The sequence below is a fragment of the Pteropus alecto genome, unplaced genomic scaffold, assembly GCF_000325575.1.
Source record: "Pteropus alecto unplaced genomic scaffold, ASM32557v1 scaffold20, whole genome shotgun sequence".
NCBI lineage: Eukaryota > Metazoa > Chordata > Mammalia > Chiroptera > Pteropodidae > Pteropus > Pteropus alecto.
The window spans coordinates 18,570,771-18,642,859 of NW_006436298.1; the positions used below are offsets into that span (position 1 = coordinate 18,570,771).

Here is a 72,089-nt window from a genome sequence, read left to right on the forward strand (position 1 = left end):
TAAAAGCCACTTTTTTGAACAGACATATCTTCATGTTGCTGGAATAAAAAGGTGCCAATACCAGAAATGGCTATGAACAATCATAAATGTAATATAGTCTTATCATGTATACTCAGTCTTCAAAAGCTGTCTTCTAAAATGCCCTCTAGTGAGAACAAAACTAGTGATTGCCAGGTGGGAGGGTTGTTGGGGGCAGAGATATGAAGAGATTAAAAAGTACAAACTGATAGTTACAAAATAGTCATGGAGATGTGAAGTACAGCATAGAGAATATAGTCAATAGTATTTTAATGACTATGTATAGTGCCAGTGGTACTAGACTAATCGGAAGATCACTTTGTAAATTCTATAAATGTTTAACCACTATGCTGTACACCTCAACCTAATATATAAAAAAAAAAAAAAAAACTAAAAATAATTTTTAGTAGAATAAAAAAATAGGACGTCATTCCATAGTGTTGTAGTTAGCATGTCTGCTTTACGTGCACAAGGTCCTGGGTTCGCACCCCAGTGGAGCCACACACAGTCTATGGTCTATGGCCATGCCACCCTGAACAAGCCCGATGTCTGATCTCAGAAGCTAAGCAAGGTAGGGCCTGGTTAGACTTGGATAGGAGACCACCTAGGTAGACCAGATGCTGTAAGCATAAATAAAAAACAAAACAAAACTAAAAAGAAAAAAATAAAATACCCTCTAGTGAAAGAGGCTGTCAAAGTTTTCAAGTTTATGAAAATAAATCTTCTTGAAAGTGTTAATCATTGCAAAGGGCTCACATTTAGCTGAGGAGCACTTCTAACATGATTAGAATGTGGATGGTATTTGTGTGCAATATTAAACAAGTGGTTTTGCTTTTCTAATGTAAATTCAAACATGCTACTGAATCAATTAACTAGTGTTTTTGTGATATTGAGTAAACTTAATACAGTTCTTTATTAAAGATAAAGAATAAACTTTACTCCCTGTATTGGCCTTACCAGACAATTCCTTTATGGTGATAGGACTATTTTAGGGTAATAATCTTTGATAACTACAATGTGTTTAGAATATATTTTGTGGCTACATAGAACATTGTTTTGTTTGTTTTTAACATCAGTGCCATGCTCATAAACAGTAGAAGGCTCTTATCTATATGGGTTCTGGCTCCCTAGATGACATTCATGTTGCATACTTAACAACTGATCTTTCTTTGCAAAAAGTAAACCAGTGATATTGATAAGTTTCATTCATAATTTTAATGTAAAGATGGAACCATAATTGTAGAACCTATTGTTGCAGATATTTCTTTTCTTGATTTGCCCAGCATCTTTCCTTTCTTCAGGGGTTTAAAGCTAACATTTAGTAAAAGTTGATAATCATAATACATCGTGCACACAGAGATTAATCTAAGGAGTGAGCACATGATATATATTGTGCCAATCAGAATCCTTCCTAGGAATTTAAACTTAAGTTAGAGGAATGAGTCCTTTTTTCTAAAGTGGTAAGTATGTGAAGATATATATTCAGGAGTTGCCAATGTTTTCAGCCTTGGACTTCAAGTTCTAAGCAGACAGAAGAAATAAGACAAGAAGGAACAAAAGAAAAGAAGGCAAGAAACAGAGTCTTGAAGAGGGCATTCACATCTCTGGTTCCAGTTCCTGAGGTCCTTGAAAAGCTTGGTTTTGAAGTTCCTATTCTCTGTTGTTCTTATACAATCATGAGTTGATCTGATGTCCTTAGACTACATCTGCAAACACTCTCACCCTCTCTTTTAACACTCTTCTTATCCTAAGCTTAAATCTATCCATACATTTTAAGTAGAATATTTAAAAATATTAGCGAAGGATGAAACTTTGGACATATTAATTAGGTGGAAAAAAATCGAGGATAATAGGATTTTAGGATTAAATAAGATAATATATATCAAATATTTGATCAGTGCCTGGCATATTAATAATTCAGCATAAGTATTGGTTATTTTTATTACTATCTGTCTTGATTACTTGTACAACACATGCTTTGAGAACTGTAATAATTAATACATATAATTAATACATATGATTTTAGAACTCTTAGTTTCATAAAATAAAAAGCCAACTTGGATATATTTTCTACTTAACAGCATAAGTAGCTGTTCCAAATAATGGAAATCTACCTAGGGCCATCCCTAGAGTGTACAGAGTCCAGGGCAAATACTTTTTATTGAGCACCTATCTATGTTGCTAATTTGATTTTAAAATGCATTACAAAGTTCACAGGCCTATGTGAATTACAGTGATATATTGATGAAAATTTAGAATAATGAAGAGGTTTTTATGTATTTGTTTATTGTCCAATCAATACACCTCAGAATTCTTTGTCATATTTGCCAAGAACTATGAAGTCTGTGGGGGTTTACCCTACTTACAACTAAGAAGTTAGTTTGTCTATATTTCAAAGATGCTAGCAAATGACAGGAGACTCTTGTGTTGGAAACAAAGGACTTAACTGTTCATAGCACAGAAAACAGCAAGATCATCAGCATATTGCATTAGTTCTCTTTGCCAAGACCCACAGGGTGGTGCAATAGGCCCAGATGACACCTGCGCATACAGTGGGTTGCATTACAAGAGAGGACCCAAGAGTCAAGAGTGCAGAACTTTTTGAACAAATTGGAAGACATTATAGCAAGCAGCATACAACTCAGCCCTACCCTTCGCCCCTTTCCATGCCCTGCCCCCTGCCAGCCCTGGTCTTTCTGCAGTTACTTTGACATACTTAGTGCCTATGTGACTGATCAGTGTCAGGAAATGGATAAACATTGTAATCTGGCACACAGAGCAACAGCAAGACTGCTCAGGGTCCAAGGCAGATGATCTTTCCCCAAAGTATCCAAGCATTATTTCTTCCGGTTCAGGTTCAGAAACCATCTCTTCATGTCCCGTATTGTCAAATGCGTCATTCCTGGCTAATTTCATGTCTCTCATTGAGAAAAGAGGCATTAACACTGTTATTACTCACAAGGTCACAGTTCTTTGGAAACTTCTTATATTGAAAAATATCATTTATTTAATTCTGGTTACATGATTACTCATGACTGCATCATCCATAGTGCCTCCCATGATGGCTGGCTTCCAACAACTCTCTCAAATATTGTCATTGTGCTTCCCTGATGATGAGTACACATGTAAGCCTTACTCAAACTATGCAGGAAAATGTGAGCAACAATTCATTTTTTACTCATGTTAAATTTACCATCTAGAATCTTATAGCATAAACATAGAACAACATGTCTTCTACCCATGTTTTCTCTGGAACTGGTTTATGCTACAACTATTGAATTCCTAGAATGTGTTCTCATTCAGTGTTGACTGCCTGTCTTCCTTCCACACACTTCCATCAGCAGAGAGAATAGGTGAGGGGCTCAGAGGAAGGGCAGAACAAAAGAACAATCCAATTTGTGCAAGTAGAGTATGTCCTCACCACACTGATTAACGGCAAGAACAGATATCGGTCCAAAGCCCTTGGATTAAAAAGTACAGCCATACCCAGAGGGCTTCCAGACATGTGTCATGGAGCCTGCGGAAGGGATGGGTGTCTACATTAGGTGCCAGTAGCCAGGGGTACATAGAGTAAAGCCCATCTTTGGATACTAGACCAGAGTTGGAACTACGGTCAAAACAGTTGAGTGAGAGCTCACTCATAAGTCTACACATATAGCTCAAGCCCAAGGTTCAGCAATGGATTTTGGCAGCCCAGACCAGAATGTACTTGTATTATATCTGATGATAGAGTCAAACAACATTTGCTGCTTGAAAGTGCCATTATGGTACCCCAATCTCACATGATCCTGCAAAAAGAAATGCTGTGCTGATGATTGGGAGTTATTATTCACCAGGCTGCCTTTCTGGAATAGGGACCGCTCTGGGGAGCAGGTCAACTCCATCAGCATGAGTCCCAGAGCTCCTCAGTGTATTTGGTTGACTTTAAACTCTAAGAAGAGGGTCAGAGTGTTCTCCAAAGTGGAGAAGCTCTTGTTTTATGATTTGAGCTGAGAGAACACTGCCTGGATGGCACCACCAGCCATTGCCAGTACCAGGGACCAGAGAAGGCTTTAGAAATTTTAGAAAAAGGCACTCTGAAGTGTGGAGCTCTTCTGGAACTGGAAATATGCAAACTTATACATATCCTAGAGTCTACTATTTTACTTTTAAAATTCTAACTTTTAAAATTTTTAAACTTTTAGACTTGATAATCAATTTATATTTATTCTTTGTACTAGTTCCTCTTGAAAAACATTGTACTACTCAGAACTTAATGTTAACTGAAAACATTTCTTTTAAAATATCTATAATTTTCCAAGAGTTTGATATACTTTATCTGTGAAAACAACAGATATTCCATGTCATTGGGATGAGAGTTGATTCAGCACCCAAAGCTACTCTCAATAAATAGTGTTTTGATGTTTCTCCTGTTTAAATATTCATATTTTATGTTTATATTTTCTAATTTTACATGGATGGCTCTATTGATTTATAGTTGCTAATTAAAATAATTTTGTGGTTAATGAGTAGAATTTGCCTATAATAGACATACTAGCTCATTCAACCATTAGATTAACTTGTATTTTTATAATAGTTTGCTGTGGTCATGCCCATTATTTTATTTGCTCCTCACAATAACTATAGGCTGTATTAGCTCCTTTTGACAGATGAGGAAGCTAAGGTGAGTGACTTAAGGTTGTCCAAGGTTATATATTTGGTGTCACAGTCATGAACTGAACTGGGCTTGTTGGATTCCTCACCTGATGCTCTCGGGCTTTTGATAACTACCATGTGCTTTCCCCAGGCACCTCTGTCATGATTAAGTTAGTGTTTATTCTGAGACTTTTCCAATGTTCACTATGTCAAAAAAGATAACATGTCATTTTTCTTTCTTCCTTGATGCCTCTATTGCTTCAAGGGAATATCGTTTTAATATTCAATAGTGAATATTAAATATATCTATTAAATATGATATATGACAAGAAATCTATATTCTGCATTCAGAATTTTACTGTTACTCAACATTCTGTTATGTGTGTCAGTGCAGTGAACACAATGGATCTTCCTGCCAGTCACCTTTTAACTATAGTTAAATCTCACAGATTCTTGGGGCTGCAGACAGGAGAATCTTGCTGCATGTCAGATTTGATGCTCCCATGTCCCTTTCTTAATTCTGAATAAAGAACAAAAAGTTTTAGCATCCTTATGTGGTTGGTAACTGATAAGCAGAACTTGGCTCCATATTTTCAAAAGAAGTGATGCTGTCACAACCTGCCCTCAATGTTCCAGCAGGACTTCTTGTCACTTTACAAGATCCTAGGAAACTGATAGGCACATTAAAGTGTGCAGGCCAACTTTATATAGTGAGGGGGTCGTACGGCATAGTGGGGGATAGCAAAAGTTCTGGAGTTGACAAAACTGAGAAGACTCTTACTTTGTTATTTACCAGTTGTGGGTTTTGGTCAATCCACGTGTTTAACATCCATTTGTACTCACATCAACATGTATTTTTTCAACAAAATTTCTCGTCAGTTCACATTCCTTTTGAAATGACTTACCTTGGCCTCTTTGGCATTTTATTGTCAAAATCTCCCAGTTTCTAACAATGATTTTATGATAGTCTATGTTCATCCATAGAAGGTTGGGGGAGAAGTAAGTTCAGTGAGTATTGGAAATAGAAGTTTAACATTCTACACTATTACTTTCTAGTTCTTTTTTTCCTCCTATTTTTGAGACAAAATTTCAGTTTCAAAGACATTTCCACCCACAATATCTAATGTAGTATATACAAAGAAGAGACAAGACAGGCAATGGCATACATTAGAATAAATAAATGTAAGATTTTACTATGACTTTTTTTTTTTTATCACTTTCATGCACTTCAAGTCCCTTCAGAAAAATTGTGCTACTTGCTAAATTCTCTGCAGATGTGTATGGTAAAAATGGTGCAGGCCCAATGTCCATATGATCCTGTTCCTTACTTCCACCTCACAACCACTACAAACCGTTATTAATTTATATCTGAATATATTAAAGAGTTGAAGAAAACTAAAAGTAATGAAGAAAGAATTGTAAATGAGTATAGTCCCAGAGTCTAAAGAGAAAACACCCAAGGGGCCTCTTGGGAAGGTGTCCCAGTTCTCAACCTCATTCTATCCTCAAAATTCTAAATGTTTCTCTTTGGCAATCTCTCCAACTACTGTTAGGAATTCTCTACCTTATCCACAAGGGTTAATTTTATTCTACAATCTATTTCCTTTTCTTACAAAAGTCTATTCAAGTGTGAGTGACAATAATCCCATGGGGACTCAAGGAGGACAATTCAGATTATACATTCACACTCCTAATCTCAAAGAAAGGTCTAGAGTGGGTATGGCCTTTCTAAGCTTAGTCTCTAACAGTTTCCCAATGGTGTGAGTTGCAGATGAGTGTCATTACTCTTACCATTTAGTGAGTACCTGTTCAATTACACACACACACACACACACACACACTCTCTCTCTCTCTCTCTCTCATACACACATAAACCCATCTCCCAGGGCAAGTATTAATGTTCAGAGATGAGAAAGACTAAACTTATAAAAAAGACAATTTCCTTTTCTATAAATTTCAAGGCCACCATTATATAAATTTTTTCCTAGCATTAATTCCTTTCGTTTAACTCCTATCTCCAATTGGTGTCTCCTAAAGCTACTAGGTATAAGTAAATAACTGATTCATATGTTTCATATGGCTGCTTCCTTAGCTGTATATGATCAAACCAGAACATGGATATCATTGTTTTTAAATAATGCAACATTATTTTTTCCTCAGGTGTGTGTGGGTGGCAATATGGTTTGTGAAGAGGCCAGGAATGGGAGAAGAGGTTTTATTTTTTCTAGTGAACAATTGTAGAACTGAATTGTTTAGTTAATGTACATGTGGAGATAATGTTTGAAGTAATAGCCAAATAAAAATTGTTTTTTAAGAATATTGGGAGCTTTAAACTCTTTTTGTGCTTAACAGTAGTATAAGCACTAAACTTGATATTGAATTTTATTAAATTAGCTGTGCAACTAGAATCCACTTAGCACAAATGTAGTAAAGGGGTAGGACCAATTATTTGCATTTTTTTTTGTTAAAGAATAAGCTTAATAAGTTTAATTGTTGAAATAACAATAAAGAAGTAATAGGTTGTTTGAGACAACAAAGACTTAGATATTATGAATCTGCTGTATTGAAGAATATTTTCTATGTTTTTGTGCAAACTTTCCATTTGTAGAAATATTACTACTTATTTAACTCTGACAGGCAAAAACATGGAAAGAGCAAGGATATTGATTAGGCAAATGCAAATTGCCTAGTCAGGCCCAAAAAAAAAAAAGTAATTATAGCTCCAAATGATATCTAATTTTCCCATGGCAAGTAACACAAATTCTTATAATTGGGGCCAAATGAAACCTAAATTTTATACTTATCAAAGAGATATAAAATTCCTTTGATATTATATCATCCATTAAAACTTTTTAAAGATGTAACATAAAATAATAACTGAACTTGAGACTTTCACCTTAACTCTTTTATGCTGGGTAAAGTTTAGACACAAAGTTTGATTTTTTTACTAAGCTACTCAATTTATAAATTTATATTTCCGTCACCCTCTCAGTGTTTGCAATAATTGTATACATATTTTATCATCTCACAAGAACAGGTTGGCTCAAGGAGTTGGGATTAATTGTAAAATAATAATTTTGAACTATTGCAGTGGTTTTCAACTTAAGCATTATCTGGGGAGCTTCACAAAGTCTCCATGTTTAGGCCCCACTGTCAGTGATACACATAATAGCCTTTTAAAATATTTCTCTGTTAGAAAGCTTAGGCAATTCTTAAAAACACACTGTCACTGCACATTTTATAGCTATGAAGTAGATTTTATGGCATTTGAGTTTAGAAAACCAACAAAAACTTATAGACCAAATAAGTCTTCTATTCTTGATACTTAAAGTTAGAGTCAAGAGATATATTACTCAAACAACATTTTTACTGAGCCATCACATTTTTATTAGCCTTATCCACTCTAATATCGCCACAGTCACTCTACTGGCAGGAAAAGTCATCCAGATGTTGCCAGATCAGTCAATCAAATCATTCAATCAAGTAAAGCACATACACTTATACATATACATATATGTTAGGTGATGTGCAGAATACTTAAAAGTATAAACTCAATACTTGTCTTTGAGGAATTTGTGGCTTAAATGGGTATATTAGTTATATTAAATATATTTAATCAAATGATTACATAAGTGTAGTATACAAGAATATAGAATTTAGGGTATATAATTATTTTCAACCAGAAAAGTCAAGGGAGCCTTCTTGATGAAGTCAATATTTGAGCTGAGAATTAGACAAGATTCATGTAAGCAACTCTGAGATAAAGTACCACAATCGAAAAACACAAAGTGTATCAAGTGAACTGTGAATAGACTCATTCAACTGAAGCATTTATTTACTCAGTCATCTTACTATGTATTAAACAACAATATATTGAGCACTTGGTGTATGCCATGTTCTCAAACAGACTCTGAGATAAAATGGTAAATAAAATGGGCACAGTCCCTGCCATCGTGGAGTTACAATATATTGGGGGAGCTTGAGCACAGGGACTTGCCGTGTTATGGTAAGACTAATAAGAAACAGCAGGAGGATTTTAAGTTAGTGACATGATCCGAATTGTGTTTTGAAAATAATTCTGGCTATAGTAGAGAGAATGGTGGATTTGTTGGTGGTTATAGTGGAGGCTAGTATAGAATAAAATCAAGAGATGATGGTATTCTAGACCAAGACTATTGCAGTAGGCTGGAGAAAAGTAGAAGGAGGAGTATATTTAGGACATAAAGCCAACATGACTTGATGATGAATTGGATATGTGGGATGGGCAATCAGAAATGTCAAGGATGGCTCCCAGTTTTCTGACTTGCACAGCCAAGTGGATACTAAGACTACCCACTGATATGAAACATCAGAACAGAAAAAATTTAGAAGATTAGTTCAGTTTGGCTAAGTTCCACTTAAGGTGTCTTTGAGACATCCACCAGATTCCTTTAAATAAATGTATATATTTATAGATTTGGGACTCTGGTATGACATTTTGGGTTCCCTGAGAACCAGATGCTGATTTGGAGTTAGAAGTGTAAGAGGTTTATTGATCAGAGATATAGAAGGTTGATAATGCATATGAAAAGCAAAGGAATGAAAAAAAAAAGACTAGTCATGGAACACTTTCACATGATGATGTTGATCTGATACCTGACAGGAAAGAAGCAGAAATGGGCAGCGAGAGCCTTAGACAATGATGCAGATATAGCAATGTCCTGGCCAACTCAATGGTGAGCCCCAGGCCAAAGATCAACTATTAGAGGAATCCTTCATTGAGCAGAAGGGGTCAGGCCCTAGAATACCATTATGCTCATTCTGGCTGGGGGCTTCTCGGGAAAAGTGTAGTCTTGGCTCAAATATGTGGTGAGTTTGAAAAGTACTATATAGCTGGAGTCTGTCACCTCACAGCCCTCCTCCCTGTTGAATGACAAGTTGTTTCTTGAAAGGAGGTCTGAGTGGCACAGCTTCCTGGTTGTCACATCTAGCATAGGCGCTAGCTAAAGACATGCTTATTATGGATGAGAGAGCTAGGAAATTAAATGTTAGAAGATGTTTGAGGAAGGATTTATTAAAGAATGGTTGTATTTAGTTGAAAAGTGCAGTTAGATGAGAACCATGTTCTGAAGTATTATGACAAATAATAAAAGACATTTGATTGGTACATATATATTTATATATTTTCCAAATTGTTCTCAAGTAATTAAGTCTATTTATACAAATGTGTCCTGTATAATAATAAAAATAAAGTTTAACATGCTATGAAGAAAGCAGGACAAAGAATGAAAGCTGAAAATGGTGTAACAAGAATAAGGTGTTTCAAATATCACATCATAAAATTACATATACTGTGTAAAAGTGCAAATGTGCTTCTGAACTTTCTAGTTGCCATGAAAGGGGAAACATAATTAGCTATATGATTTACAGTGTCCATAAGATAAAAATAGATCAATTGCTTAAGAGAAGCCCATTTCTTTTTCGGATACTGAGATAAGGAAAGGCCTATGAATCTTTATAAAGAACATACCACACAAAGTGATGGGCAACATCTTCTCAGTCATTCTTACAATAAACACAGAAAAGAGTTACATATCTCTGGTTCTAAAATTTCCCTCCAGGATGACTAACACAATTCTATATGGGGGTCTAGTGATTCATTCAGTAAGAGATTAAGAGTATTTAGAGGGATTATCCTGTAGGCCAGGGGTCCCCAACCCCAGGGCTGTGGGCCAGTACTGGTCTGTGGCCTGTTAGGAACCTGACCGCACAGCAGGAGGTGAGCGGCGGGTGAGCCCACAAAGCTTCATCTGTATTTGCAGCCACTCCCCAGCACTATCATCACCACCTCAGCTCCACCTCAGATTATCAAGCATTAGATTCTCACAGGAGCACCGGTCCCTAGTGCCAAAAAGATTGGGGATCACTGCTAGACAATAAAAAATGGATTAAAATTGAAATAATCTCAAAAAGTCTGAGGACCCAGGCCAGAAGTATAAACCACCCTACCTTGCACAGACTTGGTCTGAGGGGCTATCAGTGAACTAAACCAATAATTAATCAGGAAGTAGATTTTGTTTCTTTGCGTACACAAACAAGAGCTTCGTGCCCTAAACATTCTTTGACCATGGCTGCAGCAATTTCATCATTGGAAAAAGTTTAAAACAGTAAACTGAATATTTATCTCTTTAGAAAAAAAAAAATTTAAAAAGAAAACCCCTAATCTTAATAAAGTGTTCATATAACATCTAACCTGGTATTTTTAGTTTCACCTTGTGAACTCCTCATATAGTTTTCTATATTTAATATTTTCTCTTGAATAAACTTTTGTGTGGTGGTTTTAAATTATGTCAACAAATTCTTTGATTCTCCCTTAATGAGGTGAAACTTAATTCCCATCTTTTTTAGTGACTGCCTTCTAATGAATAGAATAAAACACAAGTGATGATATATTTTAGAGAATAATCTTATATTTAGTAAATATGGATATGTTTTCTTTAAATTTAGCCAATGGACATATTCTTCTAAGCAGTATTTTAAGAAATATTCAAACTTTGAAATCAAAGAGTCATAACAGATTTAATCTCCTTATTTTTTTAATATATTGCATACGTTCTTAAATAAACTTATTATTTCTGTGAATGTCATTTTACGATGCAGTATGGCATAGTGGGCCAAACTCTGCCCCTTATTTGCTGTGTAACTTTGGGCATGTTATTTAACATGACTGTGACTCTGTTTCCTTCTCTATAAATGGGGATAACAGAATATACTTCATAGGATTGTTATGCAGAGTAAATAAATTTATGTTAAGTATGTAAAATAGTACCTGACATATTCTAAATCCTCCATAAATGTTAGAAAAAGAAAAATAAGATTTGGTAGATATACATTTTCATTAAATATATTCTAAAAGAATATTACTTAAAACAAGTTTTTAGTAAATTTGATCAATTCAACAGTCAATTTTACCATTCAAGAATTGGTATTAGGTAAATTGACTTTAAATAGATCAATTCTGTTAATTTCTATGCTTTCTATTGATAATGATTCTCTACTTGTATATTTATTGTTTGTGATTGTACTTTAAAATTTTATTTTTACAAAAATCATTCCCTAGATGCTGTGCATGATTAAGTATGCAATTACTATTTTTGAAAGGCAGTAATTAGTATAAAAAGTCCTTGAGGATTTCAAAAATGATATTCAGTGCACATATGATTAGAAATCTGATTCACTGACTAACCAGAGAAATGTCTCTATTTTACATATCTAACTGAAAAATGAAATATTAAAAATATATTATTTTCAAACTTGTTTATAAAGTTACAGAAACGGATGTGGAAGGTATAAGTGCAGGAGTTGTTGAGGGAAAAATATAAACCCTAAGCCTACTAAATGACATTTGATCCCGAGTCACAAGAAAATATCTTTGGCTTTGCAGTACCATGTTTTCTAATTGCACTTAACAGAAAATTTCTATCATATTATTCTTTAAACTAGAGGAATAAGAATACAAATCTTTATCTTGTTTGGTTTTGTTGCTGGCTCAGTGAAGGCTGTACATTAATTAACAGTTAACAGATGAATAATTCAAGCAGCCTGTTTGGATCCAAAAATATTCTTAAAGATGGGAAAGTCATATTAACTGCAGAAGCTATAATATCCAGCTGGTTCTGCTGATCCGAAATCATAGGATTTTTGCTTTGCAAGGGGCTCTGTAAATCATCTAGCCTGAACCTTCAATTGAGGCTATTTAGGGGAAGTTTTTAGAGACTTCAAAGGCTTCATAAGACCGTATATTTGCTAGGACTACTTATTACAGTTAAATCCTCCAAGGCTTTTGAATGTACCCATGTACTGAAGAAATTATTCAGCTTGTTGAAGGTCACTTATTAAAATGTGGCTCTGGGCTACTTGGAGAGAAAGAAAAGTGTAAAAGGCGATGAGAGGCTGGAGGAAGCTCTTGTGCTGGGGAAACTCGGCTGCTGCCCAGGCTGTGGGTTGGGTGTGCAAGGATGATTTTATACAAAATAAGCAGGCGGCCAGTCTACCAGGAGATAAGGTACACTTGAATGTCGCATATGAACATGACGTTACTATATTCTTCTAAGTTACGGAATTGTTTTGTGATTTTCTTTTTTTCTTTTTTTTTTTTTTTGGTTGTCTCATGTACTTCATTTTATTCTATCTTTTTTCATTCATTTATTTCTTAAATTAAAACAATTAGACTTTTATACACTTCATGAAGTGATCCCCCTGATTATTCTAGCACCCATATGGCACTACATACAACCATTACAATAATATTGACTATATACCCTATGCTATACTCTAAATCCCCGTGACTGTTTTATAACTACTAATTTGTCCTTCTTTATCCCTTCAGGTTTTTTCACCAAGCCCCGCAACTGCCCTCCTCTTTGGCAATGATCAGTTTGTCTCTGTATCTGTGATTGTTTTTGTTTAGTGTGTTCATTTCTTTTGTTCCTTAGATTCTGCATATAAGTGAAATCATATGATATTCGTCTTTCTCTGTCTGACTTATTTCATTCAGCATAATGCCCTCTAGGTCCAACCATGTTGTTGCAAATGGTAAGATGTCGGGGTTTTCTTTTTTTTCTTTTTCCTTTTTTTAATAGCTGAGTTGTATTCCATTGTATATACATACCATAACTTTTTTATCCAATGTCCTGTTGATGGCACTTAGGTTGCTTCCATATCTTGACTATTGTGAATAGCTCTGCTATGAACATAGGGGTGCATACTTCTTTACGAACTAATGTTTTGGTTTTCTTTGGATAAATACCTAGAAGTGTAATTCTTTAGCCTTCGTTTTCCCCCAGAGGAAACTTTAAGTTTGAAGAATTTCATCTAAAGAAATTTATGACCCATCATAAATATTTACTATTATGTGTGATGCTTATAAAACTGAGACCCAAGGGGCCCAGGCTTACATTGGCGTAGCATTTTAAGAACGTCCCAAAGATTCCAATCTTCTCAAATATCCTTTCCTCTAGCCTCTTATGCTCCCTGAAACCATGCTCCATCCTGCTCTGCTCTTCCATCTGGAGCCCCCCCAGATACTTCGCCACCTCTTACTACATTTGGCCTCCTGTGAAAGGTAGTTTGTCTTTGGCTTTTACCGTCTTTACTGAGTCGATTTTAATCTGTCTCTCTGAGAGCAGGGAGCAGGAGAAGCTAAATGGTACATACTCAGATGCGTCTACACTGGGGATTTGGGGTGGGACATGATATGGTAAAGGAGAGTACCAATTTCAAACATAAATTCTTGTCCCATTGGAGGTTATGTAAAATATCACATGTTATATCACCATTTACGCAGTTTCCTCAAATAGCTCTGTTGTCTGTAAGCATTGGTGACTAACATTTGAATCAACACAGACCGTAAGTTAATTCAACCATTTTCAACTTGTAAATGCTCTGATTGGTCAAGCACAGAGTTGATGCCTCATGACATCTATGAGAACTGTTATGAAATTATATCTGTGGTTTGTGCCCAATAATAAAATGGTAAGGTTATATTCAGAAACATTATGAGTAGGAAGGAGACAACATCACAAAGGGCTATGCCCTTACATCAGATAATGCAGTAAAATAAAAGCTGACCATTTTGGGAGAATGTGACTTGTGTATGACTTTGTCTTTGGTTCTGTAATGTGAGAGCAGAAACAGGTCACATTTAGACAGTTTTGAATGTTACTTGCCTGGGTATTCATTACATTTTTAGTTAATTTCTCAAAATTTTAGGAAGGGAATCCTGTATTTTATGTTGGATCACTGGGAAGATAGTCTTTAGAAAAAAAAAAAGGAATTAGTATGATTAATAGCAATTTAGTATTTTTTTCTTCATAATCCTTCAAAAATAAATTTAGATTTCTCTTTAGGTCTCAGATATATCTAAAATTCTCAAAGTTGAGGATATAAACATGTAAAAATGGAGTTCCAGAGACAATTTGGATATGTCTATAGTTGAAAATTTGAAGGCCTCTATCTGTTTTGTGAGACTGCCTATAAAATCAGTCAAGAAATCGGTAGCTGAATTTTGGTTCTGATTGAGCTGATAAGAGATTTTTAAAAAACTTGCTCCTGTTTTTGTAATTTGATAGATTGCTATTAAATCTGGGGGTGGTGTTCTGATATTGCACAGAGTGTCACTCTGGAGAGCCTAGAAAAACAACTTCTTAAATTAATATGGTTATCTGAGGAGGTCTTCATAGGTGCTCTGCATTGTAGCAAAGTTCAGGGACCACTTTCTATTATCATTCAAAGAGACACAGCATACACATGTTATAGGAAGTAAGGGTAGTATGAGGTGAAGTCCTAGGCTGATAAAAAGAATACAGGAAGCGGACTGACTCTGAATAGAGTCTTTGAACATGGTTTTATACCAAGCTGTACCCATTAGAACATCAGGTTCATAATTAGCAACTTTTGGTTTATGGTTATTTCGGATTAGTTTATTATTTTTCTGACAGTTTTTTAGCTGAGTTAGTTACATTATTATCTACTATGGCTATAGCTTTTTTTAAAATCACCAACTAACTTCAGAATTTGGTAGATATGTTTTACCCTTTTATTTTATTCAATTTAACAAATGTTTATAGGACACATATGGACTAAATACTAGAAAACCAGAGTGAAACAAAAAAATAGTAGAGGAACTGATTATTTGATGTTTTTAAAATGCACAAATGATAGTAGAATTGTGCTTTTCACTGTATTCATTTAAATTAGTTACTGTGTATTATCACTTTATAGAGTTTTGTTTTTTTGTTTTGTAGAGCCAGTTTGGATCTTTGAGTGGGTTATCAAGTTGTCCAAGAGGAAGCCAATACTGGGTTTATGAGAATAGTTAACTTTCTGTCCTATGGTTGTTTTGCCAGCACATGTCAGCTTTGTTTTTATTTATTCATGATGCTTTTATTTGGCTAGCTGGCCTGTTTTATAACTTAGCCTGACTCCAGGACTGTAGGAGTCTCAACCTTTCTTGTACTAGTTCTCAGAATCTATTTTCACAAAGTTACTTCATTGAATATACTGTCTGCTTCTGAGTGACTCTGCCTCTCAGAAAGATCACAGGGCTCCATACTGACCCAGAAAGCCCTGGGACTCTGAGCTGCCAAGCCCTGTCCTGTCCATGCCTGACACGTTATATTCTTTTCTGCAATCACAAGTATGACTTGGAAATTGGTGTTTTTGCATACTTGTATGTGTGAATGCAGTACCTTGTAGCCACTAGCACATGTGCATATAGCAGTTGTAGGAGACTGGTTCTATGTTTCATTTCTCAAAAGTCACTACTGTGTAGGTTTTCTGAGAAACGTTTGTGTGTAGCAAGATAATGTCCCTGTTTAGTCCTTTATGTTTTCTCTTCTTATGCCATGCCGTGATGTTGCCCTTCTTGAGAGGCAATGATGCCAGATAGTGGGATGGACAGGCTGAACATAGGAATAGAAGGAAGTGGTTTCCCTAGCAACAATAATCATGCAAGGGGAGCCACACTACTTATCCACTACTCATGTCTCTTTTCCTCCGGTTTAAATAACACAGAAGATCTGAATGCTAAGTATCTGATTCTGAACCATTTCTAATGGATGGAATTGCAGAAAACCAGCACTGTCCAAAAATATCTTGGATATTTGATGAGTGTGCAATAGACTTTTATATGTTAATAGACACCTCCAAAAGTATCCCGTTATTATTAGTGTGTCATTGCTTTTGCGCATTTCACGACATGAAGCCAAGGAATAGTTTTCTTTCTGAAAGACAAAGCAGGTAAAGAACTTGCAAAACCAGTCTTTAAAAAAATTATTAGAAAACTCCCATTATATCTTTAACATTTTAAAATTATCTTTTCTATACCAATGGCACAAAAACAGTCTGTATATTAATTGACATAAGAAAGGCAAGAAAGTTCCTCTAATTAAATAACTTAATTCTAGTTCTTTATAGCATTTTTAAAGTCTTTAAATTTTTCTTTTCTGAATTCTGCACTATTTTATTGGTATCTTGACACTGGAGTACTAACATTTTGATATGATTATAAGTCATTGTTAAGTACTTATTAAATGGGAAGTGATATGCTGAATATGGCACGTTCTTTCTCTCTCTCTTTATATATATATATACATATATATGTATATAAATACACACACACACACACACACACACACACATCACACAACCAGTCATAATTTTGATATCTGAGATTGCAGATAGCCTAAGTCAAAAAAACTGTTATGATATCTGAAAACTACTATTGATAACAGGAAAGATTACTTGCCAAACTATTACCTCTTAAACACTGACCTATCTTTGAAAAATCAGTTGTTACCCATGTTTTTTTAAATTTTCTGACTTAATAATTGATAAAATTATTAGTAATTTTACCTAGAATAATGAGTAGGTAGTTATAAATTCCTGAAAAATATATTTCTTATTTGAACAAAACTTGTTAAAGGAATAAAACGATGTTGTCTAATAGAAATATGTGAGTCACAAATGCAAGCAACATATGTAATTTAAAATAGTAATGTTTCTTTTATAAAAAGGAAAAAGAAACAAATGAAATTAATGTTAATATCTTACTTAAACAAATGTCTAAAATATTATCATTTCCAGATATAATCAATATAAAATTATTAATGAGAGTTTTACATTACCTTTTTCATACTCAGTCTTCAACATCTGACTTGTATTTTATATTTAAGCACATCTCAGTTTGGACCAGGCATATGTCTAGTGCTCAATAGCCACATGTTGCTAGCAGTTACCATATTGGACAACACAGGTCTAGAACGTAAACTATCACCAAAGGCATTTGAGGTTCAGTTCCTTGAAAGTTAAGATGAAATTAGGAAGATAAAAAATCTATCTTGAGGTATTTGGAAAGGCTAATATATTGGCAATGTTTTCTGGATTCAGTACTAGGTGCTCCTGAGAAAGTGCTTAAATGATCATAAAATCTTTTCCAGGGTTCTTCTGAGAGACTACAATTAAGTTGATGATAATATGATTACAGAGAGTAGAAACAGTTGCAAATTTATCTAATTCCATTCATCTCATAAAATAGTCTTGAAAACAATTTGTTGACAATTTAGTATATCAGGTTGTTGTATCAATGTAATAGAATTAAGAATATCTTACAGAAACCAGGTCTTTGCTGAATTTCTTTATAACCACTATTTTTGGAATGTAAATGTATAGTGTGTGGATTCAGAGTGACTAAATTGAAGAAACCATAAGTTTTTCTAAAAAAGGTTTTATTTCAATCTCCAAGATTATAGAGAGATAGTTACTTGCCTTCTCTGAATGATACTACAGAGAAGAAATGGAAAAAGGAAAAATATCAGTGGTTTATCTCTGCCAACTCGGAGAGTCAAGCAAATTTTTTTTGGCCAAATTTTCTGTAATATTTAAAAATCACTTTTATAAAGACTGACTAGCAAGAATCACAACTAAGTTTTTAATAATTTCCATAGATGATGGTATCATAATTACAATGGTATCTAGAATAAATAGAAAACTATTATGTGAGCTCACAAACTGATTTATAAGGTTTCTATTTTTTTTTTTTAAAATTGAGACAAGTGTTTCATTTGGAGATTCTTCCCCTTATCATTTATTAATTCTATCAATGGCCCAACTAGATTTCAGAGAATCTATTCTCATTAGACAACTTGAACAAGTCCGAATTGTCAATGGCTAGCAATAACCGATTTGTGAATTAAAGTAAAAAAATAATCTATTATAAAATGGATCAGACTAATGGAAGAATTAGATCTCTACATATGTAGGGATAAAAGTGGCTTGTAAGATATTGAAGCAAGCAGCAAAAAATAATTTATGGTATGATACTAGTATACAATCATGTGTTTAACTTATTGAACCAATAAATATTTTTAAAACTCCTATTACATGCAAATTGCTTGTCTTATATGCAGTAAGAACCTAAAGATAAATCAGATGTGAATTTTACATTTAAGGATCTATAATTTAGTGGAGAAGGGCAGAAGACCATAAATAGCTATAATAGAGGCCCAAGAATTTTGAGATATGAAGAGAACTGGTCCTTAATGAATGGGAAGGATTTAGACTCACACATAAGGACAGGGCATTTAGGTAGGGAAAATACTAGCAAAGACAAGAGTTTTGAGGGAACATAGGAAAATTCTGATTCAGAAGTGGTGATAGATGTGTAAGCATTTCTCAAAGATTATGTTCTGTGGAGAAAGGAGTTTTATCACATTAAGATATGGTGATTCTATGTCATTTTTCAGCATCAGTTCAGACTGAACTCTTTAACTAAGGAGTCTCTTTTGATTGTAGCTCTCCGTAAAGTAAATTCTATTTACAAATCACAAGTATATGCCTGTTTCTCATTTGTAGCTATGTCAGGGAGTCAGATTCATTAATTTGTTTAGTGTTTTTATCAATATTGGTATTAGTGGAATTAAAGTTTAGCCAGCAAAAAGAAAACTTATTTATATAAAATGGGAGGTTATAATAATATGAATTATAATTTGATGTCATCAGTAAAATATATAGGCAATTTTTTATCCAATAATTTTTGGCTTTATGTTTTATATGAGTCTATTTATATGCTGTCTATATCAGATCTATATGCACTTTTCTTAGTGATTTCTTATATTACTTACAAATTTAGCTTGAACTCCCTCTACCTGTCCCCCCAAATTTGATGAGTATTTGTTTTATTCTAATTATTCTGTGGCTTGATTATATCTAATTCATTACATGTAAGCTTTTTGCACCTTTACTACATCAAGCCTATAACAGGCAGTTAGATGTTGATTTATTTTTCATTCATCTTTCTTGCTGACATCATGGTGCTAATATTTGGGATTGTTTTTGCTATCCTAATAATGTCTTTTTCCCTGTAATAGGCTAAGACACCTCTTGCCACTATGAACAACAGCATAGACACTGGTTTTAGATTGGTGAAATATATATTGGTAGCAGATGCTTTTTGGACCCCACATCACATCCCTCAGCCTGCCTCTGACTTAAGCGACAAAGTTTGTGCACAGTTTCTGTGCATAGTACCACGGCCTGACCTTGAGTGCCTACCAGGTCTCTCTGCTTTTATACTTTAGGCTTTTTGCAGGATGTTAATGGTTTATCTCTGCCAATTTGGTGAGTCAAGCAAGTTTTTTTTGTTTTTTTTTTTAGCACCATTAAGCCACAAGCAGGGCAGTGTGGAATTTCAGGGGAGTTAACGCCTCCACAAGCAACCCTCAACTACTGGAGGTCAGAAGTTGGTGGATATGCCCCAGCCCCCTATCTGTCGAAGGACAGTTCTAAGGTCATGGTTTTCCAGAGAGTCCCCAGTTCTATGGAACCTTAGTCGTTCACAACGTTAACCAACTCCCTAACACAGCCTTTACTGGCTATCTCTTTTTCTTGTCTCACTTTCCACTCCCTCACTCCTGCTTCTGGGTATCGCTTCCCAAATAAACCACCTGCACCCAAGTCCTTGTCTCAGATTCTGCTTTAAGGAACCAAATATCACCAATTCTAAAAATAATTAGGTACTTTAAAAAATCAAGATTGATTATAGAACTTATATCAGTGCCCCTCAGTAGAAAGATGAAATGAGAAAATTTGAGCCCTGTGTATGTGAATGGATTATAATCAAAATGCTAATTTTTAAATCAGTTGTTTTAAACGTAGAATATATTTCCTCATGGAAATATATCACAATGATGGCTAGGTTTCTAGATAACAGAAATGAATTATGCTCACGAATAACTAAAAAATCTAAGTAATAAAAGTAATTTATCTTGTTTTATGGAATCATATTATATTAGTTTGCTTGGGTTACCATACCGAAATACCACAGATTGGGTGGTTTAAACAACAGAAATGTATTTTCTCACACTTTTGGGGGCCAGAAGTCTGAGACCACGGTGTTAACATGATTAATGTCTTCTGAGGCCTCCCTCCTTGGCTTGTAAACAGCTGTCATCTCCCTGTGTCTTAACAACTTTCATCCTTTTATATACATCTGTGTTCAAATCTCCTAAGAACACCTTGAATCCTATTGGGTTAGATCCCTCCCTACCGACCTCATTTTGACTTAATTACCTCTTTAAAGACCCTATCTCCAAACAAATTTACATCTGAGTGACTTGGAATTAGGACTTCAAAATATGAATTTAAGGAGAGGGATGCAATTCAGCCCATAAGACAAAGGATCTAGTTACAAAGCATTCGATATATATAAATAAATAATAAAATAAACACCAATAAAATTATAATTCAACTTAAGAATTAGAACATGCAAATACCTTTGCAACTACTTGTGCTCTCCTTTCCTAACCTTCTTCCCTCAAAGAAGTAAATGCTGTCTTGAATTTTGTTTACCAATTTCTTGCTTTTTAGTAGATTAATCACGTATGAATGTATACTTAATGCATTGTGGTTTTTTGTGCTTTATAAACATCATTTTGTATATAGTTTTATATACAAAATTGAGGTATATACAAGATTGAGATTTTCTTTTTCCTCTCAATCTTATGTGTCTAAGATTCATCCACACTGAAACACGTAGGTATGGTTCATTCATTTTACTCTTGAATAATATTCCATTAGGTGACTATACATAGGTATTCATTCTCTTGTTGATAGAATTTAGCTAGTTTCCAGTTTTTTTGGTCATTAACTGTGATGCTCTTATTGTATATATCTCTTTCACATATGTAAGAGAGATGATCTATACCCAGGAGTGAAAATGCTACATTATGGGGAATGTGATTATTCACCTTTACAAGATAATGTCAAATTGTTTTCCAATTTATATTCCCACCAGCAGAGTCTAAGATTCCTCAATGATTTGTATTGTGGCCAGTACATGATATTTTCAGGTTTGTAAATTTATGCCAATGTAGTAGATGCCAAGTGATATCAAATTTTGTTTCTAATGTATATTTTCCTAACAACTAATAATTTTGAGTCTCTTTTCTTATGTTTATGAGCTATTCATGTTTTCTCTTCTATTAAATACTAGTTTCCTTTTTTATTGGCCTGTTTTTTCTAGTGAGTCTTGTCTTTTTGTTTATGAGTTTTTTTTCTGTACCTTGATACTAATCCTTTCTTGCCTACATTTGTTGCAAATAGCTTCTTGCAGTATATAGTATCTTTTTATTTTCTTTATATGTATTTTAATGAACAGAAATTTTAAATTTTAATATAGTTGAACTTAGCAGTCTCTTCCTCTAGAATTATCTTGTGTATTGTTCAAAAAATTTCCTATCATGAGGTTGTAATTTTCTTCTAAACTTTTTGTCTTATGGATATTGCTTTTTTTTTATGTCTTATTTAAGACACAAATATATTCCTTTCCTTACCTGATGTCATAAATATATTTTCTCTAAAATGTTCACAATTTATCCTTCACACTTATATTTTTATTCCTTTGGTAATGGACTTTTGAGTACAGTATGAGGTAGGAACCTAATTCTATTTTCCTTCTACATGGATAATCGATTGTCCTATCAATGTTAGAATAAAGTTGCCACTATGTTTTTGTATCTATTACTAAGTATTCCAATTGGAATTAAAACTTTAGAAAGAGGAGGAAGTATATAAGCAATTATAAGAATATAAGTATATAGTTACTAGCCTGGTGGCTACGAAGGAGAAGGAATAATGATTTCCATTGCTATATTGAAAGAGAGATAATAGAACAAAAGAAAAAATAAAAACTAAAGACATGTCCCATTAGGGTGAACTGGTGAAATGTATTTTAAATTGGAATTATTTATAATGTACAAGACATTCACAAGCATAAATGTGGGATCAGAAACTATCTGACCTTAACTTAGAAATCTATATGTTTTTATGAAGTCCTTTATCTATCGTCTCGTTTAATTCCTTCATCTTGTTATATGTACATGTAAGACACAGAGAAATGAAGTAACTCCCCAAAAGACCCATAATGAGCTGAGGGCAAAGCTATAATTAGAGTTCAGGTTCAACTTGTGAGAGTAGTAATCTATCATCAAATTAAAATAACAGACACACACATGTTTCGTGGTCTTATTAAGCTTGAAATCTTTTTGGAATATTCCTTATTTGCTAAATATATAGAAATGTAAACTGCTGGCTCGATGCAAAAAAAAAAATGCATTTTGAAAATTTTATTCTTTATGCCTTTGCCAAGAAGGAAGTTTAAGCCTACAGATAATTTCTTCTATCATATTCCTAGTATGAGTGGATTTCCTTTTTTTAAAGCTTATTAGTTTGCTTCGTTGTGGAAAACATAAGCAATAATATATTTCTCTCTTGATGAACAAGTTGAACTTTCTCACTTCTAGTTAGCATGAATAGTTTTGTTTGGCTACTGACAGATAATAGTTTGAGGATAGCATAAAAGAGTAGCCAAAAGTGCACACATTTAGCTTCACTAGACTTCTTTTATAGTTGCTAAAATGTTACAAAACACACAAGCTATGATCCATGTATTTATGACTTGAGCTTCTATTTTATTTTACCTTGTGGGAAAAAAAGACAATAGCTATAATAATTTGTCTTATAGATAGAATTTTCATTCTTTTACAAAAATGTTCTGTATAGTATGTGGGTTACAGCGCTTGGCTGCCAGGAAATTATTTCTTAGACTATCTGCAAAAGTGATTTTTCCTTTATAGATATGCACCAGGAACTTGGAGCTCTGGAGAGAAGTTCTTCCTTTCTTCTTTAAAATTATTTTGCAAATGGCTAGTGAGCCATCATCCTCTTAGGTTTATAAAGCCATGTTCATATTATTTCTTGATTTTTTGCATCCTTCAAACTTGACTCTATCTTAACATTTTTGCTGTATTGGAAGATGTACCAAAACCACAAAGTGAGAACATAATTCTCTGGCGAAGTGAAGAATAGGATGGAACAAAAGGGAATATTACTAATAGAATTTATCCTTAAATAAAAATTTAAAAGTCTTATAATCCTACTTAAAAATTTCTTTTGTTCTCAACAATTTAAAAAGTTCACAACTGTACTGAAGTGTAATTTACATACAATAAAAGCATTCATTATAAGAGCACAGTTTGATGAGTTTTAACAAATACATACACCCATGTAATCATCACAATCAAGATACAAAACATTTCCAATATCCCAAAAGATTCCCTTCTGTTCTTCCCTCCCTAGTCCCTCCCCTGCTTTCTGGCCCCAGGCAACTGTGATCTTTTTATCACTATAAATTTGCCTTTTTGAGAGTTTCATATAAGTAATCAAAAGCTATACGATCTTTTGTATCTAAAGTCTTTCACTCAGCAGAATGTTTTTGATATTTATTCAGGTCGTTGAATGTATCAGAAGTTCATTACTTTTTATTATTGCTCAGTTGTATTCCAATGTATGGACATCATAACTTGTTTATCCATTTACCTGTTGATGGACAGTGGGTTGTCCTGACTTGGAACTATTAAAAATTAATCTATAAAGTTTCATAAACAAATCTTTGTGTGGACCCGCTTTCCTTGCTCTTGGGTGAATAACTAAGAGTGAACTTGCTGGGTCGAATGCTAAGTAGATATTTAACTTTATAAGAAATTGCCCAGTTGTTTCCCATAGTAATTGTCCCATTGTACATTTCCACCAACAATATATGACAGTTCTTACTCTGTATTCTTGCTTATATATTATCAGTTTTAAAATATTTTACCTATTCTAATGAATTTGTGGTTGTATCTCATTGTGGTTTTAATTTGCATTTCCCTACTAAAAGCATATATTTCTTTCCTTATTTGTTATCTATTTTCTTTTGTGGAAATTCTGTCAAATCTTTGCCTAATTTTAATGAGACTGCTTGTGTTATTTTTATTGAGTTTTAAGAGTTCTTTGTGGTTTTCTGGATCTAGTCTTTAGTCAGATATACTTATTACAAATATTTTCTCTCAGTTTGTGGTTAGTATTTTGTTTGTTTTTTTTTTAATGATGTCTATCATTAAGCAGAAGTTTTAAATTTTTATAATATCTAATATCATTTTTTTGTCTTTTATATTTTGTACTTTTTCATTCTAAGAAACTTTACCAACCTATGTTTTTGTCCAGAAGTTTTATAATTTTTGAGTTCATTTTGGTTCTATGGTTCATTTTAAATTAATTGTTGTGTATCACATGAGTGAAGGATCGAGATTCATTTTTTTCCTCCATATTTCTATCTAGTTGTTCCAACACCATTTGTTGAAAAGACTACCCTTTCCTCATGTCTTTTTTACTTTCATGTCTTGCTGAAAATTAACCGAGGGTATATTATGTGGGTCAATTTATGAACTCTACCGTGTTATGTTGATTAGTTTGTGTATCCATATGCCAAATACAATATTGTCTTGATTACTTTATAATTAGCTTTATAATGAGTCTTGAAACTAGAGAGTACAAGTCCTTCAACAATGTTATTTTAAAAGAATTATTTTTGCTATTTTTGGTTCTTTGAATTTCAATATAAATTTAATAATCCTTTTGTCATTTTTAATAAAAGCCTGTAGGGGTTCTGATGGGAACTGTAGTAAATCTATAGGTCAGTGCTGACCAGTGGGATGCAATGTGTCTTGGTCCATTCAGATTGCTATAACAAAATACCACAGACTGGATATACTATTTCTCACAGTACTGGAGGCTAGATATTTGATAACAGTGTGCCTGCATGGTCAGGTTCTGTGTTTGGTGTAGGCCTGCATCTATTCATAAAGCAGTACTCTAGCTGTAACTTCACATGGCAGAAGGGGCACGGGAGCTCTCTCAGGCTTCTTCTTATAAGGGCACTAATCCCATTCATGAGGGCTCTGCTCTCATGACCTAATCATTTCCCAAAGGCTCTAATTCCTAATATTATCACCTTGGGGAATAGGTTTCAACATATGAATTTGGGGAGTAACAAAAACATTCAGACCATAGTACAATCTAAGCCAAAACATATGAGGCACATGCATAATGTAATTTTTTTCTGGTAGCCATACTAAAAAAATAAAACCTGTGAAATTAATGTTAATATATTTTATTTAACTGAATATATAAAAATATTGTCATTTCAACGTGTAATCAATATAAAAGTATTAATGCGGTATTTTACTTTTTTTTTTTTGGTGCTAAGTAATCAAAATTGGGCATGTTTTTACACTTACAGCATATCTTAATTCAAACTAGCCACATATCAAGTGTTCAATAGCCTCCTGTGGCTAATAGCTACCATACTAGGCAATGTAACTATAGATCAATTTGGGGAGAATTGACACATTACTAGCATTTAACTGTTCATATTTATTATGATTTCTTAGCTATTAATATTTATATTATTTATTTAGCTATTAATATTTATTATAACATATTTTAACATGTTAAGTTTTTATTTTCATTAAGTTCAAAATGTTTGGTTTCTAATAATTTCCAGTAATTTCTTCTTTAGTCCATGAGTTATATTAAAAAGGGATAATTTCCAAATATTTGGGCATTTTTCAGATATACTTGTTATTGATATTTAATAACTCCAGTCCCCTTAAATTGGTCCATAACAGATCTTACCTCTATGAATATTCCAGGTGCACTTGACAAGAATGTAATTAGAGGCTTGTAGGTGTTCTGAAAAAATATTAAGACCTTCAGGTATTCCAGAGTTCAGAACTCTTATTTAGAATCCTTATAGTTACAAGTGACAAAACTCAACTAACTTAAGCAAATAGAAGAAATGTATTGTCTCATGTAAGCAATTCACAGAAAATGCAAGGGTGGAATTGGACTCAGAGATGCCAGGATTCATGGACTTAACCCAGTCAGGTTTCTTTCTCCCACTGACTCTTGTCTCTGATTCTTCCGCATTTCAGACTTTTTTTTTTCCCCCTAGTCCAAATGAATTTCTTCATAATTGGGAACATGGCTCTAGACCACCACATACAAAGAAACTTCCATCTATGTAACTCAAATGACAATTGAAAAATTTCAACAATCTAATTAGATCCCATTAAGCAATCCTCTGGTCTAGCTGAATCACCCACTTGGTATTGGAACAATTACTATTCCCTTAGGGATGGAGTAATAATTTGGGATCAGTATGAATCAGGGCCCACCCAACTTTTAGCTAGGGAGTGGTATACTAGTGAAAGTTCCCACTAGAAACACATAGATGAATTGGGAAAGGAGAAGTGCTAGAAAAGAAAAGGATACCACTATTAGAATGATGTAATGGGGGTAGGGTGCTGGTTTAATGAAACAGTTGCTGTATGCTATGGCATGTAAGTATTTCTAGACACTAGGATTTTGTTGGGTTTCTCATTTTTTACAAAAGGAAAGTTTAGGGGCAAGAGGGTAGTGAATTGAATGGTTATCTACTTTCCTTTTAGACTTAGAGATCTGGCTTCATCAGCTATGCAAGATGTGAAATTAGAAGCACTTTCAATTCTATAGTCAAATTCCACTATTCCCGTAGAGATAGAAGATCTGGTTCAGTCTGTCAATAAACAATAAAACTAAAAGCAACAAGCGAACAAGACAAACAAAAACTCTAGACACAGACAACAGTTTACTGATTACTAGAGGGACAAGGAGAGGGGTAGATAAGGGTAAAGGGGGTTAGATATATGGTGATGGAAGATTTGACTTTGGGTGGTAAACTTACAATGCAATATACAGATGATGTATTATTGAATTGCACACTTGAAACCTATATAATTTTATTAACCAGTGTCATCCCAATAAACTTAATAATTTTAATGGCAAAAAAACCAAAAACAATAAATACTCAAGACAGAATCTACTTAAATAACAATAATTATATTTTAGATAAACTACATGAACCATCATGGACTCATGAGCTATTCCTTTTTAAAAATAATTCTCAGTTTGATGTTAAAAATTTGCTTTTTAAAAATGTCACCAGACCTTATAATGCTACAACAGGGTTTAGGTTCCTAATAGAAACTCATATCACCCAAAGTATGCCATGCTGCAGGTCAGAGAATACATGACTTTGAAGACTGAACTCTCAGTTTAAAATTCCTCTTTAATTTGTGTTACGTTACACCATAATACAAGTGAAGAGAGGGGTGCATATGTTGTCAAACTTAATGGTAAAAGTTACATAGAACAGGCTAATTAAATAATAAGTGGATTCTGACTTATATTGAGGTGAATGTCAAAATTCATCAGTATGAGTGCTATTTGACAGGGGTGATAAATCTAGTTCTCTAGGGTTGATATTTTTCAATACCCTTGTGCATCCTAGGACATTTCAAATAGACTGAGAGGGCTGGATTAGAAGCAGCCTGATTTAGTGATACCTTTTGGGGGGCAATCTAATTAGCACATATCTGGGATCTTTAAAGAGCTTTAACTAGATTCATGCAAAGTGAAAAAAGATGGAGAAGGTGAAAGTATATAATTATATGCATAAAGACGCTTTTTATAGAAGGAGATGCTGATGGAGGCTAGAGTTATATTGATAGAGTTTCTAAGAATGAGAAAAGAGAGACAAAGTATTTTCAGGGCTTACAACTCATTGTCAGAACCTCAATGAAGCAAATTTCAACTAGTCAATGTAAACATTTTACAGTAAATCACTGATTTGGATCTTAAATGGCATAAGGAAGTGAATATACAGAGATTACTCCAATTCAATTCGTATAGCCCCATTTTAAAAGTCTTTTCGAAAATTCCACCAAGAGCTAAAACTTAGATCTTTTGCTTTATTATTCAATATTTGTTGAACTTTATTTTGGAGATTACTAAAATACACGTTAACTTTCTCAAGTTATTGAGGAGCAATAGAGTGGAGTAGAAAGTAAGATGATTTTCTTATCAATTTTATCAACAACAGTGGAAGCAGCAGTGGCAGCAACAAACAAAAATGTTTTAGTTACTGAGAATGAAGAGAAGTATATAGCTCAGTCTCTTCATGGACTTGTGGTTAATTTCTAAATATCCTTTATGTAAGGAAAAGTCTGAGTAAATTAGATGCAAAAGAAAAATATTGCTATCGACTTACAGATGGTACTTTTTAACTTTCGTTATTGAGGTCTTAAATAGTTTGCATCATTCAGAATTATGTTGCTAAGTGTGCTTTTAAAAAATAAAACAAAGCAAGTTTCCATATATAGTAGTAGTTCAACACAGCCTGTTCATGGCCTTTAAACTGTCTTAAAATTAGAGTTCAATATTTAAAAAACAAGAGGACTTTCACCTTTTAAAGGCTATATTTATTATGAGGTTAAGTCATGTGTATACTAATTTCTTATCAATTACTTAAAAGAAGAAATAGATCTTTAAAAATACCTAAGTAAAAGTTAAGGAGCAATTTGGATATTTGTAAGAAATAGACTTACTCTTGGCACAGAATGCTAGTATAGTTACTATTTTACCTATGTAGAAGTCCAACTTAAAGATATACAAAGCACCAGTATGTTTAAAAGTTTTGTAAAATACACGTAGTATGGAACGTGGCCTGCAAAATAATATGATCTCAATTTTGGTTGGTTGTATTTATATATTTATGAAGTTTGTGTATGTATATGCATATGTATATGTATGTATGACATACATGTACATATTTGTACATGTATGTATATATTTATAAAGTTAGTGAGTGGTAGGCTTATAGATGAACATTATAAATTCTTTATAATTTTCTTCCCCCCCAAATTTCCATAATAAACAAATATTATATTTATGTTAAAACTTATTTATAAAATTGTTCATGTGTTATCAGTACATGGGGGCTGATTAGCTGATATGTGATTTTGGGTGGAGTCTGAACTCTATGCAGGTGGCTATCCTGTGTTCATTGTGAAATGTAGCACTAGTAGTACACTGGAATTTTCAGCCACAGTTGCACTTCCAAATCATACTTAAGTGTCATAAACAAAGAACAACAACAAATATATTTTTAGATAAAAAATATTAAGATTATAAGAATTGGTGAGCAATTCAATAAGAATTAAAACTAATATATACTTTTAAAAGCTATTAAGTATATATGTAGATGATGACAGACAAAGTTGGTTATAATTGATAGTGTCTTTTCATTTTAAAAATTTGAATCAAAGAATTTGAACATCTTATAACTATATAAGCAGAATTTCCCACCTATTTCTTATCATCATTACTAGCATAATCACAAAATAGTTTTCTCTTCCCTGTCAGAAGATGAACAACCTAGGAAAATTGAAAACTCTAAGATCAACAGAGTACAAACAAAAAAATATACTACTATGTATAGTAACTTCCTAAGTTGATGAAAATTTTTGCTAGGTGAATAGTAACAAATGAGCGATTTCTAAGATGACCATAAGCAAAAGGGCGAAATTGGTATGAGTTTAACACATATTTGCAAGCATGATTTAATTCTAAAATTATTGCTCTTATGAAGTATATGAGTTATGAAGAATATGTCTTTTATATTTTTATGTGGTTGGGTGATCAATAAAATGTTTTAGGTTGCAAGAAAGAGAGTTGGAACATTAATTTATTGATCATAATTTCAAAAACTAGAGAAAAAATTTTAGAGAAAAATATCCTTTGCAACAGATTTTTTTTGAAGTGTATGCAGACTCTTTTCTAACAGGTTTAATATAGCTCTGGGGGACTTACACCAAACCATTTATTTTTACATACTGAAAAATAAATGCCATTTAAGAACCACTGACTTATAAAGGCTATTAAGATTGCAAAGCAGTGTATGTTCAAATTACAGTAACTGTCTCTGATGACTTAGAATAGATTTTTCTAATAACTTTTATCCTGAAGTTTCACTTAAATTATTTTCTGTTACTTTTTTATTTTTAAAAAATAAATAAGTGAAGTTTTACATTTTGCATGGAGAAAATATACTGATGATATTTTAAACTTCCTAATTCTGTGTTTGGAATTGGTCTTCCTAGGTGTAGTATGCTTCTTTATTCATTGGTTGAAAGAAATAATTTGACTATATAGCATAAAACTCAATTTATTGTTTTCCTGGAGCAAAAAATACTAATTTCCATTTATTTACACAGTGTGATGATTATACTATTTATATAAGATGTAGATGAATACTTGAAAAGTTACCCACATGTATTCTGTATACTGATCATATTTCCCATTTAAAACTCTAAGATGCATTTCACTGCAAAATGTGTGGCTGCACGACATAACAAAACTTTCCTTTAGGATTGAGAAATACATTTATTAATGTATACATTTTTAAAAAATTACTGGGAAAATGGCAACAAAAACATGACTGTTGCACTATGTTCTTAACTCCAGTTCAAATAACTACCTTTCCTGAGTCAGCAGATTGTACGTTGGTAGATAGATGTGTGGGGAGATTGGGCCCTAGAAGGCTTTAGCTCTTCCAGGTCTGGTTGGAGAGGGTAGTACTAAAATATTTTCCCTGGAATGAACAAAAGCTTGTAGACTAATAGTAAAGAGCCCTGAAGCAACAATCAGAGAGATATTTAGACTAATTTTGGCTCATGGAGATCCATGTGACTATCTCAAGAGTGTCTATTAATTTACCTAGTATTTAGAAGCTACAGAGGAATCTGATCAGGTAGGTTGACTGAATTCTGTCTACCCTATGGATAGGACGGCTAGAGGACTTACCTTTGCAGTTGAGGGTTCTAAAAGCAGAGAGACCCCCTTCCATTGTCTGGCAGGGCCCTGGTGACTTGCTGGCCACTCTGCAGCTAGCCCACAGTGGTAGAAATCACTTAGATTACAACCACTTTGGTATTGCCAAAGCCTAAGGTACCCCATGTCTGCCTAAACTCTGGTGAATATTAACTCACTTAAGAGGATCCAACAGCCATAGAAAGAACTAGTAGAAAAACAGAACTATTGGAAGAAACAATTGAAAATTTAAATTTAAAATATAAGCAAAGACCAATAACCTAACTTTATACCTTACAGAACTAGAAAAAAAGATAGCAAACTAAACCATAAACTAGAAGAACACTTCCTCATCATGATAAAAGACATTTATGGAAAATGCACAGCTAACATCATACTCTGTATGAAAGAATCCAAGCTTTTCCTCTAAGGTTAGGAAGAAGACAACAATGCCTGCTTTTCTACTGCTATTCAAAAGGAATAAAAGGCCTCCAAATTGGAAAGGAAAAAGTAAAAGTGAAACTATCTCTATTTCCAGATTATGTGACCCTGTATATAGATAATACCAACACACACACACACACACACACACACACACACACACACACACACACACACGGCTACTAAAAATAATAAACAAATTCAGCAGTTTCTAGGTACATGATCAATGCACAAAAATCAGTTGTTTTTATATATCAGCAATAAAAAATCTGAAAACGAAGTTGAGTAAATAATACCATTTACAATAGTATCCAAAGGAATGGAATACCTTGGAAAAAATTATTCAAGAAGGTGATTTACACACTGAAAACTATAAAACAAAACAAAATAAAAAAAACTATAAAACATTGCTTAAAAAACGAAAGAAGGCCTAAATGCATGGAAAGACATTTATGTTCATGAATTGGAAGACTTAATATTGTTATGATGTCATTACTATCCAAAGCAATCTATACATTGAAAACAATTCCTATCAAAATTCTAATGGCCATTTTTGAAGAAATTTAAGAGGCAATCCTCAAATTCATATGGAATTGCAAGGGTTCCCCAATAGCAAAACAATCTTAAAAAGTTGGAAGACTCATACTTTACCATTCTAAAACTTCCTACAAAGCTACAGTAAAAACAATGTTTTGTGTGGTATTGACATAAAAATCAACATAAAGATCCATGGAATAGAAGTCCAGAAATACACTCATACAACTGCTAATTGATTTCCAGAATCATACTGAGACCATTCAATAGGGAATCAATAGTTTCTTCAACATATACTGCTGGGACTGACTGACTGGAGAGCATTGCAGCAGGTGGGAGTCACTCTGGGCCAAATCCCAGCCAAGTTCCTAGGTACCTGTGAGGGTCTACACTTGCCAAGAGAATTGCCATGTTCCAGAGCACATGACTTCAAGCAGTAAATAAAAAACTCCATAACAGGTCAAGAAAGAGACTGGAAAAAAAGGATAACAAATATTTTAGCACCTTTCATGGCATGTATTTCCTACTTTTGAATAAAAGACCCATATTTTCATTTTTCATTTGGCCTTACATATTACATAGCTGATCCGGTATCAGGAAACACAATATAAAGAATATGTAACCTATGATTGTTAGCGAGCATAGTCAAATATCATCTTATTTGGGACCTTCATTTTAGCCTGATTAGTCAGATAATGCTTTATTTTCAAGTTCATGGACTTGGAAATACTTTCTAGCTTCCTTTCAGGATAGAGAAAGGCTGTTTATAACATAGTTTCTGATAAACGAAAGTATTTTTGGGTTCATAATATTATTTCTTCCTTGTGAGACCCTTGGTCCACATGAAATTGTGATTTGTAGTTCCCTACTAATTCAGGCTGGACAAACATCTCAAAAGGGATTTTTTTTAATCAGAAAAATTAGGGAACTATACTTAAACATGGTAGATTATTTGTGTAAAATTAAGAGCAAATATCACTTTAAATGGTGAAAATTAAAATAGTAATAATGTATACTGTTATTATTATTCAACTAGTTTGGGGCTCCTGGTGAATGTAGTAAATTAGGAAAATGAGTCAGAATAGAGATCTCAGGATATATGGGATCAGCACATATGACACTCTAATATATGAAAGATGGTTTATCAATTTTGGGAGGAAAAGTTACATTCTTAAGTGTCACAAAAGGTTATTCATTTGGAGGAAAATTGAATTATCTCTTTCCTTTTGTAAACTGTAAAACTTGATTCCAGATAGGGTAAAAATGTGCATGTAAAAACAGTACAAATTTTGAAAAGAAATTAGGAGAATAATGCTGAGGTATTAGAGATAACATTTTAATCAAGATAAGAACCATTAAAGAAAACAATGCACGCTTAACAATATGTTTTTAAAACAGCAAGATAATAGATGGCTTGCAGACCTATGAAAAAATTCTCAAAGTCACTAATTGTCAGGGAAATGCAAATCAAAACTGCAAAGAGATACTGCCTCATACCTGTAGGAATGGCTGTCATAAAAGGTCAACAAATAACAAGTACTGGAAAGGATGTGGAGAAAAAAACCCTCGCACACCGTTGGTGGAACTGTAAATTGGTGCAGACACTATGAAAAAAGTATGGAGATTCCTCAAAAAATTAAAAATAGAACTACCATTTCACCAAGCAATTGTACTCCTGGGTATTTATCTGAAGAAAAAACACTAATTCAAAAAGATATATGTACCCCTGTATTCGTTGCAGCATTATTTACAATAGCCAATAGATGGAAGCAACCTAGGTGCTCATTAATAAATGAGTGGATAAGAAGATGTAGTACATATTTACAATATAATATTACTCAGCCATAAAAAAGAATGAAATATTGCCATTTGCAACAACATGGATGGACCTAGAGGGTATTATGCTAAGTGAAATAAGTCAGACGGAGAAAGACGAATATCATATGATTTCATTTATATGTAGAATCTTAAAAAAAACAAAACAAAAACAAATGAACAAACAAAGCAAAACAAAAAGACTCAAACAAAGAGAGATAAACTGCTGATTGCCAGAGGGGCAGGCATGGGTGCATGGGAGGAAAAGGTGAAGGGGAATAAGAGGCAGTGTTACTGGTCCAAAGTCTGTGTGCCCGATACTTCAAAAGGCCAAAACTCAAAACCTCAGAGTTTAGATTAAGGAAAGTTTTATTGACTGAGAAAGTACCAACCTAGAAGATGGGAGACCTAGTGGTACCTCAACTCCATCTTAAGAAAATACAGACTTCAGGCATCTTTTATGTCATGGGAAGGGAATATGAGAGGAGCCGAGAGGTGGTTGACCACTGAAGACATCTGGGTTCCAGCAGGGACTTGAGGAAGATTTTATGCTTTTTAATGTGAGTCCAGTCACAAGGTTCCTGCAAATCTCTGATAAGCAATATATACTTTCCTTATCTCCCCAAGCAATAAGTAGAATTCCTCTAATGATTAGCATGTCTATATGCAAAACTAAGAAGCTATTAGTCTGAAAGCCATGAGAACAAAGCAGGCTTGAACAAAGTGGAGTCAGAGAGATGAAGCATTTCACTCTGTTACAGTACAAACTTTTAGTTATAAAATAAGTAATGAAGATGTAGTATACAACACAGGGAACATAGTCAATAATATGTAATATCTTGGCATGGTGACAGATGGTTACTAGATTTAGAATGGTGATCACATCATAATGTATACAAATGTATACTATGTTGTACACCTGAACCGATATACTGTTTTATGCCAACTATACTTTAAAAGTTTAAAAAAAATACAATAAAAATAAAAAGATACTTAAACAAAAGTAAATAGAAGAGAAAAATGTGAAAAAATATTTCAAATTAAAGCTTTTTCGTAATAGAGAACTCATTAAGTTATTAACAAAATTAGTAAAAATGGAAAAATGAACAATGGCTATTAAGGCAATTTACAGACAAGTAAATTCAAAATTACTAATAAAGAAATGAATATATACTCAACCATTTTTATGAAAAGCAAAATAATGTAAAAATAGGTTATTACTTTATATCTGCTTGGCAAAAAGAGGTGACATCTACTGGTGACCAGGATTTAGGGGAAAGGGTATTCTGAAACACTGCTGGTAAAAATATGAATTATTTTAAGTAAAACTCTGTCAATATCTATTGAAATTGAGACTCGTCTATGCCTTTTGATCCCATTCCTATCCAAAGCCCATTCCTATCATTTTATGCCATAGGATAAAAAGTATTAAAATGAAAGTATACACATACAAGGAAATATATATATTATATATAATGGCCAGGAAGTACATAAAACAAATATCTATCAATAGGAGAATAGATGAATAACCTCTTAGCATCTTTGTTATGGAATATTATATAGCTATTATAAATACTGTTAGGCCTGCACCAAATGACTTAGGGATATATATATATCACAGAGATATATATTTATATATGTGCAGATGCAGAGACGTGTATATATAACCTCCTCAATATATATATATTGTACATATACATTATATAGATAGATAGAGATAATATGGGTATTTGTTTATTGAAAAGCCAATTTTTAAAAATTAGTCTTTCCTAAAACTTATAAAATGACAAAATCTTGTCAAAATTAAAACAATATAAATGTGTACAAGTTGAATATGAAAGTTTCCTTTTTACTTCTTTCCTATGTAATTGTTAAAAATTTGATGGTCATTCTTCTTCCAGAACTTTTACTACACACACACGCACACACCACATTTGTTTTTCTTTAAACGCAGAATCGTATCCTATTCTTTGTAAGTTTATTTTACTTGCTTGCTCTCTCCTCTAATATAACATCATGTCTTAGAGACACCACCACCTTCATTCCAATAATGATTAATCTAACTTACTCTTCAAAGGCTATTTCATAAAATGAGTGTGTCATAACTTATTGAAGTATTTTCATATTTCAGATTAAATAGATTGTCACTAATTTTTGCTATTATAGATTTTGATATAAACAACATTCTTCCTCTAAGAACTAAGAACTATTCCTCCCTTCCTGCCAAAAACCACCAGAAAGTTGGGCTTATTGCTTGTTGCAGTAAAGGAGACACCATATGGGGAACCATGGGGAATTTTAGTAAGAGGGTGGTAGAAAGCACTTAGAGAATTTGGGCAATTATGGATAAGATTCTAGGAAGTTGTCTTTTGTTTTATTTGCTTTGGTCTTACTTCATCACAGACACAAAGTAACCTTGTCCGATGCTGGCGTTCTATCAGATTGTTTACGACCAACAGAATACCTCCATCTAGCTATGGGTGCCAGGCAAGTAACTAGCACCGTTAAGGCCTAAACTGGGTTAGGCCAGTTTCTGGATGTCAGAGACTGCTTTTCTCTTTCTCAAAATCAATCCTACAGAAATATGTATACAAGTTTCAGGATCAAGGAGTATGTGTATTTTATATTTTAAAGATATTCCCAAAAGGCCGTGCCAATATATGTTCTACCAACAAGCAAGGGGTGATGGAAAGAGAAGGGAAGCCCGGGTGGGAAATATCTTCTAATGCTCAGAGCTGATGCACATAGCCATGATGCTTTCATTTGTTATTTCTGTGAAAGGAAAGTAGGAGGAAAACCTTTATTATCTTTATTATCTAGAATCTTAATTAAAGTTATTTATTTCTGTCTTTGGACTTAGGTCAACATGTCACTAAAATGAAAATCAAGAGCAAAGCCTCATAAGTTTTTCATATCTTTGTCTTTTATTTTCTACAAAATGGAGAAGAAAATATTTTGTTATAATTCTTTAGAAATATATCATTCTATTCAAAGTGGAGCCTCTGTCTGCCATTTTTTTCCTGAGGAAACAGATCTGCTGCTTTTACAACAATCTGACAGCTGGTAGTTTGTTATCACTTTCAGTTTTTAATTGATGATCTCTTGCTTGGTATTTGACAGAGACCAAGGAAGCAAGAGGAAAAGGTTGTTTTTGGCAAAGAACACCGAATGGAAACGGAGACTAGCATTGCAGAGCAGCATAGAGAGGTAACACAGGCCTGTTAAATGGTCCCTAAAAATGTTAATTTAGCTGAATTAATTCCCTACTACATACATTTTTTTGGTAGGGAATTTAACATATTGGCTTGCACTATATAAAGAATACCTGAATTCCCTCAGCATTGGATGGTCAATTGAAAGGAAATAAAAAAATATATCATGAAATATGGTTCTGATGCTATCTGGTCTTTTGAAAAATGCCATTCTCTATAGAGATAATGAGATCTTAGTTTATTTGAGAGTCGTCCTAACCATACTTTCAACATATAAGCAAGAATTATTTTGCTTAATTCTTTGATGTGCCAACAATATTTTTCTTTTTCCTTTTAAACAAATTGATTGTCCTCCTATCACTGCAGTTGTAGCAAAGCAATCATTATACTCAAGGGCTTCTGAATGTTTAAAAATTAATTTTTTCCGCTCTTAATTATCACCTGTCTCCTCTTCTTTTTACTTGGTCATTTATTTTAACTCTCCCTATAATGGCAATAAAGACCTCAAAAATAAAGATGGGCTGAGGACTAAGCTTGTTTTATTTAAAATGCATTCCTAAGATAACACTAACCTATTCTCAAGACCTGCCTTACTCTAGCCTTATCCTTCCTATTTTAGAAAACCTAGATTAGGATATCTTTCTCCAGTCAGGTCCTAATTAATTTGTTTTTCACAAATGGCTGGCTCTAAAATTCAGAATTTTAAGAGGCAGAAATAAATCAAAGGATTTTTCTTTTTTAAAAAAGGTCTTTTTTATTTTTAACTTGAGTTCATTTTTTAAATTGTAGTTCATAACATAAAATTTACCATTTCTATCATTATAAGAGTGCAATTAGGTGGCATTAAGTACTAATTAGAATTAATTTAACGTAGTAGATGGTATGTATATTGAGTCTTGGCTCTTTGCTCTTTTTTTGTTGTTTCAAAATTCCAATTAGTTCCCATATATTTCCTTTTATTACCATATGGTGACAGAAGAAAATTTAACTTTGGATGGTAAACACATAATACAATATACATATGGCATATTATTGAATCCGTGTACTTGAAACCTATATAATTTTATTAACCAATGTCACCCCAATAAATTTAGTTTAAAAAATTGCATGAACAATTTGAAGAGAATATTCCAATAAGATTCATCTCAGTGTTATGAGGAGCTACCTAAAAGAACCAGTTGTCCACAGCCCAACCTGTGGGTGAATGATCTGCTGACTACAAAAAAAAAAAAAAAGTGAGGTGATGGGATTCCCTCTTTTATGAATATGTAATTGAAAGTGATAGCATCTAAATATAACTGTTCTTAGGGCACTCAGAAATGGGTTTAATATCTAATATAACTATTATGAATTCGAAAGTAGACATCATTTACCCGAACGAAAGCATGACTTGCAAAATATTCCATGCTTCTGTTTCCTGCCATTGTTATATCTTGTATAAACCATCTTGTGGGAGAAAAGGCCAAGGGCTTGTGGTCCCCTATTCTAAACTTAGTAAAAGTTTTTCAAATCAAGTGTAGAGATTTTTTTTCATGATAAATGATCTCAAAGCCAGATTTTCTAAGTCTCAGCATAGAACTTAACCTATTTCCCATTAATTTTAATACACAGCCTCTACTCTGTACTCAAGACAATTTCTCTGTCCACACTTTACATATCCATACATTTAATTCTTAACTTTTCTTCTGAGATTTTTTTTTTTTTAGTTGAAAAACAAGAGAGCTGTAAATTATAATAATTATAGAAGATTGGTGGTTAGAGTAGATGTCTGGGACTGGAACCCAGAGGCCCTGCAAGGCTGGTCTGGAAACATACCTAAAGGACTAGTTAGTCTTGGGCTTATGTCAAATCTTTTCTTTGCTCTGTATTTCTACATTGTTCTTTACTCTACAGATTGGAGTCCTTTACTTTAAAAAGTCAGTGCTCTCTCACAAACTTGCTTGGCCCAGTAGCCTAATTCATGGTAACTTTTCAAGGCCAAGTTGTTCAGTTTTTAATTTCAGCTTCCCCCAAATGAGTGGCCAATTAGTTATCTTTTCACAGGCCCAAAGAATTGAAAAAATTATAGTGCAAATTTACTCACATGCATTGTGTTCACAATATCTTGGCAGACTGACATCCTCTGAACAACTCTGAGATCATTTCTGCTTGGGAGATTATAAGGAGATAAACCTCTACTCTAATTTTTGCAGTTTAAATTCTTCTTCATGAAGCTTGTTTGGAGTTAGGACTAACTTTGGAGTTTCTTTCATTGATTGAGGTACTTTCCACACCCTTAACAGATGGTAGAAAATCTACCCTATACCAAGGGCTCTCTTCCCTACCAACTTGTCCCAGAATGTCCATAAGTTTCAGTATTAAATAACGTTAAGTTAATAAGCAGTTAATGTTATTTTAAAAGAGTTGAAAATTGTTAAAATATGTTCAACAATCATTAGAACAAGATACTTTCTTCTTTATACATAAAAAAAAAATAATAAGAAATTGGCTTTACTAAATAAGAGGAGGAAGCCTTTAAGTGGTGTGGTCTGACAGTAATTTGTATTAGAGTCTAGAAGAGCACATTTGTAATGTCTTGTGGTAGTACATTTATCTCTTGGTGACAGAAGGAATAATTGCTTTAGAGAGCATATCAGTGGCTGTTTAAAATTTAACTCTTTCTTGCCTCACACCTAATGTTACAAAATTGAGAGAAAAAGATTATGAGAAATCTAATCCAGATAGCACAGTTATGGAATATTGGTTACCCATTTTCAAGGAATGGTGAAAAGGTGGGAAAGTAATAAAATATTTTTCATTATATGTAGGTATATATTGCTTATTTATAAATGTTACTATTATGTACTGTTATCATTTCTGCCTGTTTTATCTCTGGAACATAGTCTTCAAGTTAAATATACCTATTTAAAGTGTTTTTCTTTTTTTCGTCAAAGATGAACTGGGTCTAAGTTGTCAGGCTTTGCTGTCCTCTTTTTTCAAGTTTGACAGCTTTCATGGCTTCTTGAATACTGGTTCCCTTTTATCTGTACTTTTGTGTGAAATTTGTTCATTCTTCAGGCCCTTAATTTCTCCTGAAAAGATTTGTTGATAATTATGTCTCCCCCAGTGTCCCACCAACTCACCAAAGGCAGGAATGGCATCTTATTAGACCCCATCAAAAGGTACAGTGCTTAGGTAGAGGTGAAGAGATACCTCAAGGTAGGGAGATCACAAAACTTATTGTTTAAACTGATCACTTCTGAAAGAGATTAGTAATTATGCTGGGGTATTAGGTGTAGACTGTCCCATATAAACCAGGATTCATGTTTCTTCAAGGCAGCCTGGGTGGAAACAAAGGTAAGACACTACTGAAATCAAATTTTAATTAAAAAATAAATTTTTTTTTAGGTGAGGCAATCCGTGGTTGACCTCACAGATTGCAAGGACCTTGTCAGTTTACAATCCCTTATTTTTTTTTACGCCTACAGCACCTGGTCTTCCTAGGTGGTCTCCCATCCAAGTACTAACCAGGCTCGACCCTGCTTAGCTTTTGAGATCAGACAGGATTGGGCTTGTTCAGGGTAGCATGGCTGTAGACTGAAATCCAATTTTTAAACATGAATTGAGTACAGTAGTCCTTTGTTATCTGTGAATGATATGTTCCAAGACTCCAGTGGCTGCCTGAATCCACAGATTGTACTGAACCCCATATATACTGTTTTTTCCTATACGCACAGATCTATGATAAAGTTTAATTGATAAATTAGTCACAGTAAGAGACTAACAATGATAACTAATAATAAAATAGAACAATTATAATAATATACTCTAATAAAAGTTAGGTGAATGTGGCCCATCTCTCAAAATATCTTACTGTACTATACTCACCTTTTCACCTAAAGAAAACACTTCATAGTTTCTCTTTGGCATATCTAAATTGCCAGCATCACTACTCTTGTGCTTGGCGGGCTATTATTAAGTAAAATAAGAGTTACTTAAACATAAGCACTGAAATACTATGATAGTCAATCTGATAACCAACATAGGACACTCAGTGACTAACTGGCAGGGAGTGAATACAGTGTGGATATGCTGGGCAAAGGGATGAGTCCTGAGCAGGATGGTGTGAGAACCATCACGAAACTCAGAATGGTGTACAATTTAAAGCTTATGAATTGTTTACTTGTGAAATTTTTCATTTACTATTTTAATGACCATGGGTAACTAAAACTACAGAAAGAAAAACCACAAGTAAGGGGAACTACTGTATTCTGGAACTGAACCAGTAAAATATTTTAAAATTACTTTTATTATAACTTTATGGTAACCAAAAGTTAAACATTAAATATGACATATTTTGTCTCCCAATGACTCATCTTTAAAAAGAATGAAGATTGTATGAATAGGTATGTGTGTGTATCAGTATGATGTTGCTTTTCTTGACTTGTATTTTTTCTGCTTAAGTCTATTGGTTTTGCACAATATGGGAACATTTAATTTTGAAAGAGATTGATTTTCTAAAAGGGTCAGTCATGCATTGAAGAAGGGGGATGATTTCCGTACTAAAAATGCATTTGTGTTAAATGCTAGCTTGTGGCTGGCACATAGTAGGCATTCAATAAGTATTTAATGAATGAATAAATTAATGAGTGATGAATTCTAGCTTAGATTTTTTTCCCCTGTAGGACCTGTGGATAGCCAGTATTTTCATCTGGTTCATGCTGTTTCTTCAATTTATCAAGGTCACTTTGAATTCTGATCTGTTCTTCTGAAGTGTTAGCAACCCCTTCTAACTTGGTGTCACCTGAAAAATACAACCTGTATGAAATGTGTGACTTAGTTAAGCTAGGAGTGTCATGTTGGACATTTTCTTAAACTAGAACACAGCGGGAAATTATTACACAACCAAAAGCATACTTCATTTCAGTCTTATCAGTCCAGCCTAATCCACATTTGACTGATTTTTCTCTCATCTTCTATAACCAATTACTCAGCTTTTTCATTAAATAAAAAATAAGATGCACAACGGAGCCTCATGAAAATTAGAGGACAAAAAAGGTAATAGGTGAGGGCATTGGAGAAATATCTTTTAAGCATACTTTATAAATTATTCTCTAGTGTATACCTGTTATATATTTCTTGATAGGCAAGTCTTGACAAATAATGTATAGATAGTCCCATAGGACAGATGTAAATTCTGTAACACATTCATATGCTCTTTCAAAAATTTGGTAGAAAAATATCTTTCTGCTGAGAGCTTAATTCTCTTCAAGTTCCATAGTTCAGTATTTTGTTATCAAGAGAGCTATTATTTACATCAAGAAATAATAATCACTCATTACATTAAAATACATAGTCTTCTAAAATGCATAAAGCAAAATTTTTAGTTTTTTTTTTTTTAAAACCACGATGAATAGTAGGAGATAAATTAATCAATGACTATATATGCAACATGAAGGAAATAACTGAGATAATTATTCAGGTATTTTAAAATAAAATTCTCTTTTGCCTTATTTATTGATTAACTTATTTATATATAGATGAGGTCAAAGTTGTCTCACTTGAGTTTTTATTTGTGGACTTATGTCACCATGGAAACTACTAAACCATTGCTCGAATATTAGTGGATTGTCTCTACATTTTGATCTTTCTTATTCTTAAAGAAAACTTTTAAATTCTCTTCCTGGAATATAAAAATGTAAAGTACTATTTACTAACATATCAAGTAATTAAAATTTTTATATTATGTACGATATGCCTTTTTTCATTTGGGGAAATATGACAATGCAGGTAAAAGATAATTATTTCTATGGAATACATTTATAAGAGAATTCCTTTTGTTTATATAATAAGGGAAAAAACACCCATCTGATGAAAAGGACCCTACTCTAAAACATGTTTAAAATTCTGGTAGCATGACATGTTTTAATAGCTTAGGACCGCAGTAGCAACACCCCCTTTGATCCATAAGTGGCAGTGTGTATTTGTATGAGGAAGTACAGTTGGCAGTGTGAATTCCTAATGTAGATGATGATCTGTATGTCACAGGCTTCATTTTCAACAATGCTATATGCAAATTAGATATAGCTTCATGCCAGGGTAGAACACCATGCATGGAGTAATTGCCAGCATTTTTCCTGGTCATTCTACACATGGGATGAAAATAATAATCATTTAGGGACCTATTTCTATAAATTAGCAGAATAAAAGAATTATTTCATACACATTTTCACTCTATTTTTATCACAACTAAAGATGTTCATTTTTGTTAAGTATTTAATTTATATAAAAATGGAATTTTAATACAATATTTAATTCAATATTTAATCTCTCTTTTTTAAAAGGTGACTTTACATAGTTTAGTGTATGAGAACTATTTAAAATATAATAAATTTGTTGCAAATTATTTGTACGTCTTTAAGTGCCATGAATAAAATACATGATGATTAGATATATAAGAGATTATTCTATGACTGTGGTAGTACACGGAACACAAATGTTTAAATTAATTTTTGCTTCACCTAAAAGTGTTTGCTGTTTCTGAGTTTTTCCTTTAATTTTTAAGAGGAACAGTACACATGGACCTAAACACAATAAAGAAAGGGATAATTTTTTCTAATGACAAGAGCTTAACATTCCTAGGGAGAGAAATTTAGCACCAGATTTTGAAAGTCTATGAAGTGAGAAAAAAGTACTAATAGATGAATTAGAAACAGAAAATTTCTGGTATAGCATCTGTGGCCTTTCCTCATCTCATTTAAATTTTTTCTCATTTTAAAAATGTAGTGATATGTACTCCTCCTTTTCAGTTGCACATGCAAAAGTGAAGCAACTGCTTTCCTCCATACGCAAAATGATTTGTAAATGCATTCTGTGAATAAAACACATTAAATGCCATTTGCATATAGTACGTTAACACATGTGAAAAATGGTTCACACAGTACATTAGGAAGGGAATAAACAGAAATGACTTTAAAATGCCTGCTATATTTATAACAATTTAAAAAGATAACAGAGCAATGAATTTCAGGTACATTGGACTTAATTCAGTGACAGTGTTTTCTTTGGAAGCCTTTATTTATTAATTTTTTTTTGAAACGCTTCTTTGCCAATTGCAGTGCTAAGCTGCCAAGATTTTCAGAGCTGACCAGGAGGTGGAGAGCTCATGCAAATGAGCTCTTCTTCTCCGCTGGCAGCCCACAATGACTGATTCAAAAGAACACTTTAACCTAGAAGATGAGTCTGAGCTGAATATCACCAGCCAGAAACTACTCCAGTGTTCCACATTAGGTAGGAGGTTGCCTTCTAAATAATATTTTACCTTCCAAAATTCACTGGCTCTGTTTCCATTTATGGAAGACTTCATTTCCTCTTTTTTAAAAGTGAAAATCCCCATACATTTAAAATCCTTCCTTTCTTTAAGTTAAATTTCTAGGCATTGTTTCTATTTCTCTCAACTTATCTAACACCCATTAATAGGAATATATGTGTACATCTTTATTCCCAGGCTGTCTGAATTACACATGGCTAAGTTTCAGTGTTTAATAATATATGGAATCTGAAAGAAATGTTGAAAAATATACAATGTGTGTAAGCCTCAAAGTTTTATTAGGTTCCTAGTGTGAGCTGGCACATGATATAATTTTCAAGAATAGTATAACGGGAGGATGTTTGAATTGGCAAGATGCAAGTCCAGCAGTATATTAAAACATCGTCATTTTACCTCAGATTCTGGTTTCGTATACACTTCCGCCTTTGGTAATTTACATAAACATGCATAGTCTATGAATTATGCATAAACCTTATTTTAAATGCAGAGCTTTCAACTCTCACAGTGCACTAGTATACACACCCATTTGATTGGCTCTGCCCTGTTTTCATTACTCGCAATTTCTTGGAACACAAAAGAGGTTGAAAAGGCTGACAGGAATGGACAGTATTTTTTCTTGTGTGTGTGTGAAATATTTGTTTCCTTTTCAAGGCAATTGGTGTTGCAAAGTTTTGCCTGTGATTGTTGTTCCTAGTTATTTTTTCCAGGGAAGAATGCATTAAAATGTCTGAACCTACAAAACAGCAATCACAATCAGATACTTTATTTATTCAACATACATTTATTTATTTATTTATTTATTTATTTATTTATTTATTATTTATTTACTTACTTACTTATTTACTTAATATTTAAAGAATGCTGCAGAAATTGTTCTCTATTTGAATAAATGTGGGCACGTGGCTATAATGAGGAAGTAACCATTAGATTTTTGGGGCTATCCCAATTATACTTGAAATAAATGGGCAATCTTAAACATTGATGGAATTGTTAGGCATGCAGAAAATGTTAAAATGTTAGTATTATTGTGTTTATTCGAGTAGAATTGAATATTGTGATTAATGTACACACATAATGAATCCTCTGCATTTGAGACATTGTGTGATTATTCTGCTTTCATATGAACTTATCTATGTGAAATAATTCATCCAACAATATAAGGAAGGAGATATAGATATTTTTACTAAAGTGGCAGTACATTAAATAAAAATATAGTGGCATGTAAACATGACTTTTATTAAGAAAATATTTTAATCTGTTTACTAATCACCCTTTAATATTTTTAATATTATTAAAATTATAATGGTATTCTTTAAAAATGGTGCGGTATTTTCATTCTTTCTCTTTAATTTTCTTTTCATTGTTTTCTTTCATTTTCTTCTTATGTATCTCAAGGATTTTGTTTCTTTTTCTCTTCTTTGCTTTTTTTCTTTTTTGCCTAACTTTTCTTTTATTCTATATTTTAACACATTGGTGGACATTCTTTATCAAATTATGCCTGAAATTATTCTTTCATGTAGCTTATTTTTTATTTTAGCTCCTTTTTATTCTTTCATTTAGCTTATTTCTCTTAACATCTAATTAAACTTTAATGAGCATTCCTTTCTTTTGATAAATTCTCTATTAATGCTATAAGGAAAAATGGATATTTGGTTTAAGTGAAAAAGAAGGAGTTTGTCCTACTAGATTTGCTTTGAGAAGTTCTACCTTTAAGGGCCATAAAATTTGTATTTCATTCTGTTTCAGGGAGTTACCAAGTTCTTCCATTGTGGGCTTATATTAGAGAGGGACATTTGGAGATTAATGACCAAAAGAAAACTTTCTGGTCATTCTGTCATGATTTTGTGCATAGCTTTAATGTACTGAGCATCCATTCCACAGGAAGACAGCTTTAAATAAATACTAAAGAGGTGCAAAGCTGAAAACTTCGGTTCACAAGCAGTGACTGGAACCTAAAGGGGTCAGCAGCCAAAGTAAGGTGAGGCAATTTGCTTCAGCATTCACTCTGAAAGAGAAAATTACATCTGCAGACCTTGCTCTGCTGATTTAGAAAAGAGACAGAAAAGTTGGAGAAGCATAAGCAAAACTAGTCAACTATGTTACCTTGCTTCAAAAGAGTTCTTCAACAAGTTCAAAATTAAAACTATGTCTCTATCTAGCTATCATCTATCACTATCTAATATTTGGTAGTAAAGAATACTTTTCTATTTAAATAATAGACTCCTTATATCTGATTTTCTTTGGTTTTACTAAATCAGTGTGTATATTTTTAACCTAGACTATATAACAGAAAAAAAGAATACTCAGAAGGCATTTGACTGATCACCCACCAAAACTTCTTCTATAATGTTTGGACTCTCTAAAACTATATAAATATGAGTAAAATGCTAATATCCACTCTGAAATAAGCCATGTAAAAAAGAGGATTCTGTAAGCTGGGGGCAGCTTTCCTACAATGGGCCCCTTATTCTTGCCTATCATGGTAAGTTGACTATACTAGAGCAGATAACTCTAAAAAATCTAGAAGAGAATCCTTTTACTTGATTTTATGACAACAAAAAAGGTAATGAGAATGATTAAATCTGTGTCATAAAATGAAACTGTCTATGGCCTAAGATACACTAGGACATCAACTTTAATTAAGTTCAATATAATTATATTTTGCTATATTATGTTCCATATTAAAAATCTTAAGCACCTAAATCTCACTCTCTAATAACCCTTTCCCATCCTCTCAACCTCATTTCTACTAAATCTACTCTTCAATCTTTTAGACAGATGATGCGTCTTGAGTCCTACGTTGCCTCATTATTTATACTCCTTTTGGATTTATTTACTTTCTCCTGCCTGGAACCACATGGCTGAATAGCTTATCAATTATAATTACAGCAATTAAAATTGTAGCAATTATCTGCTCCCTCTTATCAATATCTGTTATTCGATGTTCCTATTGTTTATTGCACCTGCTCAGTAAAACCACAACTCCGAATAAATTTTTAATAATTTTTAATAATTTTTAAAAATTTATTAAGCTTTAAATCAAGCTTCTATGCTATTACTGGTATATAGTAGTCGTAAATAATCAAACAACACGTCAGTCTAAACTCATGATGTCTAAGCTCTGGGTCCTCAATAGTTTTTACCTTTCATGCTGTTTCTCTTTATACTTGTCAGACAAGTGTTTTTTGTTTTTTGTTTTTGTTTTTGTTTTTGTTTTTGTTTCAGATTCCTCAATCTCTTTCTATACTTTATGTATTAGTAACCAACAGGCTCCTATCATTGCCTCTATTTTGTGGTTGTCACATGCTTTCTCTGAAAGTTCCCATTGACTTGGTTTTAGTTTCTGCATCTGTACTAAAAGACTTCCATTTCTACATTTTCCACCCTGTATTTACTTAGCCAGAGCTTCAGATTCATTTACTTTCGATATAAAGCAAGAATGATCCTGTCAAAATGCAAGTCAGATCATGACAAAACTCTGTTAATATCCCCCAGACTCCCCATCTTTATCAAAATTATATCCAGAATCATTATCTGACTCTGGGAATTTTCATTCCCCTTTCCCCCTCTGCTTTGAATATTTATGCCAGTGACTCAGTCCTTCACATTGTACAGTGTTCGACTGACATTGTTCAGTAAGGATTTTCCTGACCACTCTATTTAAAACCCTTTTCTCATGCTCCACAAGCAAACTCTCTACTCACACTTTCTGCTGTGTGTGTGTGTGTGTGTGTGTGTGTGTGTGTGTGTGGTTTTTTTACATAGCATGTATTACCATCTCCATATTTTACTTTTTTATTTTGTTACCTACCTTCTCTCCCATTTCCTCCCTCCCTCAAGAGAACATAAGCTGTATGAGAGTAGAGATTTTTGTTATTTTGTTGACATATCTCCAGAGCCTAGTATAGCACCTGGGAGATAGGAGATTGTTAACTAAATAGTTGAATTAATGGGAGGATCGTGGGCTTGGAATTGTAGAGAGTTCACTAATGACATGCAGAAGGTTGGGCTCATAGAAAGGGACGGTTGGCTTTCTTAATCCTCAAAGAGACCTGTAAGAAGATATCTGGATAAAAGGAAGCTTACATGAGCCTCTCTTTGGTAATTGCTGGCATGGGAGGATGAATAAAAAGTAAAACATTGGGAATAACATTAAATGGAAGACTATTTATTAAGAAACATTAGTAATAAGGAGGGAATAATAAAGACTTTTGTTATTTTATTAGCAAAACTTGATTTCTTATCTCTGTTTTGGTCCAGAACCAGTTTGTGGCTCCAGCCATACTATCACCTCTAGCCCTTTTCTTTTTCTTTTTCTCCCTCCAGCTCTCATTCACTCCCTCGTTTCTCTTTATCATTTTTCTTCTTTGTTTCCTTCTCTTTTACTAATATTCTTATACAAATATATTTGTAATACTATAAAAATTACTGGTTTTGCTTCTGCAGTGTTTTCAGAAGATTGATTTGATTACACCAATGATCTTTTCTGGCATAATCCATTCAAAGAAAACATTTTGGCCATATCTGGAACCCCAGTACTATTTGAAATAAATCCAGCAGTCGAATAAAAGAATTAAGTAAACAAAGACTACAAATCCAAAGATATTTTCACTTTAGCACATTCTCTAATTATCAAGGAATTTTTACTAAGCTGGAAAGTTGGCTGGAGTCTCTTATAACTCAAAAACAAAGCTTATAAATTGATAGTCTATGTAGCCTCGTAGCCACAAATATTTTTTTCTCTATGCTATGAATGTGTAATTCTCTCTTGAAAGTTGCTGAGGTATTTGGCTCACTAAAATCCTGTGGAAATGAGTGCTGTAGATTTATTAGGCACTCTACAGAAATGTATTTCCTTTGTGTTTTAAATTAGTTGCATTTTAATGTCATTGAACATGCCCTTGTTCTTGTTTCCATTTGTGGTCTTGCATCCAGTGGGAATTTATAGGGCTCAGATTTATTTAAATTATGCTGATGTATTTGATCTTTCAACATACAGTGCATGGTAAAAATGGGTGTCTGTCCATATCCATAAATGAAATATGAGGGGAAAAGCATGCTGATAAATTTTCCACTAAATCAAGTTTAATTAGATCTCAAAAAGGGATAAAGCCTGGAAAAATTTCCACTCTAAGTGTTACCGAGATCTAAGATCAGAAAAAGAAAATAGATATTTAAATGTACATTAAAAGACGTTCTCTTGAATTTTATACATGGCAAAGGAAGAAAATACTTCTCATTCAGCCAATCCACTTGTTGAACAGAAACTTCCTCTTCATTAATTCTTCAAATTTCACTTTACAAATAGCTGAGGAAAATCTTTCTACCACCAAAAAGGTTATTAGGCTTGTAAAAAAATCATCATTCTTGCCTACATGAGACCCTAAGAACTATAGAAACATTATTACTGACTCACATTTGGCATAGCTATGTTTCTGCTTTTGGGATTTGGGCAGAATTTGATACATTTCTAAAGCATTATGTATAAATCAAGGCTTATGTTTTGTGCTCTGGGGTTGCTTCCTAATTAAAAAAAAAAGAAAAAGAAAATTTCAAAAGAAAACATTCATAGTCTTTTTTAAAGTAAATAATAACCTCTTGATTTGTGTTATGCACATATTAAATATTATTTCATATACTGAATTTACTTAAAGTGAAATACATTTTTACAAGTTTCAAGGATCCATACATATGCAAAAAAGTAAATTTCCTTGTCACAAAGGCATACATTGCCTCTTTCTGCTTTCTCCATCTGTCTGTCTACTCTTCATCTATCTTCTTCCAAAATATCTTCCAAAGAAGAGAGAAGTCCCACTAGAATAGTTGTAAGCATGGGAAATCATGTCAGAATATGCGAAGGAAAAAATGTTATGTCTCCTCATTCCATTCGTTTCCCATGCTCACTCTTCACCCTAGTCTCACCTTTTCTTATGTCATCTTTTACCTAGGGATTAGAACATGACTTACATGAGTAGAGTTAGTTGTAACTAAAGTTGCTGAAATAATGGTTGTGGTTCTTTTCCATGTCTCTTTTCTAATTATAGAGACAAATGTAGACTCAAATTAAGGGTAAATAAATATGTTAAATCTCTTAATTTTATTTGAAAACATAGTAGCAAATGCAGCATGGTATGACTGAATGCACTGTAATACAAATTAAATATGTAATGTTCAAAATGCTACCAAAACGCTAAAAGAAAAGATCACAGCAAAAATATAATGTCTACATCACTTAGAGATTTATCTAGATAGTTCATTTTACTAATTCCATTATTTCTGTGCTGGAGAAGAGTTTGAAATTCTCACTAAAACTTCAGAGTTTTTTTGTAACTGATTGATTTAACACACTCTTAAGCTTCCACACCTAGATTTAACTTTCCCTTATATCTCCACAATTCTTTTAAACTTTTATCAATAGTTCTGAGCTTGCAATTTCCTCCCATCCTTCTAATGCTGTAATTTGTCATTCAGTGTGATAGCCATACTCATCTCCTAAGCCACCATGACAACTGCTCCTTTCCTCTATATAAAGTATGTAAGTCTTCTCAGTACAAAGCAGATTTAAAACTCTGGATTTATAATTCTGTGTTAGTTTTACTTTTTCAGAATGTTGGATTCATGCTTTAATCCTATTTAGAAATAGCAATTCCCTACCATCTCTTTCTGTGCTACTGATTCTGTTTCCTTCCGTTCCCTCTGGGATCATCTTCTATCCATCACCCTTACCTGTTAACAACCCTTCAGTCTTTTGTCATCGATTCCTTTCTCCAAAGCTACAAACATATAGAAAAACATTTCCTTCAAGCCTGCCCCTACAAATTAATCTACATTGCCATCATTCCTTTCTTTTCTTGTATATTTGTTTAAGATATTAGCATTTTTTGTGCCCCAACTTTTCACTTCTTATTAACCTGAGGATTCAACACAATTATTCTTTTGGTTTGGTCCTCTCAAATATCAAAATAACATTTCAGTGTTTCCCTTCATTTTTCATCCATTCCTAACTTGAGAATATCAAACATTTCTTCTTGAAAAATGCTCTTTTCACTTTAATAAGACTTGCTAACACTATTTTTCTATATGCTTTGGGTGCTTTATATATGCTACGCATTCTTATAAGGATCTTTATACATATTCATTTAGATGATACCCCATTAGCTATCCCTATTTCACAAATGAAGATACTGAGACAAAGATATTAATTACCTTTCCCAGAATATACAAGTGGCAAAAGAACTTGAACTCAGGCAGGCTGGTTCCAGAGACCACTCTACAACTATTCTGTATTTGATGTTAGCTTCTGGGCTGTTTTCCATTGACCACTCTTGTGCTATCTTTAGATATGTTTTAGAAGATGTATGTGTGTATATACACAAATTATTTCATCAAAGCATTCTTGTAAGAATTTCAGTTAATACAGAAATATGTAGAATAAAAATGAAAGTCTTCTGTTATCTCTTTATCCCAATTCTAATTCTACCCTAAGAAGAAAGTTTGTTATGTGTTCTTTCAGACTGTTTTCTATGCATTTACTTATAAAGATGGATATGCATATTTATTTAAGTTTTAAAAAATCATTTTCTAAAGATGAGATTATACTATATATTTTTCCACGAGTTAGCTTTATTCACTTAATAATCTGCTTGGGAATTAGGGAATTTGAGGTTTTTATTTTAGTACATACAGATCTGCATCATTCTATTTAATGACAGCATAATATTCCATAAAATGGAAATGCCATGTTGACTGACTTTTAGGTTGTTTCTTATTTTTTATTATAAAGAATGATGCAATGAATATTCTTGTCAAATATCTTTTTGAAAATGTAAACAAGTCTTTATGTTAACCAATTATCTACAGGTTGAATTGTCAGGTCAAAGGGTATGGTCACTTATGTTGATAAATATTGACAAATTTTCTTCCCAAAAGACTGCACTATTCAAATTTTATCATCAGTGTATCATAAATTTCGTCTTTTCTCTCACTTGATGTTATTGGTAATAAATTTTGCCCATTAGATGGGAAAGTTTTTTCCTTAGTTTGTAATTCCTTAATTTAAGCATATTTTTGATTTTTAACCTTTGTATATTATTAGTACATTTAAATAATTATATCTCTTGTCATTTCCTTATTAATTTATAGAAGATAGTTAAAATTATTAATTATTATGTTTATATTTATTATAATTATTTTATCCTGTCGTTAACTTTTTTCTTTTCTTTCTTTTTTAATTAAGTTTATTATGGTAACATTGGTTAATACAATTATATAATTTTCAGGTGTACATTATAATTTGACATCTGTATATTCTGTTGTGTTTACCACCCAAAGTCCAGTTTCCTTCAGCTACCATAATTTGATCCCCTTTACCCACTTCACCCTCTCCCTATCCCCCTATGTTTGACCCCCTTTAACCGTCTACCTCTCCCCTCCTCCCCCACCCCCTACCCTCTGGTAACCACTAGTCTATAGTCCATGTCCATGAGTCTCTGTCCTGTTCTTTTGTTACTTTTAGGTTTATATCCTACATATAGGTGATATCAGATGATTTTCAACTTTTTCTCTCTGGCTTATTTTGCTTAGCATGATTATCTCAAGGTCCATCCATGTTGTCACAAATAGCAGTATTTCATCTCTTCTTATGGCTGAGTAGTATTCCATTGTATATATGTACCACATCCTATTTTCAAGTCTTTAGGGTAAATGCTCAGTAGAGGAATTGCTGGATAATATGGTAGATTAAGTCTTAGTTTTTTGAGGAACCTCTATACTGTTTTCCATAGTGGCTGTACCAATTTTCAGTCCCATGGTGTATGAGGGTTCCTTTTTCTCCGCATCCTCTCCAGCATTTGTTATTACTTGTCCTTTTGATTATAGCTTTGTCCTTTTGATTATAGTCATGAGATGGTATCTCATTGTGGTTTTGATTTGCATTTCCCTAATAGCTAGGGATGTTGAGCATCTTTTCAAATATTTGTTGGCCATTTGTATGTCTCCTGTCTTTTTATATAGTTAATATTCCCACTTACTCCTTGAATTAGAAATTTAATTAATTTGTTATTAACATACTTTGTTTGCTAATAAAGACACTAAAGCTTCTGAATTTTTCTTTCAATTCTATCTTGGCCAGATTTGGTATGTAGCCTCTTTTCATTGCTACCCATTTCTGAAATGTTATTTTCAGCTTTAATTTCCTTTCTCCTGAGTTATTTAGAAGGATGTTTGAATATTTTTCCAAGAAGATATAGAAAACAATATTCATTTAAGCTATATATATTTTGTATGTTTTATATATATGTATACATATTTATTTATAGCTTACTTATGACTTGATTATAATTCTTTTGGGGGGCATTCTAAAATTAGTTTCATGTTAAGTTAAATATTAATCTGATGCTTTGGGTTGTGATATACCTCATTATTGGACCCCAGAGCAGATCATTTAAAAATAACTTCCCTCCTTTAAGAAAACTCTTTTAGGTAATAATCATAAAATAAAATGAATATATTTTCTGTATATTCATGTATATTTTTCACATCTATAAAATTTACACGTATAAAAAATGTTCTGCCTCTTTGCACAGTTTTAAACATTTTAAGCACTTAAAGTCCATGTGTTCACATAGAATGACAAAATTGAAGTAACAAGTTCGCTTCTTGTCTTTACGATCATTGCACTATCATTGTTTATTTTGAGTTTACTGTTTGAAGGCAGGTATGTGTGAAACTTTTTGGCACCTGGGACTTGTGCTCCTGTAAGAATCTAATGATCTGAGGTAGAGCTGAAGTGGTAATGCTAGCGCTGGAGAGCTGCAGCAAATACAGATGAAGCTTTGCTCACTAGCCTGCCGCTTACCTTCTGCTGTGTGGCCTGGTTCTTAACAGGCCATGAACTGATACAGGTCCGTGGCCTGCGTGTTGGGGTCCCCTGATTAAACTGTTAGTTATAGCTCATATATTGGTTTAGATCTGTATATCTAGCTATCCCCTTTGCCAGGCAAAATGAACCCTTAGGTACTCTGCTTAAAGTTCGCTTCCTGACAGGACTTTTCTTTATCAGTGTCCTTTAGAGCAACTGTGGGATGAGGTATAGTGCAGCAGCTGTACACTTCCAGGTGGTGCCTGAATACTATGCAGAACCTTCTACATATAAGACTGAATTTTTTCTTTCTCGATTTGACCATCTTTTTATATCTTTATTAGCAATTCAGGTTTTCTCTTCCTTAATTGCCTATTCATATCTATTGTTCATTTTTGTATTGGTGACCTCTAAATAGTGGTTGTTCAATATGTTCATCTTGATCCTCCTTTTTCTTGCTAATGGTTTAATAAAGTTTGATATTCTGATTGTCAGAGTTTTTGTGAGTAAAAGTTTTCTTTGAATTTAAGTAAGTTTTTTTCTTCAATAGTCACTAAATTTTGAGGGGTAAAGTGTTGGAAGGAGGCTTAACTGCTTCTTCTGTGATAGACAGGCAAGATTTCCTGTGAAGGTATGTGGAGCAGGCAGACTAGCAGTCTTTCTAACTGCAGAAGTAAATGAGACTTTATTCTGGGAGTGAGTAGCTTTACAGTATTTGACTTCTCAGTGCATCTGACCTTTTTTCCCCCTTCATTGTGTCATTGAAGGTCTTAGTTATTTTTTGTTATTGATGTCCCCAATACTTGTTGTGAGTCTCTCCCCATAAAGATTGTTCACCGTCTTGAGTGAACAGCTCTTAGGTTTTATCCTATGCCTTATCTCTATGCTTGCTGCCAGTTGTGATCATATTCTGTACACATGGAAAGCAGGAAGGGGAAGGGAGGCTCTACCGACTCGGCTGTGCTGGAACCAGCTCTCCAATTAATTACACAGTGATTGCTCTTGCTGTTTGCATTTGTTGACTCTGAGCAGGGAGCTTTTCTGTGACTCCCTTTGGAAGAACCCATCTTACCCCTGGACAAACATCCTATATCTGAAGCTTGATATAATAGTTTATAAGGATCAAGAGAGTTTTATTTGAATAAAAGTAGTATTAAAGCAAATCCCAGAGAAAAATTACTCTGGATCAATTAGATTTCTATGTGGTTCGAGAAGATATTTAGTATAACTTTGGACAAGTTATTTTACTTTTATATGCCTCAGCTCCTTTTATAGAGTTCATAGTGTTGTTTTGAAATTAAATTAGTTATATGTAAAAAGTGATTAGAATTATGCCTAGCAAAGATGTGCTCTAAATTATTTTATGCAATTATTCTTTATATCACACAATTTAGGTTATATAAATGCCTTTGGATTTTTGTCACTGTTTATACAGATACAACATTGACATTTTAAAAATAACATTTTAAATTTGAAACAACCTCAAACTTACAGAAAAGTTGTGAATACAATAACAAACAATTTTTCCTTTGAACCACTTGAGAATTAATTGCCACCTTGGGCCATAAAATACTTTAGTGTGCATTTCCTGCAAAGAAGTATATTATTCCATATAACCACAGCACTACCATCATCATGAAGACACTAACACTGATACTTTACATAAAGTCCTCAGACTCCAATCAAATTTCACCAATTATTGTCCCAGTAATTTTCCTTAGAGTAAAAGAGTACAATTCAGAGACACATGGGGGCATTTAGCTATCATGCCTCCTTCAGTCTGGACTATTTTCTAGGCCTTCCCTTGGCTTTCATGATCTTAACACTTTTGAATATTGCAGGAGGGAGCATTATCTCGCAGAATGTTGCTCAGTTTGGTTTTATCTGATGTTTCCACATTGTAGAGAGCAGGTTGCAAGTTGACAAGGTCCCTGCAATCTGTGAGGTCAACCAAGGGTTGCCTCACCTCTACAACCCTCCTACGAACGGGGAAGTACAAACCGTCTCCCAAGATCAATATCTGAAATATATAAAACTTGAAGGTTAAAGAAAGATCTCCAATGCGGTGTTGCTCCGAGGCAGGGAGTATGCTCATAGCCTCGAGCAGACGGGAATGCAAAAAATTATAGCAGGGTGTGTAGGTTGGGTGGGGATAATCTTATTTTAGTTAGCAGTTGTATGCTCTTGTATAAAAGCAGCTTGCAAAAATAAAACTGTGCCACTACTCCATCATCAGTGGATAGTGGACCTTCTGATCCCAGCTTTCTGTCTTCTTTCTTTTCTCAGTCTCCCACTCCTGCTCAGGTTTATTTTCCCAAGCCACACTGGACGTGGCAGGATTTACCACTCTCACTGGACGCCGTGCCTCATGGTTAGATTCAGGTTATACATCTTGGGTGAAAATATCACAAAACAATGCCGTATTCTCGTCACTGCATCCTATAAGGTGGTACAAAAACTTTGCTTTGTCCCATTAATGATAACGTTTCCTTGATCCCTGATTAAGATGATGTTTGCCAGGATCTCTACTTTAAAAGTAACTTTTTTTAAAAAAAAAAAAAATGTAGTTAATAAGTATATGAGGGAATATGCCTTGTGAAGTTAGATGTCTTTTTTTCTCAAAAGCTTTAGATTTATTGACTTGTCAGAATAGACTATGATTTCCTATTTTATTCAATAAGCTATAACCCATTAGTATCATTATTTGATGCTAATATTGTCTAAGATCTGACCATTGGGGCTCTTTGAAGCTGATTCCTGTGTCTGACCTTTTTTTTTTTTTTTTGAGTGATGACCCAACACTTTTGGAGCACTTCATTGCTCCCAGCACAACAAAATGTTTCAGGCCCATCTGTCTTTTTCATGCCCCAGCCCTGGAATCAGACATTTCTCTTAGCAGTCCTAGTTCTTTATGTGAATAATAATATTTAAAACCAAAGTCTGATGCTAGCTATACTCCCTGTTTTGGAGTATTTTCACTGGTACCAGAACTGCTAAGTGGTGAGAGCTAAGAAATATGTGTATATATTATACATACATGTATTTATTTCCATTTCTATTTTTATATATTGAAAACCAGTAGCTCACTGATACCCCTGATTCCAGACCAACACCACAGCATTCAATATAATTTTTCCCTTTTCATATTTGTAATTCCTTTTTCTGACAGCAGAAATTTGGTTATATGTGTTTATTTCAGCATTCTCTTTTTATGTAACCATGTCCCATGCACATGCTTGCCTTTTCTCATTGGCTCTGACATCCTGTTTGGATGCCATCCTTTCCCTATTCTTGCTTCAAACCCCTGTGCTGCTCTGCATCACTGAACAGGAGCCCTCCTCACCGCACCTGGGCCTAAAAAACTCACTCTGGGCCAATTTCCCACCCCACATAGATTCTCTCCTCATCTCATTTGGGCTTTGATTCTCCACATTGGGCCTCTGCCCTAATTCTCATCACATGTAGACCCACCTCAAGGCTTTAGTACTGAATTGTTCCAGGGGGGAAAGGAAATAGAATATTTATGGATGAAAACATTCACTTCTTATAGCTTATGGTTATATATCCACCTCCACATAATCATTAGCACCTGGTCCTCACACCCTAGGGCCTATAACTGATTAGAAACACCCATGAACCTGCAAAGTCTCAGCTCTAGTTTTATTTCTCTCTTCTTTCTGATACCCAGGGATTACTCTTGTTTTCATCCTGAACTTGACTATTCATTTAAAACTTTGGTCATAATGTACCCACCCTATTTGTGAATTTGTAATGAGAAAATGTTTATTTGTATTCGCTTGGCCTACCGTGTTTCAAGACATCCCTTTGATATAATTTTTAAACATTTTTCTGCCACATTTATGTAATCACTTTCTAAATGATATCCATCAAAGGACAGAAATAGAGGACGATAGATGTTTCTATTTAGTATTTATCAAAAATGTTTCCAGCAGGTACTATATTTAGTACTGTTATCATAAAAGTAATTTAGCTTGAAACATTATCTCTTAAATGGAACGACCTGATATACCATCTTAATGGCATACCTCTCATTACAGTTTATGAATCAGTATGGAATAATATTGGAAAATATTAAAATATCAGGAGGCTTCATGTCCAGGCTCTTATCCAGGCAAGGCCCCTATGGCTAAGAGGAACGAGAGAGCAGAGACAAACATTGCACTCTTGACATTTAAGTTTCAAAATCTGTGGTGTAAATTTAAGAGAGAAAGATATGCAATTATATAATATGATTGCTCACCCGTCCTGACAAAATGGAGATAAATCTCTTTATGACTGGATTTTTGAAAGGCGACAGCTACTGAAAGTGATTTTACTGAGTCAGAAATGAGAACCTATCCTCTCCCTGAGCAAGCACCACCCTGCACCAGTGTAAGCAACATGGTGATCAAGTGGTGGCCTGCATACCCTCCAGGCTCCATGCACATGAATGCTGAACCTCATCTGTGCCATTGACATCTGCAACTGTCCTTCCTGATGCTATGTCGTGAGGATAATATCAATTCCTTTTTCAATGGTCCAAGACCACTTAAGGGTCAGCCTTTACCTTCAGATCAGAGGAGTGGAGTTAAATTCCCATGGACGTTTGTTCAGGTTGCACATCATACAAGGAGCCACACCTAAGGGCACACTGTGCACCTGGTAGAAATCTTATAAATTGGAAAAATGTTTGCATTTTTATCATAACTTTGTTGACTCTACATATAAGTGATTTGTATATTTCTTATGACAATCTTACAGCAGATGGCAGTAGAATATATTATTCTAACAAATTCAGCATATTACAATAATTTTCTGACAAATGAAAGTAAAGTATTTTGTTCTAACAGAATTGATATTTTTTTTCCCCCAGAGGAACACACCCAGGAATTAAAAAACCTTTCTGATACAATGACATTTCAATAAGAGGCTTCTGCTCCTTCCCCCACTGTGGTTCTGAAAGCCATCTTAAAATAAAAATTTAAGAAACACTTAGTATAAGTGTACTGGCTAACAACATTTTGTTTTTCAGTTTATATTATCTGCTATTTGTTTACTGTTAAGTTCCCATTTAAAATTCCTAAGTATATCCAGAAGACATGAATCAATATGAAATAATCTATATACATTTACCATTAATAATCCACAAATTAGGTATTAGCTAGATGTAAATTAAGAATTGCAAAATGATGCTCAGCTAATTATATTATAGAAATCATTTATTTTTAATGTGGAAATTTCATCAGTATAAAAATTAATTTTGTTAAAATTTCGCAGCTTAACATATACATTTTACTTTAAAAGTTCTAAGATAAAATACTAACTCTTACTGAAATGATTTACAATATTGAAATAATAGTATGGCCCTTTTGTGTGGTCCACAGACCAACAAGACTGGTGTCCTAGGAGGATGTTAAAAATGCGGAATCTCAGGCCCTGAAACATAAACTGCATTTTAATGATACCCCATATGATTTATGTGCCTATTAGTGTTCGAGAAGTGCTGTGCAAACAGCTTACATAAGTTAAAGAATCAACTATATAATTTGAAGATTTACATGCAAGTAAAATACTATAACTATGTAAAAATTAACAGTTGATATTTAACAATGAAATAGAGTAAAGGAGTGTGGTATTGATGGAACATCGATATATATGGAATTTTTAAGCCTAGTTGTTTATAAAATGTGGTATGACTCATTGAAATACTACAATATATTTGTAATATTTAAAGACAGATTTCTAAATACTTTATAGTTTTTTATCTATTTGACTTTTTCACTATCATATCTCATTGGAGAATGTTGCATCTCAAAATGACAAATTATTAAAAACTTAAAGTCAATGTCTAAGAAAAAGTTTCTGTGGTCACCTTTTCTATAAAAATGAAGATACCAAAACAAGTAAGCTTCAAACCTACCACAAAGGGTATTATTTCCATGAAAGCAAGAAAAATTTATTTCATAACAAATTGTTACATTCTATTGACTTGGCTCTTAATACCTAATTTTCTTTTTTCTTAAATCCAATTATTTGAATTGTATAATTTACATAAAATGAGCTTGTTGCTATTATTTTGATACAAATAATACACTTCTCTAAAACTTCTTTGCTGAGGAAGGAATACTTTTTTTTTTTACATTCACATGGAGACATCACAAATGTTAGTAATTGCTTCATAGAACCAGTGGGTCATAGTTAGGCAAAGAAAATTCCCTAATGTGGCCAAGGCCAGCCTAGAGGGACTCAGCTGCCATCTCTCTCGGCCTAGAATGGTTGTATCCTCCATTCCATTCAACAGAATTAATGTGGTTAACTAGTTTACACTATGATTACTACATCTTACTGCTTTAGGGCTGTTAATGCAACAGTTTGTAAGACACATTTCGTTTCTCTGTGGTGTCTTCCTTCTCTTTGATTAAAAAATTAATTTTTCTGAAATAAATTACATAAAACAACATTCTAATTAACTTCAGCCTCCACTGAAATCTCTTTAATATGGGGTGTGTGTATGTTTGTGCGTGCTTGCTTTCTTTTTTAGAATTATTTTAGGAACTTGGTTCCCCAGGCACTGGGTCATTTTTTTTTTCTCTCCAGGTGCTTTTAACAATCATGCTGGGCATTTTAATGTTGGCTTGTACATTAAAAAAAAAAAAAGTTTGCATATAGCCTTTCTCAGGCTAAGAAAAATGAATAAAATAAGAAAGGGCTTTTAGAAAACCTAAATAAGTGGAGTGCAGATTTATCACATGGGGAACCTGCTTCACTGGAATGCAGCGATATATATCCATTGGTCAGCCCCATTCACAGGAGACAAACTCCATTACTTGCTGTGAGCAAGAAAAAGGTTACCTGACCCAATTGGAGAGTATTAGCTTTTTTGTTCAGCTTTGAAAAAATTGCTTTGCCACTTAGGTCAGCATCATGATGTAAATCTTAATGAAAGTTTCTGAGACGTGAGAGTAAATCAAGCTGTTCGGCCACCCTGATGCTCTCTTAATCTGCCTTTTTCTAGCTTTATTTCCTTCAGTTGGGTTTAGGGAGTACAGATATCAGTGCAAACCCATTTATAGAGTAATTCTCACTCCATCCAGTCATCTTGGCCCTTACAGCACCCAAAACTAAGGATCCCAGAGATTCACACACTACTTTTCTTTCTTTGTGGAATAGAAGAGGAGGGAGGGAGATCAAGTTTTTCTTTCATTGCACTTGAGATTTTTTAAAAATAGTCTTTTATTTGGGTTCCTATGTCTCTATTGGACAATGAGTAATTGAATGAGATTGTTATTATAAAAGTTATCTGAATTATTTAAATTATTTAAATTATTTTAATGGATAGGAGGAGGCATAAAGATACTAAACAAACTAATTTGATTGTTTATCTGATTCCTATGATCTTTATAAGCATAGCTATTGAATTAGACTCTGCTTTTTATTAGAAAAATGAAGTATTTTAAAACACAACAAAGCACTCAAATAATCTAGGAGAAATTTAAGTAAGCTTGGGAAGAATGCAATGTAATTGTTTAGAATCATTCATTCAAACAATCACATATACTTAACAACCACTTACTGAAAGCCCATTCAGTTAGTATGAATATCAAGTTCTTTTAGAATTGGGGACATGGTAGGGAAGAAGGCATACAGGTTCCTTAATTTCATGAAAATTATGTGACAGTGGGGAGAAAGAGAAAACAAATCAAACATTTTAGATAGTGGTAAATGCCATGAAAAAAATAAAATGGGGTTATATTTAAGGCCTTCTAGGCTCCATGAGAGGAGTTTGATTTTTTTTTCCAAGAGCAATGTGAAAACAGTAAACAGACTTAAGCAGGTGTGTGACACACTCTACCTCATATTTTAAAAAGATCATTTTGGATGGATTCTAAGAGTAGAAGAGCATGAAACAGAATTGAGAGGTCACTGGGGTAACCCAGGTGACAGATGACAATGGCTCTAACAGTGGAGATGAAGGAAGGAGGCAGACTGTTTGGGGATATATTTTGAAATGGATGTTGTAGTGCAAATGGGTTGAGAGTCTTGTATCCAGTCCAGAAAGCCTTTTTGACATGGTAATGCATTAATATTTGGCTAAAAAATATAAGTACGCATTTTATGCATGTAAGCATTTTAAAAATAGAAAACTTCATCTTGAATCTTAATAATATGACACACATTAGAGTTAAGAAGAGGAATGGCAATGTAAAACCAGTGGTCTAATTTGTATTTAATTTTAGAATATCAGAATAATGTAATCTCTTAGAAGTATACATAGCTTTTTTAGATATCAGCTAAATTCTCATTTAAATCCTCATTGAAAAGATATTTTTTTCAAAAATACATTTACCCAAATGTGAATGGAACAGTGTAACAATATATAACACACTAAAAATAATTTTTGAGAAATGAAAGTAAATAGAAAATCATGCTGGACATTGTAGGAAAAATGTGATTATTCAATGAACTCAAGTATTTTAGGGTTACTGTAAAAGTGGAATTCAAGTCAATTATATTGATCTTTTTATCAACCTGTTAAAACAGAAATCTTATTAGCCCTTTGAAAGACTTTCCACCAGTTATTCCTCAAATTTCTCAAGTTAATTAGGCTTTTGACGGCAGGGTTACCGGGCTATAGCTGAGGTGGGGTTCTAGGGGTGGGAAGCATTTTAGAACCACCTACAGAGAATCAGGGCAAAAATGTCAAGGCTCGTGTTGAATGGCTCCCACACTTGTCTCTGCAATCTCTAATCCTCCATTAGCTGTGTGACATCATCGTGGATGCTGATACTAAAAGACACAATGTTTTTGCTGTTTTCTAGAAAATCCTCATGACTGATAGTGGGTTTTGACAAGGTGATATATAAAGATGTATACAGAAGGTAAAAAAATGTTAGACATTGAAAAAAATATTTTAGGTGGAAAGGTGGAAGAAAATTTAAAAAAGTAAACATTGCTAATTTTTAATAGATGTTCAATACATCATTTGAAAACCTATTTATTCAGAAATAAAATCATGTTGCATTAGTCATAACAACAGGCCCTGCAGCTGCATTTGGGGTATAGTCATAAATACTGGAAACAGCATTCTACATTCTCTTTTCTCAACTCATAACAACAAACTTCTCTTTTCTTCTCTCTTGGGTACTAGAGAGGCGTACTTACTCTTTCTGTATGAATTTCAGAGTTAGCAGTGAATATTAGTTTGCCAGGGCTGTCATAACAAAATACCACAGTCTGAGTGGCTTAAACAACAGAAATCTATTTTCTCACTTCTGGAAGCTAGAATACCAAGATTAAGGTTTGGCTTCTTCTGAGGCTTCTTAACTTGTACATGGATTAACTTTTAGGTGGCTCACTGTCCTCACATGGCCTTTCCTCTGTGTGTGTGCATCCTTGGTGTCTGTGTTTCCAAATTTTCTCTTCTTATAAGGACACTAGTCAAGTTGGATTAGGATCCACTCTAATATCCTCTTCTTAATCACCTCTTTAAAGAACTTAATCCCAAAATATGGTTGCATTCTGAGATGCTGACGGTTATATCTTCAACATATAAATTTTTGGAAGACAAAATTTATCTCATAATATAGTAAAATAAGTGTATTTCATAATAGTATGTTAAATTTTATTTGATTTATTAAATTATAGTATGTGAGATAATTTGCTGTCAAAATATATCACTGCTTTGTAACTCGACTCTAGAAAACAGAAAAAAAATTGATTTTGACTTTGTCTGAGAATTGTAATTAATAAAACTTCCTGAGAGATTTTCAGTTCCTCTTGGAATATAGCAGTATAGTTCTGAATCATCTCAGTTTTTTCCTTCTGGAAACCCCACAAAACAAATAAACAAAAAATTCACAATCTATATTTGTTACAAATTAAGGAGAGCGAGAGAAAATACCTGCAAATTCAAAATTATGTACAAAGGCTTCAAAGATATCTAAGCTGACAGGCCCAAATGAGAAGCTGTGACAAAGTTGTGGGGAAGAAAAACGAGAAGGTAGAGAGGCCCTTCTATAGCAAATCTCATACATTTATAGTAAATGTTTATCCCAAAAGATTCTATCCTGAGAGTGAATCGCCATGGGCAGGTTTGAGATTGAATAAGATGTGATTTCTAGAGTTGTTGAAGTTAGAAAGTATAGAAAGTTCCAGCCAGGAAAAAAAAAAAAATTCTTTGAAAGACAGGGGCTATTCATTAGTGACAACAACCTAGAAAGAAACCAGGGAAACAGAGAGCTGGCAGTAGAAGTCCTCTGGAGCCAGACTAGATTTTAAGTGACAGTGGAGGCATGTTTTTACAGAGGTCTCATTGAATGGGGAAATGGCCCTTAGCTTGAGAGGTCCTTGACTACTGAAGCCTGAAAAGTTACTTCTCCCAATATTTTTAAAACTCCAGGAAATTTTAACTTATTCAAATAACAAAAAGTAATGTTTACAGTATTTATACAAAAATGTTATAAAAATGTAAAAAGAAGTAGCATAACTTTCCCACTGATTATAAAAATGCACCATGAGATATGTGAAGATAAAGCAGATGAAAACTGTTGCCAGCATACCAACATGCATTAAAAAGAAATATGAATCCATAACAAAAATTTACAAAATAGAAGATCTCAGGAAGATAACGGTCAGGCAACAGAGAGTTGTAAAACTAAAACTGGAAGAACTTGGCAGAGAAACAGTAGAAAAAGATAAAACTATGAGAAATGGAAATCGTTACTAAGAGCAAAGAAGCACATTAAGAGAAGATGGAAATGTGAAAAAGAAAATGAAATGAAATAGAAATAAAGAGATAAAAATTATAGAAAATGATAGACATCGTGCAAAAGAGATCCAAAAAATGGCAGTTCCAGAAAAACAAAACTAAAACAATAGGACAGACCACTATTTAAAACTATAACTATTCTTGAATCAAACAAAAACTATTTATAATTTTAAATTGAAAGCACACACTTTTAGCAGATAAAAATTGTCCCAGAACGATCCAGACACATTGCTTAGAATCGAACATTAAAGATGTCTAGTAAAACTTATAATTATCCAAGGAAACAATAAGTAAAATCCTTGATTTTTATAGCAATCAAGTTTACTTTAAGTATAAAGGCTATGGTGAAACAATTTTGAACATGCAAGAGCTAAAGAAATATTGTCCAAATAAATTATTGTTAAGGAAAGTCCTAGAGGGCAGACTTCAAGTAATCAGGAGATAACTGGTAAAACTTGGGTAAAAGGACTAGCAGTTTTTGAAACTTCAGATTTCCAAAGATATAATAAATGTTCTTGCGTATGATCATATTAAAATTTCTAGTTAAAACTTCTGAGTGGAAGTAGAATATGGAAATTAAGAAATGGTAACTGTAGTTGTATACTTAAGAGCTCTTCTTTCTATAAAAATTCTTTGCTACTAACTGATAATAAAAATTTTGCCGATACACTTGCACACTTCATGGCTTTAGAATATAGTAGATAACCAGAGAATTTAGAATGTGGTACATTAAATACATCAAATTTTCAGATCAATTGGCCGGCTTTCTGCCTAGGGAGGCAGTATGCATAGGGAAACATGAATATATGGAGGCCATGGGCTTGAGATCTTGTCTGTGATTGAGTAAAATTTTAGAATACACTAACACGCATGATTCTTGATTTTCATTGTAAGGAAGTCATCAACTTGATAGACTATAAATTTCTATTTAAACAGAAAATAATTTAAATACTTCAGAATACATCAGATAAAACTGAAAAATATGAAACAAAAGAATTAAATTATTAGGTAAATATTTTACTGGTGACTTGACAAACTTATGAACTCCGAGCTGAAAAACATTTTGGTGTAAATTACTACATTTATAAAGCAATAGCGTATTCCTTTTTCCTCATGTCTTACTAAATGACAAAATAAACTACACTTTGAAAAAATTCCAAATAATACTCAAGCATAATTTTAATAAAATTTGAAAAACTTTCTAAAATGATAGCTGGAAATGATACTCAAAGCAAGTGTCTATAATTTTTTAATCAGTGTCAAAATTTAACATTTTTTTAATTCAGAAGAAAATCAGTTAAAATGTTTAATTTTTTAAAAAAGGAATATAATCCTACATAGCACTTTTGGGCCAATGTCATACCAATATGCCCAAATGTCCAGTATGATTTAGGGTAAGAAACTCTTTGAAATATGAATATATAATCTTGATATTATAATAAACTATTGAATGTATCTGCTTAATATAACTAAGATAATTTTTACTTTTTGTGAATAGGTAGTTTATAACAATTCAAAAATCAATCAGTGTCTTATATTATGAAAGATAAATATGAGAAAGGATTTGGGGAAATTTTCACCCAGGAACATAAGCTGGGAATTGTTTGTTAATTCACATGACTGAAATCTTGTTTAATTATTCAACCTAATTATTCACAGACCGTTTCTGTTTGCCCCACACTGGCTGAGATGTGTGCCCACATTTTATGCCCTTAATGTCTTCCTTTTAGGACACCTCTTACTCTGATGAGTGAGCTGTCTATTCATGCGGTAAAGAGAGAGGAATTAACATTTATTATTTAGGCTTGCTGTTTATAAACTGTGAATGGATACTGACTCCAGTGAATCAAACATGATAGAGATGAAATTGTAAAATTAATATTTCAAGAAGAACAAGCAACATAATCTAAAGAAACACATAAGAGGAGTTTAGAAAGAAATTTTACTTTATTTGCTCATGATAGAACAGGTTGTGGATGACATGGATCTTTCAGAATGTCCCATCAGAGATGAGCAATGAGCATGAATTGGGAATAAAATATAGAAGGTCTGTCACCCGCTGAGGCACCTCGGGTCACACTCAATAAAATACTAAAACCTGAAGGTAGGAATGCCTATCAGATCATATGTATATATTTAAGTCTAAACAAAATCACACTTCATACATACTATCAGAGAGCCTCCTGTTCCTGGGTAAAGATTGAGGAATAAATGGTTCAGTTCTCCAAAAGCCACTGGGAAATGTCAGCACCACCTAGTTAATGAATTCCTGATTTGTTTGGCATTTGTACTTTCTTAAGAAATTGCTGATGTGTTTAGACTTCCTCTTCTCCTCAGCAGCAGTGAAATTTGTTGATTATTATGGCCTTATATAACATCATCCAGGCAGAAAGCTAAAAGATTACACATTAAAAAGAAACAGGCCTGTTTATTACCAGGCATTGTGCTTCCTCATATGCATATCTCTGTTCCTCAGTCTTTGACCAGGTTGCTTTGTGGAAGGGGCTTTGTTAAAAGTATTTCCATGGCAGGCCTCCACTCATGAAAATGTCATTTTCTCTGCTTGATTGTGATAGGAAGTTTTTTTTCACCTATTGAAATCTGTTAAATTTCCTTCAAATATTTTTATTTAACTCTTAGAAAAACAGTTAGAGGAGGACCATTTAAAAACATGTAGGTTTAATGAGGAATTGATGTTTGTATTTAAAACATATTTAAAGAAACTTGCTTCTGTATTGCTGAATAAAAGCCTGCGGTCTTTACAGATTTCATTCAACCAAGTCGAACAATCCAGATTGTCTTTATTCCACATCATTTTTCCTTAACTACTTTCAAGCATATGTTTGTTTGAGGAACTATTCCATCATCAGTAAGAATCCTGCTCACTTTAGTTTAATTTGTATAAGGATCAACCTGGTAAGAAGCTGTGAGGTTAAAATTGCTCAGTTAAAAGTCTTTGATATGGCTCTAAAGCAGAAACAGGACAGGTTTAATATCTCTATTTAAATATTATTGCCTTGACCAGAGTAGTATTAGAGGTTGTATCTCATATTACATAGTTCTTTGAAGAGCAAACTAACTTTATTACTATGCTTCATATTCTTATTTATTATAAAGGAAAAACATTCCTCCATTAGTCAGAATCCCGTATTTTGATAACATGTTTCCACTCCCATGGATCTCCTGTATTGTTTCACATTGTTCTTCTATAAGAACTTTCTACTCTGGCTTTCACTTGTCCTTGACCGAGACAGCTATTTATTTCAACTCTCTCTTACCCGTGACCTGATCTCTTTCCCACCTCTCTTGATTAATGTGAATTACCCAACAAATACCTATTAACCTGCAAGAATAATTCTCCCCTATTCAGAGAACCATTTGTGAGAAACGAGTTCCCAAATTAACTGAACTTTGACTCTTTCTGTTAAAGATCTAAAAATTTTACCCTCTTTCCCCAAAACTAACCTCTCCTTCAGAGCCTTCTGATGTCTGGCATTTTTAGCACAAAGACTGAGTACAGTATTTCTCAATTTCTGCTCTGTTAACCTTTTGGGGTTGATAATTTTTTGTTGTGGAAGTCTGTCCTGTACATTACAAGGTGTTTATTAGCATCCTTGGCATCTGCCTACTAAAACTACTAGCACACCCACCTTCGAAGTTGTGACAATCAAAAATGTCTTCAGACATTGACATGTGTCCCTTGTGCCATTGCTTCCACCCTCTCTTCCTTCTTCCCAACCCCCTCCCCACCCTGAGTTGAGAACCACTGACTTACACTAATGGTTGCTCTGATTAATTTTCTTCCATAGTCTCTGGTGTTGTGGTTTTGATTTAGATCAAGATCGTACCCTCTGCTGCTCCCCTTGGGCTACTTCCATGAGAAAAGAATGCTGGAAATCCCAGACAAGTCCCTCCTTGGAGTCTCAGTGACCGGAGAGCTGAGCAAGTCATTTTATAAGTGGCTAGTATTTAGGCAGTGATTCGCAACCAAGATGGGCGAAGATGTTGGCCAGTCTCTCTGCTTTTATAGCACTAAGCCTCGGTCAAGATCAGATTTGTATAACCCAGTTAAAGACTTATACACCCTCCTAAGGAAAGACAAAAGTCCACTGAAGAATTTTAGACTGTGGTACTCTGATATTTATCAATTAGTTCAGCTCTTGTGAGACCCCAAAATACTAAAACTTCGTTAAAAAAAGGAGAAAGGAATGATGATCAGACATATTGGTCAAAAACTGACTACAAATTGATATAAAAGGGGTTATAAAATAGGATAAGACCTCACAACTGCCTTCTTTACTTTTTTTGATAGTCTTAAATCTGAGCTGACAGATTCAGTCAGAAAATAAGTAGGATGGCAGACTGTCTCTTTTTCTGAATTGCAAGAGTGTATAGAGTACTTTGAAGATATTTTGACTTAGAAAAAAGAAAGTGTAAAGACCAAAGGAATAGCTCTTGAGTTTAAACAATTAGAAAAATCCAAGGACAAGGACACTTCTATATCTAGTCTAGATAAAGACACCTGCTGATATTATAAGGACAAATGACACTGAAAGAACAATTGCCCTGTCTTGAAACAACAAGTAGTACCTAAAAAAAAAAGGCAAACCATCTCACAGACTAATACCCTTCAAAGTAAATAGGTGCTCTGGTCTGCCAACAATTGCCCTTAACGAAAGCAAAGAGATATATTTCCATTCAATTGCAATACCAGAATATTTCATTTTTGTTGTGATCAGGACTATGTTCTCTATTATAAACTTGACTACTTTTTTTTTAAATCACTTCTTTCTCTGAGTAACAAAAATGTTTCACAGCTTTTTTGTATATTAATTTTACCTCATTAAAGCTGTTTGTTTCAGTGGTAGTTATCTTACATACCTCTCAGACTCTGCTTTTCTCTTAGCTACTTCCTGTCTCTCTGGGCCCTCTTACTAATCAATATGTTTTTCTGCTGAGTGATTTTTCTTTGGTGAATCTGCTGAGAAGAGACCTTAATTGTTAATGGGGTACCAGTATTAAATGTGGACCTAACAGTCTTTCTGGAACTGCCGGAAGGAGAAGCAGCCTTGGCCTGCACTTTGAGGATGGCACAAAGTGGTTACTCTAGCAACATCTCAGACATTGACTTTGTTCCCACTTGCCTCTGGGCCAAAGACAGTTCAGACATGGAACACATAAAGGAAATGTATCTTTAGAGGTCTCAATTAATGCTCTATACCTTTACTGAAAATAACCCAAAATAACCTTTAAAATGTAGTTTTTGAAGGACTTCACCCCATTTTCACATCTACAGAAATAATTCATTATCTCCTGTACTAGCCTTTGTAACACCCCTGCTCCTCCCCTCAAAAAGGCAAGTGGGCATGGCTACTGCTTTCAGTACAATTTAAGGGCTGTTAATGAGATTGTGTTTTTTCACTTCTCTGCAGTCATCAGAAATAGAGGCTCACTTTACAGTGGTAGGTGTATGCTCAGCATTCTTTAGAATGGCCTTGCATTCAGAATCTCAGAATCTGTTTGCATTTACTTGGGAAAATCAACAATACAGTTATTGTCCAAAGATTTATTGAAGTACCATCATATATCTTGGAATTACATAATCCTAACCTTAGAGACAACTGGTTTAGAGACATCCGGTTCCCTCAGGACTCTTATATACTCTTAAAATTATATGATTTATACATATCCATACTACGCGAAATGTGTATGGTTCTTATAGATTGAAAATCTTACAGAATTTATTTTCTCCCTTTGTTGACAGTGTTAGTGTATAAGATACACAAAGTTTCTGGAGGTAAATATCAATTTTATTAGTCTTAAGTCCATTACCTTAAGGCCATGACATCACATATAACAGAAAGCCTCTTCTCCCTAAAATATTAAAAGGTATTTGTGACTTTTTCCAGCCAATTATCAATCTTGAGTATTTCTTGGTCTCATGGGACAAGGTAGACTACCTAAGTCTTCTGAATTGGTTGCCCCTACATATGATCTATTGAAGATTAGCATGGCCGAGACCTTGACCTGGACAAACTCCCTAGAGTCTATCTTCTGTAATTTAAAAAATTCCCCAGTCACTATAAACATTTCTCCCAATTGCACATAAACGTTGAGGATTCTAACTCAATTCTAGCACAATAGATTGTATTCAGTTATCTCACCTATGCAGCTATAAATATTTTCTTACTATTGTCTCTTGGCTAGAAGCCTTTCCTTGTTACAAAGCAACTGCTCAAATAGTAGTAAAGAAACTTCAGACTTAGATAATGTTCACATATTTGGCTAGTGATAGAGAAAGACTTGTCTACCTATTTCACTAGAATAGTAAACAAGGAATTCTTAAGGCTTTATCTGCCAGGCCGAAGCTTTACTGCCTCTACCATCTCTAGTGCTCAGAATGAATGGCACATTGAAACTGAAACGTGCAAAGCTGTCCAAGAAACTCCAGTTGCTGTGGCCAAAGACTCCATTCTTAGTTCCTATGTCCATTAAGTTTTCTTCAGCAGAAACTCAGAGACTGTCCACAAATGAGCTGGTCACTGGATCCCCACTAGGGATCTCACCTCCTATCCTTTACCCTATTCTTTTTAGGCCGATGTAGCCAAATATCGGAGAGATTTAATGCAGTATACAAAAAGGCCAAGGTGTTTTTCTCAAAGACATTCTGTATTTTACTAATTCCTCTCAGTTCTTTCATATCTCTCCCTCTATTCACTATTTTGTTTCTGGCTCTTCCAAGACTAAAGTGGTGAGTGGTAAAGAGAAATACAATGTTTGTTTATTGACCTATGCTATTAATAACTCTTTCTGGGCTATAAGGTTTACTTTCTGGCAGCTGTCTAAATGCTGTCTCTTTTTTGAGGTACTTCTATGTCTTTAAATGTACCCATA

At 33.6% G+C, this 72,089-nt stretch overlaps 1 pseudogene; it reads right to left on the minus strand.

Moving 5' to 3' along the window:
• Nucleotides 1-40,717: 40,717 nt before the first annotated feature.
• On the minus strand, nt 40,718-40,836 carry LOC112480842 (annotated as a pseudogene).
• Nucleotides 40,837-72,089: the final 31,253 nt, after the last annotated feature.